This window comes from Lampris incognitus, chromosome 20, assembly GCF_029633865.1.
Source record: "Lampris incognitus isolate fLamInc1 chromosome 20, fLamInc1.hap2, whole genome shotgun sequence".
In the NCBI taxonomy this organism is placed as follows: domain Eukaryota; kingdom Metazoa; phylum Chordata; class Actinopteri; order Lampriformes; family Lampridae; genus Lampris; species Lampris incognitus.
The window spans coordinates 16,163,727-16,235,815 of record NC_079230.1 but is presented as its reverse complement, the minus strand read 5'-3'; the positions used below and the strand labels follow the sequence as shown (position 1 = coordinate 16,235,815).

The 72,089-nt window shown below is 44.5% G+C and overlaps 2 protein-coding genes across 2 annotated transcripts in view; one reads left to right on the top strand and one right to left on the bottom strand.

Annotated features, from left to right (window-relative positions):
* Nucleotides 1–7,721, bottom strand: part of LOC130130927 (protein phosphatase 3 catalytic subunit alpha) — a 97,359-nt gene extending 89,638 nt beyond the window's left edge. The window contains exon 1 of the mRNA XM_056300793.1: nucleotides 7,420–7,721. Within this exon, the coding sequence (XP_056156768.1) occupies nucleotides 7,420–7,480 (61 nt within the window). The 5' untranslated portion in view covers nucleotides 7,481–7,721. The remainder of the gene's footprint in view (nucleotides 1–7,419) is intronic.
* A 5,320-nt stretch (nucleotides 7,722–13,041) lies between these two features.
* LOC130130880 (B-cell scaffold protein with ankyrin repeats-like) lies at nucleotides 13,042–59,578 on the top strand. The gene is made up of 16 exons (XM_056300737.1): nucleotides 13,042–13,068; nucleotides 14,207–14,602; nucleotides 19,607–19,749; nucleotides 19,841–19,979; nucleotides 20,206–20,348; nucleotides 31,054–31,168; nucleotides 32,821–33,017; nucleotides 46,264–46,327; nucleotides 46,648–46,860; nucleotides 55,053–55,115; nucleotides 56,093–56,277; nucleotides 56,903–56,966; nucleotides 57,514–57,543; nucleotides 57,748–57,833; nucleotides 59,167–59,203; nucleotides 59,352–59,578. The coding sequence occupies exons 1-15, from the start codon at nucleotides 13,056–13,058 to the stop codon at nucleotides 59,197–59,199; spliced, it is 1,884 nt and encodes a 627-aa protein (XP_056156712.1). The 5' UTR covers nucleotides 13,042–13,055; the 3' UTR covers nucleotides 59,200–59,203; nucleotides 59,352–59,578.
* The last annotated feature ends 12,511 nt before the right edge of the window (nucleotides 59,579–72,089 follow it).

Genomic DNA, 72,089 nt, shown 5'->3' with positions numbered 1-72,089 from the left:
TTTAAATGGTATTTAGGTGTAAAAGTGATGAAAATGGTATGAAGGCTGTAAAAGCGCTTGAAAAGCAATGGAAATGTTAAGCTGAAAAGCTACGAGAAAAGACAAGTTTTGACAAAGCTGCGTCCCTCAGCACACAGAGTCAATCGCCGCAAAAACTTCAACTAATTCTAAGTACATCAGCAGCCTGAGTTCAAAAGGCTTTCACACAAATCCCTAAACTGTATTCACAAGCTTGGCAACAGTCAAAAGGTAGACAGTAAACAGTTTTTCCGCCCCTTTTATCACGTCCTACCATCCATTTGTTCACATGAATTAGCGGGCGCAGCGGCTAATGCGTGGAGTTAGATTACAACCTGAGTAGAGCTGGCTTTATCCTGCTATATGGACCTTAATCTGTCCAAATCCACCGCTTCACTTTGCCCTAAATCCACAACAGAGCCTAATTAATTCCTCTTTAATCTAATGAGCGGTGAAGGTGCACTTACTCAGGTTCAGGATACTGCGGGGGGTATTTGAGCACAACATCGCTGGAAAGGTAGTTCGGAACGAACACACACACACACACACACACACACACACACACACACACACACACACACACACACACACACACACACACACACACACACACACACACACACACACACACACACACACTCTTCCTCCTCATCATGATGCAATGCAACGTTAACAGAACCGGGGGGGAAAAGACGCCCACAGAATCCCTGAAGTTGCACAAGGCTAAGCAAGCAGACACACCACAAGTTTTGTCTGCTTGTTAAATCAGCTCGACGCGCTTATTTTTCAAATTAAAGAGTCGTTTTTATGTATTGCTTTGCTAAAGCCGGCGTTTCCAGGTCAACGTCAACCTTCCTTTTAGGAAGACGCTGAGAAAGAGCATCCGAAACCACGAGCAAATGCAACCACGTATCGTCTGATAGGTGACACGATGGCAAAGGCGTCCAAGTCTTTTAACGTCGTGTCACCCACTCATCGGATTTATCCAATTTCTTAAATATGTTATTTTGAGTCATGAAGTTGGGAGTGATGCGCATCTGGAATGAATTGATCAAATTACCAAGCGGTTCTCGGGTGGGAAATCAATTCTCGCCATCTCGGCAGAGAGAGAGAATAACAGGCTCAGTACTTATCTTTGTTAGTCAGTGCACGTGGGAGCATCTGACATCTTCCAGCTCTATTTGACCAGCATTGTTCGGCGACCCTGTATCTCCCCTGCATGTGACTGCTGCACTTTCCCTTAATGGTATTCGCCAAACTGCGCCTTTCATAAGGTCTGCAAAGCCAACCCCCCCCCCCCCAAAAAAATGAGTCAACATATCACAGCGACCAGATGTACGGGATACGGTGGCTTGGCGGCGTCTGATCATTCCCCAAACCTCACCCCAGAAGAGACTCAACAACTCACATACATCTTTCTCTTATTCAATTCGAGGCAGCTGCATTTTTCCTCTCGGAAGAAATCGGTTCGGTCTCGGCAAACATTGGAGGATGTATTGGCAGACCCAAGAGGAATGGCTAATTTTCTGCAAGTAATAACTGTGTGGACAAACAGACCTGAGGGCATGGCTGTGTCCTCACATGACTGAATGGTGCATTGTCTAGCTGATTTACTGTAGCTTGGAAAAACTGAAAGGGCCTGCACACAAACACACAAATACACACACGCGCGCACACACGCACACACACACACATACACACACACACACACACACACAGCCAAAAAATTGTAGTATGATTTTCTTGACCTGCTTCACTCAGTGTGACAATATTTCTGGCGTCCATTTGCAAATATGAGTAAGACGTCTGTTGGAGGAGGAGGGAAGGGATAAGTAAGAATGCCTTTCATGTTTGCGTGGGCAAACAGACCGAGAAAGATGGGGTTTTTTCTTTTCATTTTGAAATGACTCTAATGCAAGATGTCCAAGAGAAAGAGTAAAGCTGCAGGATACAGCCTCACAACCTTGATAACCTGACTCAAAATAATGTCACTTCAAAAAGAAAAAATATTATTATAATGGAGCTGTGACTATATCGGAGTTGGTTTCTGATTAGGAGAGGAATGTCTGTCTACCTATTAACGGCAGTAAAATCCAGAGCAGCTGGCTCCCAGCAACAGCAGCCAATGACATGTTTAAAGATGCTGATAAGGCGATATTGCTCTGAACAAGACTAGGTCAAAACCTAGTATATGGCTGGACCGTGCATGGTCAATGGTCGAAATTGTGGCCAATTTGTTACAGGGATCAGCAGTGATTGCGTCTCCCCCCCCACCCCTTTGTCCCGGTCGCTGCTCCACCCCCTCTGCTGATCCAGGGAGGGGTGCAGACTACCACATGCCTCCTCCGATACATGTGGAGTCGCCAGCCGCTTCTTTTCACCTGACAGTGAGGAGTTTCACCAAGGGGGACGTAGCGCATGAGAGGATCATGCTATTCCCCCCAGTTTCCCCTCACCCCCGAACAGGCGCCCCAACCGACCAGAGGAGGCACTAGTGCAGCGACCAGGACACAGACCCACATTCAGCTTCCCACCGCAGACACGGCCAATTGTGTTTATAAGGACACCCAACTAAGCCAGAGGTAACACGGGGATTCGAACCGCCAATCCCCATGTTGGTACGCAATGGAATAGTTATAGTGTCTAGAATGTGAATTCCTGCATATTAAATGTCTATATGCATTTTTCCATAGTGGTCCCAGTAACATTTGTTGTTAACGTGCACTGAAGTAGCATATCACATGACATGGTTAAGCTACATTCGAATATCTTTTTAAAAAAAAAAAAAGGTTGTAAATGCAGTTTTCAAGAACAATATTTTCCACTCTTATCTTGGGATGTTTGATTTGAACAAGGACCTAATTTAATTGTAATTATAACTATTCTAATTATCTGTTACCGCCCCTCATCTTTCATCCGTTTCTATCTGCGGCTGTCTCTCGTTTTTCTAGGACTCACTCTGTACTGACGGGGATGATTTCACAAAGGATTGCATGGCTTTTGCAGCCACTAAACCTGCACAAGTAAGACAAAAAGAAATCGTATAATTCTCAAAAGCACCCGCAAAGGGTGAAATGTGCCCCTAACTGTGCTGCCAAGCAAATAGCATCTCTTCGATCTGGTATTATTTGCACATATTTAAATATATTTCTAATTTTTCCCTTTTTCTCTCAATTTAGTGGCCAATCGATCCCTATTTTAGTTCAAACACCCACCCTGGTACTGCATGCGTTCGCCAACTGCACCTCTCCGGCCGGCAGTCTGGAAGGAGACGCCTCGCCACTTTCGTGACAAGGCGAATCCAGGCCGAACCACTGCTTTTTCCACACACACAGAGACGCATTCATGTGACGAATACTAGCCGACTCCGTCCCCCCTCCCTTTGAATTAGGTAATATGCATCTTTTTGGCGCAAAATTTGCGCCTTTCTATGCAAATGAGCCTCATCGCGGAAAAAAAAGTCCAGTTCACAAAAACCACACTAATAACCACATGCAGTTAGAGTGAAAATTATTAACGTCTGCAGAGTTGGTGGTCACTGGCGCCCAGACTTTCCAGTGATCATGGCGGCAGTGATTGTAGCCAGGCGAAGGCATTGTCATGCCAGGTGTGCTTGTGCATGGATATTTCGAAGGAGAATATTGCTTTTTGATTTAACTGAGAGCGACATCATTCGCAGATACAGGTTACCAGGTCAAACACGAGTGCACTTGCTATACTTGATGACACTGAGCCTGTGCTTGGCACAAAGCCATCATTTATGCTGTGCCACCTGAATAATTGCAATACGACGCAAAACAATGGCAAACTGCACTCAGCTGCAAAACTTTACAGGTGTGTTTGCGCTGTAATATCATTACGCAATAGCTTTTGTGAATCGGACCTTGAGACGCAACAGATAGAGGTTGCAAGTGATGCGCGGCTCATGGTGCGATCAGCAGCTGCAATCCATTTTTGTGAATTCAGCTTTGAGTGTTTTGTCAGAGTGACTGTTATTTGGGGTGCTTTAAATTGTGCATCCTCCCTCATGCGTCTTGGCGCATGGAGAGCTGTTTTCTCTCCTACTCTGCTATATGCTGGACTGTTACAGTGCGTAAACAGATGTGCAAAGAGTAGAAATTTCATTCTCAGTGTTTCAGTAGTATACATGAGCAGCAATATATTCCGCTCGTTAGTGTAAATTAAATGTGGAATGAGCTGGAACAGCTGCGCCGAGTCATTTTCAAAGAGCAACGGCCAACAGGCAAACTCCCAATTGACTTGACTTCTGTGGGGCATCACTGGTCGGCCGACCAATCGTGTAACTTAAGTGACGTCATTGGTCAGCTGATCCAGCGGCACAATCGTATCAAACTGATCACTCAGTCAGTCAGTCAGGGCCATTCGCGTTTGTAGGGCTGGCCCAGTCCAGCCAATAAGTAAGTACAAGGAAGATTACCAATAGCCCAAATAGTAATACTATGACTAACAGAGGGAACAGAAAATAGTCCTAATTAGAGACCTTTTCTTGTACTTGAGAACAGATAAGTGAGACACAAATCAAGCCACAAATAAATCAAGTTTATTTGTGTAGTCCTAAAATCATAGTCAGTCTCAGAAGTCTTTACATTCACACGGAAAGACATGGGTGGACGACAACCTCTATTCTTATAGATCCTCTATTGGGATCAAGGAAAAAACTCCATGGAGAAAGAAAAGAAAAAGGAAGAACTTGGGCGTAACAAGAGATACATGCACCATAGAGGCGAGCACACACATGCACATACAATGACCACCAGCCCTGCTGAGAATGAGGTGGGGCACCATGCATGTGATTACATGTATAGCCAGGATGAAGTATGTAGCATTACTTAATGTTCTGTGCTATAAATGACTTGGCTATCCAGTCGGGATCAGTGGCTGGCTTTGAGCCGCCGACCCCCCCTCCAGCCCCCGCATGTCTGAGTGTGGGGGCCTCTACTCAAAAGTCAAATGTCAGATGTTATCCATCCTTACTCACAGAAAAGGCCCCCGCTCACTGTTGGGGGGTACACAGGGGCCTGGCATCACAGCTGGTGTCAGAAAAAACACCATTACTAAACTGATTTTGCACTGGAGGGGCGACGACCATCACATTTTTGCCATGACAACCCTGTTTCATTTTAACTGTCGTTTACCCTACATAGCGAAGCTGCAATCCTACATCTTGAAGCTGCAAGGGCAATCCAATTTTTTTTTTTTTCTGGACCACGGTGATATTCCACAAAGGCACATCTTTTAGTGAACAGATTCATTCAATTTCATGGTTTTAAGAGAGAATGCTCACAATTCACATTTGCTTCCACCAACGTTGGGGACAGTAGGAAAATTATGCCGTCTCAACTGCTTTAACTGTATGATCAATTATGATGCCGCAGTGCCTTTCAGGAACATAATGATAATGCGTTTGGAAAACAGGCGGATTGCAAAGCACTTCTCACAAGTTGGACCAACACTCTGTAGCAGCTAAAAACAAATGACTTCACATATATACCCTCCAGTTATTTTGGAGTGGTGCATTGTGCATGACCAGCATTTCTATGTTTTCATAATACTGATCTATGACCACGATAAAGACTTATCTAAAGCAGATAAACGGCCTAGCTGAATTGCTTTTCAGGTCTAAATACTTGGTTTGAGGACTGAAAGATCTTGAACTGTCTGATGGAGATCTGGCTGCACGAGTGTAGGAATGAACAGGCCACCAGTCAAACCTAATGCCATTGAGTGAATAGCAGACCAACGTTTAACAGTGCAGAGAGGGAGGGAAAACACTGAACAGAGTTGACACGCACTTAATCTAATATAGCCACAAGACAAAGGGAAGAGGAGCCCAAGACCCACAGAGCATGAATAACCCAAGTCCACCAGTGATATTGTTAAATCTTTTCAAAACCCATACTTGTCATATCTATTTTTCATTAGCCTTCAAGTTGGTAGAGAATGTGGGGGGATGATCTCTTGAAATATTCATTACAAAAAGCACCCATATGCCTCGACTCTCTTAATACTCAACCCCATTTCGAGAGAAAATTTTAGCCCCAGCACGACTAGTTATCGTCTACACATACTCAGCAGGTAGAAAAACATGTATAATTGTTCTTTGATTAATACTGGTGAGACTTTATGCATATGAAATTATGCAGGCAATTCCCAAGAAAGAGCCTAGTGGAGTGGAGTGGAATTCCATTTGTTGTAGTCCTTAGCAAAAGCATTGTTGCCTTTCATAGTGTATAGTCAATTTATTTCAGACACAGTCATTCGAGTGCTGCGTCTTTGCCTTTCCTCCTTCCTCCCACTGTCTAAATGGTCGGTGGTCACCCTTTAATCACATCATTTCAACTGGCTGAACAGTGCCACCAATGATTCACCATTACCAGATAATAAATAACGCTATTCGAGAATTCACTCCTGTGCACTCTGGGTTCCCTTGCACATGATCGGGTTGTAGCTACAGATAATAATCTCTGCAACTGCTGTTGCATCAAAATCCCCCAGCATACCTATAACCAAAGAAACTAGTTGTATCATCATCAAAAAATAGAACTTAGACTGACCTAAAAGAAACCACAGTCTGGCAATTTGGGCTAGAAAAAATGACCGAGGGGTGTGGGGGGGACGGGGGGGACGACGACTGATGCTGCAACTTCTGTGGAGTGGAAAAGTGGGGAGAAGCCCACACGTCCAATGAGGCATCCAGGCAATCTAGACAAGCCTTGAATATAATTTACATGGGAAGCGTTTACTTGATTGCATTTGTTGCAACATTGACTGACGAGAAAAATGCCCCCCCTTTTTTGGGGGGGTGGGGGGTACAATTACAAAATGTACACGAACACCCCCAAATGCGAGCTCACTAAACGTAAAATTGTATGATGCGATGACAAAAAAAGGGCCTCAGCCAAACTATGTCTGTTGATGCATGCAAAATAGGGGGGAAAACACCCTAAGGTCGAATTCAATGGTTGTGCAATCTCTCTGCATACTTCAATTGCTTTCTTGCTGTGCACCGACTACGTGAAGCAGAATCAAACGGTCGTGCATCTCGCACTCTGCTGTTGGCATTTTTCGTCGTTATATAATCCACATAGGGGATATGTGGCTGTAGATACAAACAGTGGAGATTGTCGTCGTAGCGCAAGGCGATCCTCCACCTAAATTCGTGCTTCTGCCCACAACAGGAGTTACCCTCACTTCCTACTTTACTTGTGTCACACAGCTCGGCTGACACCCTTCTTCCTCCATAGCCAGCGTATTATTTCGACCACATTATGTGCAACGTCTACGATTTTCTTGTCCGCTCTCGCCGCTGCGATAGCTGCGTGAAAACGCATGCGACTCTATTTACCATGGCAGGGAGAGAGGCGCCGACACAACACTTACATTTCACCACCCGATCCGTCGTGGATAACTTCGGCTCATCACTCGGCTTGTTTTCGGACATTTCCCAAGCGCGGTGCTATGTTGCGATGTGGAAGAATCGTGTCTGAAAACGAATCCGGCGGGTCGCTCTGGATGAAACAAACTCGAGTCTATCCGAGACGGGAAGGACGGGGGGTGAAGAGAAAAAGAGAGAGAGAGAGAGAGACCAGCGGAGGATCTCGCTTTTGCTCCTATCTCTGACCAAAAATACTCTCGACAGGGTTGCAAATTTTCACCGCCGGCGAGCTGCGAGCTTCGTCTGATTTACAGTTACTCCGTATCAAGTTCTCTAAGCGCAGTGCGCAACCTAGCCTGCGAGTTGATAAGACACACCTCCGACTCACGCCGGCTTTTCCATTGGCGACGGGCGAGCCGGTGTACCGCGAAATTCTGCATCCCCTACAGAATCGACGTCGCCGCGCGAACGCGGGTGCGTTCACTTAAAGCGAACCTTGATTATTTAGGTTTTCGTTTAAGGATCAAAAAGGGGGGAAATAGCAGCGTGCATATTGTTTTAGTTGATTTTTCCTTTTTCCCAAACAGTGGCGCGCCAAAAGCAGAAATCTAGGTGAACATTACACATGCCGCGACGCCAGGCCAAACGGTGGTACATATCCTTCTGGGGATGCACATTATGGCAAACAGCAACAGCCTCCGGCTCCGCATTGACATTCGTCTTTATCAAAGGACTATCGCCGTGTCAATCTTATGAAAGTGTGAACAGATTAGTCTCAGATTCAAATATTCTTGCTATTTAACATTCAATTTGTTTATCATACAAAAGGCTGAATTACGTAAAAATGTTGAATCAAAAAAAGAAGCAAAGTAAACCCTGTATGTATGTTAAAATATATGGGTCTTTTGTAGTTACACGTTCACCTTCATGTGCATAGTTAACGTAAGTCAAATTTGCTCTTCCTCACATGGATTCTACAGTGACAATATGAACACAAAAACTGTGTAATTTGTAATATTTTGATATCTACAGAGGCAAAATGCCATCTGTATTACTTCAAATTATTGTACAATGTATATTTAATTGTAATGTTGTTACAGAATTGAATCAAGTATTTTAAAAGGGGGAAAAAAACAAAAATCCCCAAACTATCACTACCCTACAGTATCTGGATGAAGCTGCCACTTATAGCAATGTAAAGAATACTTAAATTTCAATGTGTCTGTTGAATGGGCTCATTGCAGGGAATTACTTTTTACACTAATAATTCAAGAGGGAGCTCATGGATAAATGGTTTCAAAAAGTAATGTGTAGTGATAACGTTGTTCACCCAGGGCTACATGGGCTGGGATTAAGACTTCATATGGTACCTTTACATGAACACTCCTGGAAGTCAACAGGCCATTCAACAGGTCACCGATGTACTTGAAAAATTATGTCTGATTCAGGGTTACCTCTTAGCAGATGCTTGTGAGGCCCTTCGCCCCAGAATTGACTTATGTACCCAGAATGAGACACTGCCGGCCTCAGCCTTTTTGGGGCCGTCCCTTGGGAATGTACAACACTGACTGATTTTTCACATCTTTCACAGGGTGGAGGGGAAAATACTAATTATTTAGGGGTTAGGAGAGTGTGTGTGTGTGTGTGTGTGTGCATGCCTGTGTATGTGGGGGGGGCATGTGTGTGGGCATGCATGTGTGTGTGTTGGTCAGGTGTGGTTGTCATGCATGTCAAATCCCGCCTTTTCAACAACTTGTGTACAAAAATGTGTGGTGTGTTCGAAATCTTGATTCCTGCATCACCGTGTGCATATTTGATATTTTGAGAGTTTCCTTGGAAACAACTCCTTGGTGGAGTGATCGTTGGCCATGAGCAAGGACGAGTCTGTGAACTGACCAACTGGAAAGGATGACATCTTTGGTCACTCTGATGTTGCTTTTCTGTTAACTTTCCTGCAGAATGTACATATCCAAATAAGTAAACGGGTAGGGTTATTTCATGGATAAGATGTATTTGTTTTGTTTTTCTTACGCACTCATTGGTATGCTGGGCATGCCACGTATGAAATGCAGACCTGTGCACACAGTTTAACAAGCCAGCTGTTATGGTAAATGTGATCTGTGTTGCTGTCTTCTTGTAGAGACCTGGCCATGCCGACTGCCTTCTTTATTGCCCTGTCTTTATCAGTGGATCATGTGTATTTATTTACAGTATATAGAGAACACTAATACATTGGATATCCATGGATGCATTAATGATCAACCTGTGTGTGTGTGTGTGCATTTTACTTACCGCTTCTGGTGTGGGAAAATGGCGGTGCGAACTAACGTTTGCAGCGCCCTCACCCAGTACCATCAATGCAGTGTCTTTGTCCACGTCTGTGTCTAAGTTGTCTTCATTTGATGGCTGGGAGAGCTTGGTCTGCGGCATCCTGTGGGCCCTGGGACCATGGCCCTGCCTGGAGCTGCGCCCGAAGAAGAAGCACCGAGGGCGGTCTGACAGGACGCGGAAGCGGGGCAGGCTAAGCTAACTGCTAGCCCATGCAGACCGGCAGTTCCGACAGTCATCCTGGCTGGCGTTTGCGCTCTTGGACAGTGATTTACATATAAACTTAGCACAAAAAGTAAGGAAAAGTGTGTTTGGTAGATTAATTCTTTGTTTTAACGATGCTTCTTGGCAATAAATCTTATATCAGGCACCTGATTGTCAGCACCTGGGGTACCAGAAGCTCAAAACAAGAGTCAATAGCAACAGCAAAATAAGCTGTTTGGCATTGGCAGAGAAGATTTGGCAAATTTTTCACGGGCGCAACCCACATACTCAGCTCTGCTGCTCATCCCACAAATGCATGTTCCTTACAAATGTGGCACCATTTAAAAGGGAAATAAACAGGCTTTCCACCGGTATAAGATTTATTGCCATGAAGCATTGTTACAGCAAAGAAATAATCTACCAAACACAAATGTCCTTACTTTTTGTGCTAAGTCCATATGGGGTTGTTTTTTTTCTTCCCGGAAACCGTCAGTGGTGTTGATAATTTAGTGCTCAACAAATTGAGAGTGGAATATCAAGACAGATGTTGGGGAAAAACTTTTAATACATTGCAGTACAAGCTTGTTTCGTACGTCGCGCACTGATCAGCTGCCAATGTGAGTCAAGCCAGCTTGACAGTTGATGAGTGTGCGACGCACGAAACAGGCTGGTACTGCTATGAATTACAAAAGTATTTCCTACATCTATCTTAATATACATAAAGATATTTATATACATAAAAGGAGTAGCTTTACTGACAGCTGATGATTGCTTGTGGCATGAAACAGGTATGTACTGTCTCAAAGAATTTACTTGACTCACTGGATTTTATATATATGTGTGTGTGTGTGTGTGTGTGTATGTATGTATATATGTGTATATATATGTATGTATGTATATACATGTGTGTGTGTGTTTGTGTGTGTTTATATATATATATGTTGGATTTTTGTGTTTTTGTAGTTTTGCCATTTTTGTTTTTTGTTTTTATGTAGTTTGGGTGTGTTTTTGTCTTTGTGTTGCACTGCTGTGGGCGGGGGGAAATGATATTTCATGAAATTATTAATGCATGAAATGAAACGACAAATACAAATTCCTGATTTCTGATGTGTGTGTCTCTGCACACCAGTGTTCTTTGGGCTTTATCAGGATCAAAATGTGAAACCTTTCTATCCCCATGTATGAATTCTTGGACAATACACAAAGTATGGAGGCTGAGTCACCTCGCAGGTATGCAACACTTAGTGGTTGCTCCCTTGACACAGAAGATAAAGACAGCATTTTGTATGGAGGGAAGTTCTCACCTGCCTGTTTATTTTCCACAATCGTGGTATATCTCAGTTCCTCCGCTGTCTCTCCCAAAGAAACTAATGATTGTGAACTGCCATTAGTAAGACATCTGTTTGGCAGGTTGAGACACTTAATGGAGCCTGCAGTTAGGTCTCTCGCGATAAGGGACTGTATGTGTGCATGCTAACCAGGTGAGAACATCTCGCTGCATCTTAAACCCTGCCTGCGGCGTACGCGTTCACACCAGACCGACAGCTTTGCCACACCTTGTGTTTCAGTCAGTTGAACGTGGATTTGCTGTGCTCTGTGCTGAGGCTGTGGATTTGCAGACTTCTATTGAACACTGATCCTGTCATTGACACAGTCTGTCAATGGGGTGAAGTGAGTAAGTTATCACCTGTTCCTCATTTTATGCTTGCAGCAGCAACAGGGTGCTGGGTTCAATTCCAGCCCATCTGTGATGAGTTTGTACGGGTTTCTGCCCACAGTCCAATGACATGCCTGTTGAGTGGATTTGAGTCTTTGAATTGTCCATAGGTGGTGAATGACGGTGAATGATGTGCATGCTAGATCTGTGATGAACTGGCAACGTGTCCGGGGTGTCTTCCGGTCTATTGCAATAGACTCCTGTCCCTCAAGACTCTGACGTGGATTAAGTGGGTACAGATAATGGATGAAATCATAATCTCAAGCAGAGTTTATCAACCCTTTTTGGCTAGTGACCTCTATAAAAGCCATGGGTCCTACTGGCGACCCCCTGACACAGACATTCAGGCAGTGAACAGTGACACCAAAATTGGGATTTTTTTGTTGTTTGTTTCCCACTTTCATCCCATTGTAGGGTGTATTGACGATACAGAATGCAATTTCCTAAGAGAGAAGTGTTTTATTACAAAAATCAGAGACATGATCGGGTGTTGCTTTATTAGAAATACAGTATTTAACATCCCATAAATCATCTCTGAAACCCCCTGGGAATCCTACCCCAACACTATGGGCGGCATGGCTCAGGAGGTAGAGCGGGTCATCTAGTAATGGGAAAGTCACCGGTTCAATCCCCGGCTCCTCCAGAGAGCGTGTTGAAGTGTCCTTGAGCAAGACACCAAACCCCTAACTGCTCGCCTTGCATGGCAGCCTCCAAAATCAGTGTACGAATTTATGGATGGATGTCCATCATATATTGTAAAGCACTTTGAGTGGTCGGAAGAGTAGAAAAGCACCATATAAATGCAGCCCGTTTATCATTTGTCTAGAAAGTGACCAGTGTGAAACTTTAATTCAATGCAGATTAGTTTACTGAATCAACAAGTCTTACACTGCAGTCCTAGGAGTTTAGTAGGAGTTTGCCCACTTATCTGCATTTCATGACTCAACCCTGTTTTATGCAGTTCTTAATAGTTTAGAGGTGATGTCAGCAAGTGCCTTCTGGTGTTGATGGTCCAAAGGAGAAAAAAAACATGCAGAAAAGGCTAACTGACACACTAACACACTGGCCCAAGTCTGTGAATCACAGCCTTTTACATTAGGTTGTCATACGGATCTTGTGATGCATGACATCTCTAACTTTCTTCTGATCATGGTGTTCTGGAAAGACATTACAAAGATCATAAAAGGGAAGAAAGATTCTTCTCAGTGCTGCATAGAATTTTTTTTTTTTTTGTTTTGTTTTTTGCATACGCTCAGGCGAAAAGTCAATCTTATCCCCCTGTCCAATCTGGTGTAGGAGGAAACTCCCTCTTATCTGATCCACACCTGACAATAGCAACAGTGTTTTCCTGCCACTGTAGCCCAAGACCTGCAGACAAACAGCAGCAGAGCCATGAGTCAGATAGGTAAGGAATCCTTTTTCAGTTTCCACTAACTGACATTATCGCACTTATTTCAGTTACACGACACTGCGGCAGCTTTAAACCGCACGTCTTGCTGCATCTTCATGTTGCTGGGGCAACTGCTTTGGGGTTTTTTTTTTATTATTTGTTTTGAATATGTGACATCTTGAAATCAATGTGCATAGCAGCTTTACCACTTTTGGCAGAGTAATTTCAAGCATCAAATAGGGATGCAACTGGCGAAAAATGAAACTCACCGTTTGGATTTGCTAATGTCAAAATCTCAATGTGGCTCTGCATCAGTTGATCAAAACAAATGTTATCAGATCTGTGGAAAAGTGGATGTTGTTTTGTCCAATGCTGCACTGATGGCAGGACATACTATATGTGCCCTATGGGGAGAGCAAGAGAGAACCAAATTAACAAGCCTTTTCCACCAAACGTGCTATAAACTACTTGTAGTATCCAATTAAAATGATGAAGACCAGGCCCTCAGATTGTTATCTTCAAAATGGCTCTATTTGGAGAATTTACTGTCTCATAAACAGGGCTGGGCAATTACTCAATACTTTTGTTTATCATCTTTCAGCTGTCTTGTATCAGGACGAAAATTCAGATATCGTCGCATTGTGATGCATAGTTTTGATGTCTAAATTGATGATAGCGAGAATCTATTATTGAAAATATCTTGCAACATGAGATCTGAAATATTTGAGGGAGTTATAATTTGAAAACTGGTTTTTGGTTTGATATTATCTTATACTGTTTTTTTTATCTTATACTGTGTTTGCTGTGTTTGTCTGTGTCTGTCTTGCACTGTTGGTGAAGCCACAGCCCTCATTTCATTTTTAACATGTGCCTGCACATTGTTTTTAATGACAATAAAATTGAATTGAATTGAATTGAATTAAATTATACTATACATGACCAAGCAGTTCAATGTGATGAACCTCGGCTAGATTCGTGAACATATTTTTGTATATGTGCGGTAATATCATGATAGATATTTATATTGTGCACAATCCCCTATAATTACCATAATATCTTCCATATTGCCCAGCATTACGAGTAAGATGGATTTCAATACACTCTGTACTGCAGATGCATTTTACATGTTGGGACAACTATTATCTCTTTGCAGCTGAGGACCTGCTAATTATCTATGAGACAGAGGCAGAGCAATGGGCCACATATCTGCGTTCAGTCTTCATAGGCCCCATTAAGGAAAGTGGCATCTGCTGCTATGACATCGCTACCGTGTCCAGCCGACGGGACGACTTTCTGAGGTTGGTCCATTACAGGTGCAAGCTCCTGATCTTATCGCGGGGCATGCTGGAAGGTCTGTGCCAGCTACGTCGCTTCTTCCTGGCCCGCGTGCTGTGCCCTGCAACCCACGTGGTGGTGCTCCTGTGTGGGGTGGAGAGCCTGGCTCCCCTCTTGGAGATGGTGCCCCTCAAGGGCCATGAGTGCCTGCAGATCTCCAGTGAGCAGGACGCTCACGAATACCTGTCGGCCGTGAACGATATCATACGGAAAGGTAGGGAATGCTGGGCGAGCCCATGTGTCTCCTACCCCTGGTTCTGGTTCTGTCCCTTTTTCTGAATAAGTTACCGTGGACAGAAACATTACCTGTCTGTTTTCACCAAGCTAGGTGGTATGGTGACCACATGGCCTGGTCCAATCTCACAAACCAAACATTTGTGCATATCATATTTGCAGTTCTCAAAATACGTCGATTGCCAACGCGTCGATGAATAAGGACATAACTGAGGACAACCGTCGAGATCAACTTTTACACCATTTACACTCAGCACAAATTGTTACAGTTAATGACCGGCCTCCCAGATCCTTACCCTGACCTTAACCACACCAAACCCATACCTAAACATACCCAAACTTAACCGTCTCTAATGTGATACCTAGCCATAACCATATCTAACATCGTACCGAAACTTAACTATTTCCTATTTCTAATTCTAATAATACAAAAGCTGACAATCTGAGCTTCAAAAATGTCCCCATTCGTCCAAAAGTTGAAATGCATCGTATGCATCGTGACAGATGGTGATTTGATTCGCTGACATGTAGTCTCGCGAGGTATGTGTATATGCATATATGAAACTGCAAATATGTTGTGATGTGTGCAGAAGTTTTGTCTGTGAGACTGGGCTGCACAGCCCATACTGATGGCCAACAGGGTGAAAGTGAATGTGAGTGACAATTGTGACACTGTAAATTCTCCTGATGTTGGAAATCCAGAATATAATCAGTGTCTTCTGCTTAATAGCATTCAAGAGAGATTAGGTGAAACTTTCCTTCCATCATAAAGACGAGGGAAAAGAAGTCCTATTAAAGTTAAGGCCCTTAGCTATTTCAACAATTTGCTGAGCGACTTGTTTTTGTCTCTTTGTTTTATGTTTTTTTGGGGTTTGTTTTGCTCATAAGACTGATGATGTGTGGAGGCAGATTTGTAAAACCGAATATCTCCAGCTTGTCTTCATCTACCTTCTGAATAACTGCCTGCCTTCCTGTCCTGTCCCCCCAACAGCATTTTCCTAATTGCACTATTTGTATAAAACAACAAGGGGGACCAAAACTCATTCATACAGGTGTGTGCAGGTGGAACACATAATGCAAATCCCCTCTTCTTCCCTTTTCGCTGTTAATGATTATCAATATCCAGCCATGCAAATCCAGGTGTACCCTGCTTCACCTCATCGTCCTGTGACATGTGAAAGCAGTACAGACCAGACACCGAATCAAAATTGATATCCTAAGAACAAAATCATAACCTGCAATGAATAATTACTGCAATTCCCCTTTTTGTCAACATGTAATCAGATTAGTGTGTGTAGGTTTCGTTTTTGCTTTCTGTAGTCAGAATATGGTGTGATAATTATTTGGCTAAGTTGACATTTGAGTGCATGACTTGGTTCTCTCACCACAGAAACATTAAGGGACTTTAGCAAACTGCTAAGGTTGGCTTGACACAGAGAAATTTTCACGCAACTAGATGCAGGTTGCAAATTGCATGAAACATAATTTCCATGCAACTTGACAGCTCCACAAAGCGATTCAAACATAATCAAAGTCTCATACAACACAATTTAATATTTTATTTCACTAAAATTAGCCAGCTAGATTGGTAATTTTTCATCTGTCGTATCACTTTCTCGCTAGATTATATCATCATAATTACATTTGCACATCTGTATCTTATTTCGTATCGTTTTCTTGCTGGACACGTGTTGTATCACTTTTTCTTCTGGCACTGGCTGACTATTTTGTTTCATAATGGCTGTCCCGGAGAATAGGAAGAGAGCTATTGGTGCATTAATGCTTATTGATATGCTTGAGGAAGAAAAAAAAAACACAACCTAAAAAGGCTTAAAGTCTGTGGTGGAAGGACTGGCTACTCAAAACGGAGACCAATGGATAATTTCACACTCTATTCCAGGAGCTTGATCCAATGAGCCTCCGGTGAATGCATTCTCCCTGTGATTAAAGCTAAAAATAGAAAAAAATGAAAAATAAATTGATAAATAAATAAAGCGTCAGTCAGTGACGCGTCCAAGAGACCATCTCCTGTTTTATTATTTTGTTCATTTTGACGATAAGCCACCACATTGTTGAGTTGAAATCAATCAGTTGACATCACCCATCTACAGTAGTTTGACGTCATCACCTGACACATTATCAGCATTTTGATTGGCTGTGGCATGAAACTGCTTTCACAAAGTCGAGAGTTTTGCAACTGTTGCCACTGAGTTTCAGACAAGTTTCAAGTGCGTTGCAGAGGGCTTTACACCATGCAACTCAACTGCAACTTAGTTTCACCTAAAGCCAGCCTAATGTTGCAGCTAATGAATGGCCAGCTTTCGGGCAACTTGTAATATGCTTCAAATACAACCAGATGCATGATGAGGTCTGACACATTATGGGAATATTGCTACATATATTGCTAAGTTACAGAAAAGTTTAGGTGTCTGTATGAATGTCAGTTCAACCACAGGTATTGATTTCGGTGGAGACATCGGGGTAGTGGCGAAACTACCAAATATGCAGATGACGCAGTTGCACTGGGGCCCACAACAATTTAGGGCCCACATGCACAGACCCCTCTTTATCTCACCACTATCGTATCAAACATCTCAAGTACTGGGCCTACGGCATATGGCATGTTCAAAAATGTGCCAAGTGTGCCCATGCATAATTATGGACCTCCGTACTAATGTATACTACGCAGCAGAATAGACAACTTCATACAGCAAAAACCAGAACAGTGGGCCTATGATGTAAGTAGTATTTATTATTTATTTGACTAATAATTAACCTACACACTTGTTTTTTGTGTTTAGAAGGCCTATGCCCCAGACATGAATAATGTTGTCTATGTGTGGGAGCGCTGTCACCGAAATATGTTTTCATTTATGTCAAGGTGCGCAGTCACCGATTATGTTTTCATCTGTTGTGGTGCGCCAACACCAGATTTTGTTAAGTAGGGCTAGTCTATCACTATATTAGCCTTGCTATTATGACTCCTCTTCTATAGCACAGCAGTCTGTTTTCCTAGTAATCATTTCATTTAGGCATCAACTGTGCAGTGCGTTTCGCTGTTGCGGGTTGTTTTAAAGCTGCATGCTTTCCCTTCTTTCATACTCTACTGATATGATGTTATATCTGATTGCGATGGGTCGGCCAGGGTCCGCTCTGACCATCTTGCATTGGGGCCCAGCGCTGACTCCTTACACTGCTGCATCACGAATATGTACATGCTAATTATTACAGACTATTATAACGTTCATACACAAATATCTTTATGAATTTGATTGTGTACTTGGGTGGCACGGTGGTGCAGTGGTTAGCGTGGTTGCCTCACAGCAAGATGGTCCTGGGTTTGAGCCCCGGGGTAGTCCAACCTTGGGGGTCATCCCGGGTCATTCTCTGTGTGGCGTTTGCATGTTCTCCCTGTGTCTGTGTGGGTTTCATCTGGGGGCTCTGATTTCCTCCCACAGTCCAAAGACATGCAGGTCAGGTGAATTGGCTGTACTAAATTGTCCCTCGGTGTGACTGTGTGTGTATATGTGTGTATGTGTGTGTTGGTCCTGTGATGGCCTGGCGGTCTGTCCAGGGTGTCTCCCCGCCTGCCGCCTAATGACTGCTGGGATAGGCTCCAGCATCCCCGTGACCTTGAGTGAGGATAAGCAGTTTGGCTAATGAATGAATGATTGTGTCCTGGCATCCCAGCCCCGCTTCCTGGGTCTCATATCTGGCCCTGCTCTGACGACACCATCCCACACTGACTCTTGCCAACTTAGTCACCCATTTTCTCCACAGCTGTGGTTACTTCTCAGTTATGTTTCTGTGTATTCGAGTTCCACTGTTTAGTGGGTTGGTTGTCAGAGCGTAACATCATCTGTTCTCTTATGATCCTGATGCCCTCATATTTCCTACCATTAAATGTTTTGTTACCCGAATCACCTGCATCTGCACTTGGGCCCTCAATTCCTGTACCCCGGGACAGATGGATTCGATTTCATGAAGAAGGTCCATGTAATTATTACAGCATGCCTGTGGTAAATTGGAAATATGCATCCAATTTTTAGGTAATAATAAAATATTGCCCCCCTTGAAAACCATCAAATGGATTTGAGCTGTTATCAAATCTTTCCGCTGTCACACCTTACGCTGATTTCATGTTGACTAATGGGGAACACTTAAGGTCATTTTACACAAAAAAAAAGCAAACAAGAAGAGACTCAACAATTTCTTGAATACAGAAAGAATAACACTGCATACTTAAATGATGAATAAAGACCTACTTTATAAGACTTAAGGGAATGATTCTGTAAATATTGTGAAAATCCTTTTTTTTGAGGGGGGGGGATTTTTCCCCCTTTTTCCTCCCCAATTGTACTTGGCCAATTACCCTCACTCTTCCGAGCCGTCCCGGTCGTTGCTCCACCCCCTCTGCCGATCTGGGGAGGGCTGCAGACTACCACATGTCTCTTCCGATACATGTGGAGTCACCAGCCACTTCTTTTCACCTGGCAGTAAGGCGTTTCGCCAGGGGGATGTAGCGCATGGGAGGATCCCGCTATTTCCCCCAGTTCCCCCTCCCCCCCAAACAGGCGCCCCAACCGACCAGCGGAGGCGCTACTGCAGTGACCGGGCCACATACCCACATCTGGCTTCCCATCTGCAGACACAGCCAATTGTGTTTGTAGGGACACCCAACCAAACCAGATGTAACATGGGGATTCGAACTGGCATCCGCCATGTTGGTAGGCAATGGAATAGGCCGCTACGCTACCCGGGTGCCCCGTGAAAATCCTTTCTGAAAATAAAAATGTGTTTTCAAAAAATTGCATGCATTTGTTCTCATGTATGCAACTGAGTGCAGGTTGCGCATAATATGTGCATATATATATGTAAAATATGAGCATTTCATTTGAGCTGTCCGAAAAACTACGCCCCCACCAACTTTCCATTAAAACATAGAGCCATCATCTCATCATTTCATTGCCCTGGTCTTTGACAGGTGGCTCATCCAGTGCTGAGAATGTCAGCGTCTCACCCAGCAGGTCACTGGGACCAAAGCAAATGCCGGATCAAACGCCGCCAGAGAGATCACCCAGCGGCAAACCCAGTGTTGTGGTTGTGCCTTCCAAAGTTCCCTGTGGGGTAAGACACTGACCAACCACTAGTTGGACCTCATCTTTAAGTACACCAAAGACTGGGTACACTACAGCACAAAGCGGTTTATCTTTCACAGAGCTCTACGGAGGTGTTCATTCTCTTGAAAGATAAAGTGGCGAGCAGTGACGCCGAGGTTGAATTTAGCATTGACAATCAGCGGGTGACGGTGAAGCCTGACCAGTGGAATGAGCGAGTCCTCTGTGTCAGTGCACCAGGTGAGGAAAATAACAACCACAGGATTACAAGGCAAAAAAAAAAGGCATATTTACTGCAGTTATCTTTCACTCCACATAAAGTTAACCTCAGAAAAGGTCATTTTTTTCAGTGAGATACAATGGGAAGGGGTAAAGTGTGAATGGCAAACTATCTGTGAGCACTGAATGTGTGCTGTGCTTCTCTGTTTCCGGACATTTTCTGTTAAATTGTTTTTGTCCGGCCCAGATCTCCCTGCAGGAAATGTTACTTTGACCCTGTACTGCAGTGGCGCGGCCCTGAGCGAGGCACAGTTGCATTACTACAGCACCATGGAGGAGATTACCAGGCTTTTGACAATGGTGGCGAACCCTGTTGACTTCATGTGCCAGGTAGGCCTGTAAATCAGGGCATCCCATGAGAACCGCAGATTTACTCTAAATGTTCCTTTTTCACTTAAGATGTCTTTTTGTGCATGTAGGGAGTTTAATACTTGGCACAACAGGTGAACACAATGAACTATATGGCAGAATAGAAAACCAGCAGTAGTGCTGGTACCCAAGGATCAGACTCAAGGATCTGATTCATATCTCAAGATTTATTGTTAAAATTTATTATTAAGATCTATTGACTATTACCACCAATAGTCAATTGCCGGCAGCCATACCAACATGTAGCCTGACTCTGCCAAATTACGGAAGCTAAGCAGGTATGGGCTTGGCTAGTACTTGAATGGGAGACCTCCTAGGAAAACTTGAGTTGCTGCCAGAAGTGATGTTGGTGAGCCAGTAGGGGGAAGTCTTCCCTCTGGTCCTAATAAAAACAACAAATATCAAATCCCAATGCGCCAGTGCAGCGATGGGGACATTGTGCTAGAGGAGATGCCGTCCTTCGGATGAGATGTTAAACCAAGGTCCTGACTCACTGTGGTCATTAAAGATCCAATGGCACTTTTTGCAAAGAATAGCGGGGTTCCCCGGTGTTCTGGCAAAATTCCCAACCTGGCTCTCTTCATCTCCATCTGGCCACCTAATCATCCTCCCACGTAATTGGCTCAATGATTCCTCCCTCTCCACCTCAAGATGATGTGTGGTGAGTGTTCTGGTGCAAAATGGCTACCGTGCATCACCCAGGGTGCTACACATTGGTGGTGGATGAGGTGAGTTACTGCCTTCAACGGGAAGCGCTTTGGGTGTCTAGAAAAGTGCTATATAAATGTAATGATGATTATTATTAATAATAATAGGGTTATTCCCAAAGGAAAATCCCCAAATGGTGTGGGTGGGGTCCCCTGATTTCTGTAATTTAGACACATTCTCAGATCAACGATGATATGTTGACTTTGGCCTAACCATATACCTAGCCAAAGAAAGTCAGTTGTTCATCTGGACACAACCGATTCTGAGAGAGAAACGCTTCATCACTCATCTAAGTGACCTCTTCAGTCTAAACTGACTGCAGGTGTCCCCACCCGTATAAACAATACACTTGCACAACGACCGAACCGACGATTGGTTCCATATGCAAATTGACGTGATCATTAACTAGAGTTAACATGGTCATGTGTACTATTCAAAGAGGATTGGGGAATAGTTGTAAACACAACATTGTAAGATGGTGACAGATGTACTCTTAACCCCCCCCCGCCCCAGTTCGGGGATGGTCGTTCCCTCTTAACATAGATGGCATCTTTAACTTCCCCGCTCAAACCATCGTTCCTCCCTATCAAGGATGTGCACATCCTCATCCCTGAAAGAGTGGCCACTGGCCTGTAGATGGGTGTAGACTTCAGAGTCCTGGCCTGAAGCGTTAGCTCTCCTGTGTTGTGCCATACTCTTGGCCAGCGTCTGTTTAGTTTCCTCAACGTATAAGTCATGGCAATCCTTCTGGCACTTAACGGCATGCACTATACTGCTCTGTTATATTGCTCGGCACAAACTAGCTAAGAGGATGGTTTAAATCTGATTGGATAAATATGACAGACGAGGGAGATAATGACCATTGTTGATCTGAGAATGTCTCTCACTTGCAGAAAATCAGGAAAACTGGGAGGGCCACGGTCAAGCGTACTTTTTGTTTCATTCATCAATTACTTTCAAAAACATCACATATCTAATGCCATTAGACATGGGTAATAATAATAATAATAATTATTATTATTATTATTATACAAATTTCCTTTAACTTAATGCCATAATACAACATCATAACCGGGCCCACTCCTTGGGCCTAGGGTTAGAATGAGGTAGAAGTCTATTTGATGGATAGTGCCTTTCTTAGGATAAGAGATGTTCCAAGTAGTGCGATCTTCTGTAGTTCTTGTTTATTATTATTATCATTATTATTATTATCATTTCATTTAACAGGCGCTTTTCTAGACACCCAAAGCACTTCACATTGAAGGAGGTAACTCACCTCAACCACCACCAATGTGTAGCAGTAATGTCATTATAAAGTAATTTAGATGACATGCAAATCAAACTTACCTAGATGTAATGTTACTTGTTTTTACTTTTCAATATCGGCAACACCACAATATTATATGTATACATTTTTTTTTGGGGGGGGGGGGGCGCGCGCGCTTTTACCCTATTTTCCAAGCCATCCCAGTCGCTGCTTCCTCCGATACATGTGGAGTCGCCAGCCCCTTCTTTTCACCTGACAGTGGGGAGTTTCGCCAGGGGGGGATGTAGCGGGTGGGTGGATCACGCTATTCCCCCCCCCCCGAACAGGCACCCCGACTGACAAGAGGAGGCACTAGTGCAGCAACCAGGACACATACCCACAATCCGGCTTCCCACCAGCAGACACGGCCAATTGTGTCTGTAGGGATGCCCAACCAAGCCAGAGGTAACACGGGGATTTGAACCGGCGATCCCCGTGTTGGTAGGCAACGAAATAGACCGCTATGCTACCCGGAAGCCCCAATACTATATTTGTTGAGTAGGTATTTAATATACAGTGAAATGACTGGTAAATGACTGACTTTTCTCTCCAATTTTATTGAGCAATGTCATTTGTGATGTAGGAATGACAGTGTTGTTCATACAGTTAGAGAGCATCCAGCTACAGGGATGAGATGATCCCAACATTGATTCAAATACGCACACATCAGACTATTAAAAAGACATTGAAAGGAAGATAAATATACTCAGCGTTCATCCAGCTGAGGTGTGGGTGCGCTATTGTTTACCATCTGGTCTCTGAAATTCATGAGATGGCAGGTTTCAAACTTGCCTCCGTCACAAACACTCAGTTTGATTGTAGTTTTTTTTTCTTCTGCTGAAGAAGCAAACTTAAGACGTCCACTTCACGATGCCAAAAGACCAGTGCTGCCAAGAGAATTAATGACAGCAGTGCTTCAAACCGAGACTCTAAATTGGCAGTACAGGACACGGATGTCTTGCGGTAATAACTTCAGCCGAACGAACTGACAACATTTACCATCTCCTTTTAATGTGGCAGAGGAATTTCCTTTGCACTCAAGCTGTTATTTCTGTGTTAATAAAAAACTCAGTACAATGCTAGACGGCCTTAAGAAGCCAAATGGATATATGTTGTTAATCCCTTAACGTTTGGAAGTTCTCTCATAGGCAGCCAGACAAAGTGAAGGGCCCCTGGAGCAGATAGGGTGAATTAATATCTTATTATCTCATACCTTGAATCCTCCAACTGGTGGATGCCCTCACTGACCATGACTAGGCCATCCTTCCATCCAAACCCCCATTCCCTTCCAGGGGCAAGCCGTGCTTGAGCACTGTAAATTCAAATTGGTATCAATTTACAATAAAGTACACTTTATACAGTAAAGGGTTTATAAGTGGATACTAATTACTTTATTTATGTTACGATTTCCTTTGATAATATGTTATAAATCAGTAATAAGATGTTATAGCATATTAACAAAAACGCTTTTGGGGTTGCCAGATTGGGAGCCCACATGGGAAGAGTTTGCATAGACAGAGATTGTCTATGCTAACTCTTCCCATGGTTTTTGAGAGATTTAAAAACCATGTGATGAGGTAGACAAGATAGCTAAACCGTTGTATGGCAGCCAGGGGCGCAACTACCCATTTGTTGAGGGGTACGCAATGTCAACATCCCCCCCCCCAATCGTCAAATTCCAATATTGTCAGAACAGCACAGGAGACGTCATATATGTACAAAATACAACCAAAACTACATGCAACACCTATGGGGTTAGTCAGAAAGATATAAATATTATGTCTGTATTTTAAATGACAAAACAAAGACAATTGACAACAATGACTCATTTTTGTATCTTGTATGTGTATATTTTTCACCATTGTTTTGGCGCCCCTTTGCGTAGCACCCCTACACACTGCATATGTTGCATACCCCCTTTTAGCGCCTCTGAACAGCCTCACTAAACACAACCTAACTTTGACCTAAATTTAAACACCGCCTAACCTTAAACTTAACCACTGTATTTCCCACCACTATAGTATAAATATCAGCTTTTGCATTTGCATTGCACAACATTTTCAAGTTATTTGTTCGCAGAACAACGAGAACATGAACTGGCAGTCCTCACTGGTCACATGGTTTTTGATTAACGTCTTTGGAGACTCTCTCATATTGATATGACCCAGGTTGGCAACCCGGAAGTCTTTTTATTAATGCATCGTAACATATTATTGCCCATTTATAATTCATTAAAGCAGAGCTGGGTAACTTTTTTTGCTTCAACATATTGTAGCAAATTCGGGGGGCAACCACAGGAACTGCCGCAGCTGGGACGCGAACCCGTATCTGCCGCACCACGGGAGACATTGCTAACCGCTCGACTAAAGGGTCCGACCCGTTAGCTAAGGGCCAACGTGTCTACTTATCCATGCACGTTACACTACCCCCCTCCTTCGGGAAGCGCGTCCCCGCGCTTAAGCATATCAGCTCCTTCGCGCCTCTGGGCGTATACGCTTCCGATGGCCTTACGGTCTCACCATCCCACTTCTGACACCAATGTAGCCAATTCGGGGGGCAGTCCGGGAAGTGCCACAGCCGGGACGCGAACCCGTGTCTCCCACTCCGCAAGCGACAACGTTAACCAGTCGACTAAAGGGTAGACTCGTTAGCCAAGGGCCAACGTGTCTACTTATCATGCACGTTACAATATTGTAACGACCACGGATGAGTAGACTCGTAAGCCCTTGGCTAACGGGTCTGACCCTTTAGTTGACTGGTTAGCGCAGTCGCCCGTGAGACCCAGGTTCGCATCCCAGCTGCGGCGGAATCCCAGCTGCCCCCTGAATTCGCTACACTGGTGTCAGAAGTGGGATGGTGAGACCGTGAGGCCATCGGAAGCGCGTGCGCCCAGAGGCATGAGGGAGCTGATATGCTGAAGCGCTTCCCGAAGGAGGAGGGTAGTGTAACGACCCCTGGTGACTCGCTAGCCCTTGGCTAACAGGTCGGACCCTTTAGTTGACTGGTTAGCCCAGTCCGGGTTCCCATCCCGGTTGCGGCGGAATCCCGGCTGCCCCCTGAATTTGCTACCATCTCATTAGATTAATTTTGGTCGCAGAGTGTGGTGGCGACGGGAGAATGACACAATCACAATTCATATCAGTTTCCAAGAAGCCTTGTTTTCGTTATAAAATTTGCCTGCCTACGAGCACGAGATTACTTTAGGGCACACATATTAGTATACAAATTTCCCTTTACCTTGGGGCGTCCGGGAAGCATAGCGGTCTAGTCCGTTGCCTACCAACACGGGGATCACCGGTTCAAATCCCCGTGTTACCTCCGGCTTGGTCGAACGTCCCTACAGACACAATTGGCCGTGTCTGCGGGTGGGAAGCCGGATGTGGGTATGTATCCTGGTCGCTGCACTAGCGCCTCCTCTGGTCGGTCGGTCGGTCGGTCGAGGCGCCTGTTCAAGGGGGAACTGGGGGGTGGCATGATCTTCCCACGCGCGACGTTGCCGTAGTGAAACTCCTCACTGTCAGATGGAAAGTAGCGACTGGCGACTCCACATGTATCGGAGGAGGCATGTGGTAGTTGTTGTAGGGTAATGTTATGCAGCCAACAGCTCCCCCTGGGGGCACTGATGGATGCATACTTGCCCTGTGTAACATGCCTCAGTTCTGTTATGGGCACAGCCGGTGAATACATGTTACTAAGCGACACAGCCCGACTCTGTCTGTTATTCATATGCACCTACACTTGCAACACGGTGTCAGAAGCTGTATTGGAACCCAACGTGAGTCTTACGTTGCCTGTTGCTTGAACAGCGAGCGTTTATTTTTTTACTAAGCGTAGCTAGAAGTTTCAGTTAGCCTGCTAGCATTAGCATCGAGCCAAGACGATGGCTTCCAATATTCCGCCGCCGGAGCCCATGAAGATGACTGGGGATCTTCACAGCAACTGGGCTAGCTTTCGATCAGAGTTTGAGGATTATGTGCTTGCGACCGGGATCGACAAGGCAGAGAAGCCGGTGCAGGCAGCGACGCTCCGGAGGCTAATGGGGAAGGAATGCCTCCATGTTTACGTGCACAACCTGGGACTCACAGCGGAAGAGCAGAAAGACACCGGAGCGATACTCGACAAACTGGGGGAATACTTCACACCTACCAAAAACGTCATCTTTGAGAGGTATGTTTTTGGCAACCTTAAACAAGAGGAAGAAGAACCTGTGGATGCTTTTGTCACGAGACTGAGAGAAAAGGCTGCCACATGTGAATATGGAGCTATAAGAGGCGAGCTTATAAGGGACAGGCTTGTTCTTGGAACAACTGATGAGGGCGCCAGACGACGCATGCTAAGAGAAAAGGAGCTTAAGTTGGAGGGAGCTATTGACATTTGCCGTGCAGCGAAGGTGTTGGACAATAAGTTAAAATCCATGTCACTTAGCAGCTCTGTGACTGCGGAGAGCATCAATGTAGCACATGGACAGCGACCAGGACGGAGACCTACCAGCAGGCCATCCGAGCCCACCAACACATCTGCACAGCCACAGAGAGGCACAGGTGAATGCAAGTACTGTGGCACACCGCACAGACGGGGGCGAGACCTGTGCCCCGCATTTGGAAAGTCATGTCGCTTGTGTGGCACTGCTAATCACTTTGCCAAAGTATGCATGAAAAGAGGCCAGCAAGCACCGTCAGTTGAACGCTGTGGATGACCCGCCGCTAGGGGACCCGGAGGACAGCGACCGCGATGAGAGGGATGTGTACACGGCTGAGAGCGTGGGGGCTGTGAACACTCAAAGGAAAAAGTGGTTTGTAAACCTGCCACTGCACAGAGGGGTCCAGAGGTGCCAGCTTGACTCTGGAGCCACCTGCAACGTGATGAGCTTGAAAGACAAGATGAGACTGGCGCCTAGAGTGCCTCTTCAGAAAAGTCTCACCAGGCTGGGACTCTACAACAGTGAGTGGATGAGCTCAATGGGCGTGTACAGCACACAGTGTGTCATCAGGGGCAAGACGCACAGACTGGACTTTGAGGTCGTGCGCACCAGCCAGAAGCCCTTGCTTTCAGGGGAGACATGCGAGAGACTTGGCTTGATACACTTCATCATTCCCGAAGAGCTGAATAAAGTGGAGCACTGCAAGACAGGTGAGCTAACCAAAGGCTGTCTCATTAACACTTACAATGATGTGTTCACCAGCCCAGTCGGGTTGCTGCCGGGTGATGTTCACTTCGAGTTGGATAGCACTGTGGCCCCTGTCCAGTGCGCACCAAGAAATGTCCCGGTGGCCCTCAAGGCAGCTGTTAAGGCACAGCTGGACCAATATGAAAAGGATGGACACTTAACCACAGTCACTCAGCCCACAGACTGGATTAGCAATCTGGTCATAGTGAAGAAGCCAGACAAATTGAGGCTTTGCATCGACCCCAAGCCACTTAACCGAGCCCTGAAAAGGTCCCATTACCTCATGCCCACTTTAGATGACGTGCTGTACAAGCTGCCTAAGGCACGTATCTTCACCCTGGTGGATGCGCGCGACGCATTCTTGCAGTGTCGCCTTGATGAGGAGAGCAGCCTGATGACAACGTTCTGGACGCCGTGGGGTAGAAAGCGATGGCTGAAGCTCCCTTTTGGCGTGTCAGTCGCACCAGAGCTGTACCAGAGGAAACAACATGAGCTGCTGGCCGGTTTGAAAGGAATTGAGCCCATAGCCGATGACATCCTCATAGTCGGCTGTGGGGACACGGAGGAGGAGGCCGTTCGCAACCACGACGCAAACCTCATTGCTCTGATGGACAGATGCAGGGAAGTGAAGCTGAGGCTGAGTATAATAAAAAAGCTACAGTTTCGTGTGAGGGAGGTCCGCTTCCACGGCCACATACTGTCGGTGGAGGGCCTCAAAGCTGATCCCGAGAAGGTCAGGGCAGTCCTGGACATGCCAAACCCCACGGATGCAAAAGGCGTTCAGCGGTGTGTCGGCTTCGTTAACTATTTATCGAGGTTTATGCCCCGCTTGTCAGAGGTGTGTGAACCGCTGAGAAGGTTGCTGGACAAAGGTGTGCTGTGGCACTGGTTGCCCAAACCTGATGCTGCTATGAAAGAAATCAAGACGCTGGTCACGGCGGTGCCAGTACTACGTTACTATGATGTCAGCAAGCCAGTCACCATACAGAGCGACTCCAGTCAGACCGGTTTGGGCTGCTGCCTGCTTCAGGGGGGACAGCCGGTCGCGTTCGCCTCCCGCGTGCTGAACCAGACGGAGCAAAACTATGCACTATTTCCAATGCACTACTTTAATATTGGGATATGAGCACTAATGTTCTAATGGCTAATACTATCCATTATATTACTCAGTATTGTATTCTACGAAAGGAAGGGAGATGTTGTAGGGTAATGTTATGCAGCCAACAGCTCCCCCTGGGGGCACTGATGGATGTATACTTGCCCTGTGTAACATGCCTCAGTTCTGTTACGGGCACAGCCGGTGAATACATGTTACTAAGCGACACAGCCCGACTGTCTGTTATTCATATGCACCTACACTTGCAACAGTAGTCTGCAATGCAGCCCTCCCTGGATCGGCAGAGGGGGTGGAGCAGCGGCTGGGACGGCTCGAAAAAGTGGGGTAATTGTCGGGATACAACTGGACAGAAAAGGGGGGAAAATGTAAAAAAAAAACTACTTTACTTTGTTGTAAACACAGCTCCTCTTCTTCCATGGCTGTCTTTCGAGCTATGATGTGGGACTGCAGATGCAAATTAACTGCCAGCTAACTCTGGTGCAATTGTAAAATTGTGCGTTGTCCCTCTCAAATAAACAATAAACTAATGTCTGAACCGCGATTTGGCCTAATTATTGGGTTGTGGGAGTGCAGGAATGAGGAGACGGAGAGATCGAGTCGAGTCAATTCCGTTTACTCGCCACACAAAACGACACCGATACAGCGCAATCACTCGTGGCAACCAGCTAACCGCTAGGCTGCTGCAAACATGGCTCCACCCCGGAAACTCCGAGCAGTGCCTACGTCAGCACTCTGAACGTCTGCCTTAAAGGAGCAGCAGCCCCTGGTGAATCTACCCTCAAATGTGTATCGCCACAAGGTCATGTAGGCCTAAATGTGTGGTTTTTTTTATTGTATTGTTGCTTTTATGCTATGGACCGGCTGTATGTCCGAAATAAAGATTATTATTGTAAACTGCTAATAAGACACGTTAGCCCCTAGTTAATGGGTCTAACCCTTTAGCCAAGCGGTTAGTGATGTCGCCTTGTGGTGCAGCACACCTCGTATCGAATCCCGCACCGGACAAGAAAATAACCATTTACATTATTATTATTATTATTATTATTATTAAACGGCTGTTTTTTGCGTGACTACGTTTAAAAGGCGGCTGTTTTGACATCGGTTCCGTGAACAACTTTTGACATAATTGTAGCCCGTGGAATTAGATACCACACAGGACACAATTACTTCCGGGGTTCTTGTAGCTTTAATTTTATTGTTTGAACCTTCGAATGCAGATCGTTTTACTGAGTGCATAAATTCCTGTGTCTTTCGAGCAAACAGCTCATAAATGTCCACAGATGTGGCAAGTTTAACAGAAAAGATTTTAAAAGGAAAATAAATACAACATACAACATACGGTGCAAAATACGGCAGTGGACTATGTACGTTAAACAGGGTTTAACAAAGACATGTGGAACTTCCTGAAGATCGCGCAACTTCTCACTCTGTCAGTTACCTTTGAACAGAATTAAAATGCATATAAAACCTTTACATCCCAAATACAATGGCATGGTGTGGCTTTATTCACGCCAACATTGCCTTGTCATGCCTGCAATGGCGAACAGTGGTCGACGGCTCGCGCCCAAAATCACCGAACATCAACTCCAGTAGCGTCTAAATCAAACCATCTTGTCAAATTACCGACATACAATATTGTTTGGAATAATGTTACAGGTATATTTCACAAGATATTTACCTTTACTTACTACGGAGTCAGAGCACCGTCACACCGCAATCTCCAGGTGGTTCACACAGGAAAAAAAAAGAATACCCAAGATGCACTTGGATAACTTGCACGGAGTTACAATAAAAGTCCGCAACACTGCCACTTACTGGTCAAAACATGCAATGACAACCAAAACTATAAAAATACACTCACAATCTGCTTCACAATTTAACTACATCAAATGACATTTTACATGGCTTGACAGTGTAACAATTACATATATTAACAGTTAAACTATACTAAATTTAAGTGGAAAATCATTTAACATATTTAACAGATTTACCACCCGGCTACATAATAGAAAACTGTTTTCGCCTATTCGTTTTGACAGAGCAACGACCAGTGGGGAAACTCCATCACTCACTCACGGAGAACCACGTGTGTAGGGATCGCCCCGCTGTTCGATGGCTAATGTTAAAGACGTCACCGAAATCCAAAAGGCAACCTGGTGCCAGTTTAATAAATTAGTTGACCATCGATAAAGGAATGCCAACCACTTATAATCTCTTCATAAAGTATGCCTTATTGTAAAGCAAATTAAAACCTAGCTGAGGAACAACATTTGGGCGTGTTGAGGAGCTTCCAGTTCCTTGACGGGGCATCAATTTTCGGTTTCAGCTTGTTGTCCGCTTGCTAATGGGCTGTCTATGTGGTTTCCAGGCTTTCCAGGTGACCTCTGTGGAGGAGTTAGATCAAAAGCTGTCCTCTATCCTGGTGAAGGCGATGCCGTCTGGGGGCTTTCAGGGACTGCAGTGTGACAACGCACCCGAAAAAGGTATCTTGGGAAAACGTTCACTCTTTCTTAGCGGTGAGAAACACGTGGTGTGTTTTGAGTGTATTCCCGCCAAGAATATCCTTCTTCTGCTCATTGTCTGTCAGGGACCAACCAAAGCTGTCGCTGACCGCTTGCTCGAAAGTTTATTTTGAGTTTCAGGATTATTTACGCAAACATACACAAGAATTGTTTGTGGATGACATCATCAAAGTGTTTATCACGTTTGAGGATGCAAACTGTCAATCATAGTCGAATGTTAGACTGTCCTGTCACGTGTAACATGTTATTTTCACGAGGCGTTAGCTAAGTATGCGCGGATCCGGTAGATGCTGCAAAAACCAGTAAATCACACTGAATAATTGTCTCTTAATTCTACTGTAATCTCTTGCCTCTTAATTATCTTCTTCTTCTTGTCTCTTCATTATATTGAGACAAAAATAACAGTATTCCGGGCTGATGGCTAACTTTTGTCGGTAGTATAATTAATTCCTGCTTCTTAATGTTCACTTATTTAATCCAGTTCCTGTAGAACTGCTCATAGCTAACTTATTAGCATCGAGTCAGACAATTTGTGATAATGAAAGACATAATAAAGCTGCGCCTTGTTTTAAAAGCAGGATATTAGCATCATTCATGGTAGCACTCTTCACAGCCGTATGTCCGCCTGATTCATTAGCTTCACCTCAGCATCTGTTTACGTGACAGCAATGTTCCTGCATGCTGCTCAATGTTGCGATCTATTACTCTTGCATGATGGGCATTTTCCACCATAAAGAAAGTCCTCCATTATCTTTCTGCTCATTATACAGTCAGATTAATGGCTTCCTCAGCCGCCCAGATTGATTCCTAACTGCACAGGGAAATGTTTTCTTGAAAACCTGGTCAATATGTCTCTGAGAAGTCTCCCTTCGATCCTTTTTTAATGTGTTTCATTTCTTACGCCGCATTGGGTCAACTTGTCAGCAAGTCAGATCAAAATTGATTATTTGTTTTCTAACATCACTTATTATTTGAATTGGCGTGCACTTTGTTACTGTCTTTCTAGTGCAAAAAATACAAGTATAAAAGGTAGAATTCGTTTTTTCCCTCTTTTTCACTTTTTAAAAGAGCCCCCCCCCCCCCCCGCCCCAGTTTAGTTTATCTCAGCCAATCCTTTTTCCTCATGATGTCATCAGACATACAACCTATCCGGTCAAATCCTAAAAATATGAAACCCCGTCCAGCTTTCCTGCCAACTCTTGCTTGTAGTTATCGCTCAAAGGTCAGCTCATTAGTGTTAAAGAGGACTAGACCACTCCCTCACAATTCTTGAGACAACTGAGAACAGTTAGGGATAAAGGTATATTTTAAAAAAAACCCACAATATTATCAATTTACCAATAAAACTGTTGCTGAATGTTTTATTATGCTGTTCAAGGTTTTTAGACACAAAAAGGGTAAATCTACTGATTTTGGTTAGACTTTAAGGTTAACACCTGGACAGAGGATCTGATTTAGTGGTGGCCTCCTCAAGCGAATGTGGTGCAGTCCTTTCTCTAGCTTGTCCTCATGGGTTGCTGATGTGTAAAGACATAAATTGGCAATGGTGGCCTGATTTCCACTTTGTTAGCGCTGACATTGTTTACAGACTGTTGCAACATATACCTCAGCAGTGCAACAGCCTGAGGAGGTGCCTTCGCTCCTCCACTTTGCCGCCCAGAACGGACTGAAGAACGTCTCCAGCCTGCTGCTGCAGTGTCCAGGTGCTAAGCGGGCCTTGTGCACAACCAACCATCACGGACAAACACCCAGCGATATTGCTGAGAGTCACGGCCATATCGAGCTTCACATCCTGTTGAAGGAAACACTGGTAACAGTTTCCTCATTCAACTATTTGCATAACTTATATCTTTCCGTCAGCCTTTTTCTCTCTCACGTTTCTTGCATTCTTTTGATGTCTGATGATCACTTTGACCTTGTCCCTGTAGCTATTCATCCATGTAATGATACTAATTGTAATGTGACTATTACAACGACTACTACTACTACTGCTGCTACTACTACTACTAATAATAATAATAACAATAGTGATAATGATTATAATTATTTCTTTATATTGCATTTTTCTAAAAAAAAAGTTAACATGCATAACAAACAACTAACACTGAGATACAGTCCAATATGGGAAACTAAAGCAAATTAGCGTGTGTAAAATGGCAAGCAATTGACAGTTAAAAAAAAACAAAACAGAAAACAAGCTGAAGAGTTAGAGTAGAGGAAATAAGTTGAGTGCTAGTTCAATACTTATACTGGTGTTGAGTTAAATTAAAGCTAGTTATAAAAAATGAGTTTTGTGCAGATTTAAAAGTTGGCACCAAGTTCCTGGGTCTGGTTCCTGGGTCTGTGGAATGATCTTCAGGCATACCATTCCATAGGCTGGTGGCTAAGGCAGTAACAATTATTGCTTTAACAAATACCAGTATAGTCAGCCAATAACTATACTGGAATATGCTGAGACACCAATGTAGAACGGCTTCCTTCTGTGTTCAGCCACCTATCAGTCAATGTGCATAACAAGAAGACCCTTTTTAGTGGCAATCTCAAAGCGCTTCCTGTATGCATGGGATGTTGGTTAAATGGAGGTTCATAGGTCTTATCTTACTGGGTGAACGCTGGGAAAACATTCGATGCCCCTCCCTGTTCTCAACTCAGAGAATACATAATAATCCTGCACACAGGAAAGCATTTACCAAGGCCAGCACTACATTAAGGCACTGTGGTGTGATGCTCCATCAATAATAAACAGGGCGGTGGTGGAGAGCAGGATGGAAGGTGGGGCAGAGTGAGCTGTGTGTTTCACGGGTTAGTTTATCCTCCTCTCGGTTGACACCAACCCTCCACATCCCCCATTTCCGCAGCGTTTTTACCCCCATTCCATGGCACGGCTGGTGGATTTACGGCCCAGCCTCTCCTCCTCTCCTCTCCCCGTTTCAAGTATTGGATGTGCATTGCTTGTAAGGTTCATGATGAAACACCTCCACAGAAACTAGAGAGGCTTGGTTTGTTCATGCATGCACAATATTGATGTTTGTGGTAAGAGTGCAGGCTGTGTGCATACATTATGACGATTATACTGCTGCTGATGCTGATATTTCTTGTGTAATGGCTGCCGTTTTCTGGTGTTGTCATGGGTAGCCTCTGACTACTCAGCCTTCCATCTCTATGAGACAAACTCTAGAAATGCGGTAGGGCCATCATTTGCTCACTAATGCTAATGAGTAGCAATCTATAATACATAGCCGTGAAGCAAACACATGGCCTCGTATGCGTGTTTGTTAGTAGAATCCTACAGGCCCTACCTTCACTTTTCGAGAGAAAAGAAGACAACATGCATAACAAAACGTCCAGTCCATGGTCAATTTCATCAGCAAAGAGTGAGGATTTTTGTTTTGTTGCATTTTTGTAAAAATACATGGTAATGAACTCAAAAATGGCAGGTTGAACGTGCAATTTAGTGTTCCATGTGGTTTGGTCTATAACTAATTCCACGCATAGATAGACAGATAGACAGACAGGTTCAATTCAAAACACTTTATTTGTTTCTCAAGGGTCAATATGAGGCAAGCAAGTTTGCACACAAGTACACACACAAGGACTAACACCACAAAGGCACAAAAGAGTCCAAGGGCGAATGCATGAATTTATCAGCCTGTACAAAAGGTAATCTCACCGTTTCTTGTACTGTGGCTGTTCACAAGTCTAATGGCTTCTGGAATAAAATCAAACTTCCTTCTGTTTGTTTTACATACAGGGAATTTAAAATGCATTCCTGGTGACACTAGGTTAAAGCAATTGTAGAGGACACGTGTGGGGTCATACATGCTTGTTTGAAGACTTGTGTAGTATAAAGATGTACTAGGGATCGTTGTGTTTTGTCAACAATTTCAGGAATCAGGAACACTTTGTCATTTCATTTCATGTACTTGCATACATGAAATAAAATGAATTATCATTTCCCCCAGCCCACAGCAATGCAACACAAAGACAAAAACACATCCAAAAAAGTACAAGAACACATATATACAAAATACAAAAAAAAAAAACCACTGTCCAGGAGTACGAACGCCAGCCAGGATGACTGTCGGAACTGCCAGTCTGTATGGGCTAGCAGTTAGCTTAGCCTGCCCCGCTTCCGCATTCTGTCAGACCACCCTCAGTGTTTCCTCTTCAGGCGCAGCTCCAGGCAGGCCCATGGTCCCTGGGCCCACCGGACACAGCAACCAGGCACCCTCAGCCAACCCAACGCTAACTCTCCTAGCCAGACACCTTCGACACACCTCCCCGCACTCCGCACGATGACACTAAAAACACAGTCAACGCTAGGCGAGGCCGCCGCCAGACCACCCTCTGTGTTATCGGAACTGCCGGTCTGCATGGGCTAGCAGTTAGCTTAGCCTGCCCCGCTTCTGCATCCTATCAGACCACCCTCGGTGTTTCCTCTTTGGGCACAGCTCCAGGCAGGGCCATGGTCCCGGCGCCCACAGGACGCCGCAGACCAAGCTCTTACAGCCGATCCAGCGCCAGCTCTCCCAGCCATTAAACGAAGACACAAACCTAGACGCAGACATGGACAAAGACACTGCATGGACGGTACTGGGTGAGACTGCTGCAAACGTGAGTTCATGCCTCCATCTTCCCACACCGGTACTGGGTGAGGCCGCTGCAAACGTGAGTTCGCGCCGCCATCTGAGCTGAGGGTAACATCACTTTGCTGTTGGTTCTTGTCCTTTTGACAGCAGCATGTAAACCAGCAGATAAATGAAAAATGTTAAAATACTTTCAATAAAAGAGGAATAAAATGCTGTCAGTACTCTCTGATCGACTCCAAACGAGTTTTGTTTATGAAGACGGTACAGATGCTGCTGAGCCTTTTTCACAATAACATCTGTTATTGTCACTAAATCTCAATCTGTCATCGAACACTGTCCCCATGTATTTATAGGTCTGGATGATGTCAACACTTACGCCATGAATGATTGCCTATCCGTTTTGGTGAGATTACCATTTCTTTAGTTTTGAATACGTTTAAATTTAGAGGAGATCTATCGGACCGGTCCACAAACTCCTGCATTATGGGTCCATGTGATTGATCTGACTGACTGAGAAGAGACAGGATAACACTGTCATCAGCGAACTTTACAATGTGCTGACTTTTATAGTCATCTGTCATTCAGTCATATAGTCATACAATCACCTGTATGCAAAATAAAAAGTAAGGGAGAAAGTAGACAACCTAGAAAAGCGCTATATAAAATGCAACTTGATGGAATGATTGAACCATGCGGCGAGTCAGTGGAGGTTAAATTGATTCAGATCTTTGACAATTTATAACTATAATTTAGATAGATAGATAGATAGATAGATAGATAGATAGATAGATAGATAGATAGATAGATAGATAGATAGATAGATAGATAGGAGATCAAAATACACGTTTATCACAACAGAATACATACTTGTGTATATGTATACATATATATATTTGCATACATATTTAAATTACAATCACACAACTGCTGAGTGCAGGACATTTAAATTACTTGTAACTCTTCCATCTAGCAACTATTTTTTTTTTACATAAGGGTGAACCCACTCGTTTAGGATGTTACTTGCAATACATTTTATCCCATGTAAAATACTAGACACTCACTTAGATTCGCAGTTTCATAAATGAGTCTCACCAAGGCTGCTGTGGCTTTGCTGTTATCACTTTCCTGTCTTCTTCCTCCTCCTTCTCCATACCAGTGAGGGTTTTTTTTGTTTTCTTTTGTTTTGTTTTGGGTTTTTTTTTTTGCTTTACACAGAACACAGAGATTTCTCTACTATCTACGGAGAATTTTCTCCCTCCGGGGAAATCTAGACTCTCAAGCAGCTGTTGCCAATGCATTTATCCCCCTAGCAACGCTGCTAATTGCGAGCCATTGCAGATGGAGCAAGGTTTGAACAGATTGCTTCACTGAGTCAGACTGCTTCAGTGAGCACTCGCTGTGAACATACGTCGACTAAACTGACAGGGGAAGTGGTTGAGACAGGCAGAGGTCCCCCCACAGGGTATTCCACCGGCCTATAGACGGAGCACGTCAGACATTAATTAATCAACCCATGATAGATCAGTGATTTGGGTGTTGAAGTTGCAACTCTTTGTCGATAAATCCTAAACGGATGGGTCCCTTGCTCCATAGACCGGCTGAATCATTTATAGAGCCGATACATCAGATCCACTAACCTGCCCTGGTACGCTGCTACTGCGTTAATTAGTTGCAAACTGCTCCGAACTAGAGGGGGGGGAGTGCTCTGGGACACATAAGTAGAATACAAATACAATGTACACATCCATGTGAGGATACTGGATGTGCTCATATGTACAGCTGGATAACAGGCCTCACAATTACCAGGGCAAACACCATATTGTTTTTATTTACAGCCAGAATTGAGACGGAAATGTTGAAATAGAGAAGCAATCAATACATCTTGCGCTCTACCCAACAGTTGGCTGCTGACGGCACCCAACTCATTTTGCATGCCTTGTTTGTTTGCATATGTCTGTACAATGAACCAGTTGTGTGCCAGCTTGTTTGATTTGTTTAATATTTGAATGGTACCGTTACCGGCGATGACAGGAACATGACTGTATCACGCAGGCTCCAGGTGGTGTACAGCAAAGGCAAGATAATGGCCCTAGATTTAATCAACCCATCCTCTTGTGAGTGAAACAGGGTTATCAAGTCAGCCTCATAAGATCAGTCTCATAAATCTATTAACCATTCATTTCGGTGTTTAATATTTTATAATTAAACTAAGTAAATTGATGGAATAATGAAACAAGTCTCATTAAGCCACTCAAAAATTTATCAACCATTCATTTTGGTGTTCAATAGTTATAATTTAACCAGTCCAGTTGATACAATGACCAATGTTGCACCAATTGGAATACTTTAATTGGCAGAGGATGGCTTCGGCGAGCACTGTTACAAAACAGGCATGTAAATGACTTACTGCGATGAAAACAATGTATTAGAACAATCGATTAAAAATCGACTTATACTAATCAGTTACAATCAATAATTGAGTGGTAATGTGATGACCAAGGCACAAAAGATACGTGGTAGAGGCTGTGCCAATATTTTCTCTGTGTGTGTGTGCGTGCGTGCACTGAAAGGAGTGCATGTGGGCGCGTGTGTGCGTGCGTGCGTTATTGCACGTGGCAAAGAAATGTGTGTGTGTGTGTGTGTGTGTGTGGGGGGGGGGGGGTATATGCTCACCGAAAGGAGGAGGTGTTTGTGAGAAAGGCTGCCCGCAGGTTAGTGTGAGATTAAGACAGAGAGGGGTTTGAGAGAGAGAGAGAGAGCGCGCATGCACAATCTACCAAGGTAGCAATTAAAAGAAACAAAACGAAAGTAGCAAATTAACAAAAGAAAGTAGATGGTCCATCTACCAAACTATGTGGATCAGTGTGCGAAACCGAATAGTGAAATAATTCAAACAATAGGGCTTTTCTCAAGTAACGAGGGAAGATTCAAACAAAAAAAATTAAAGGGGAAAAAATAAAGAGCAGCCATCGACCTATGTAACACTTCCTAGGTGAATCACAGTGTGTATCTAGATCACGGATGGTTTCAACTTACACTTTTCTTTGTGAGAAAATTAGACCAACTACTAAAACTACCTCTGCCACTAAACCACTAAGGCCAATCTTGTAACTACACCATTAACACTAACTATGCCCAGATACTGGCCTTACTTGAGCCCGCTCTTCCGTAGCGACCAGAGGTGCATCCTTTGTTGTCCGGCGAGAAGCGCAGCTCCACGGAAAACAGTCTGGTTCCTCCGGCAGCTCGTCGGCTGAAAATCTTCGATGCTCGGTCCGTCGTCTAATGATATTCAATTCAATTCAAACTTTATTGCAGACTCAGGGTCCATAGACAAGGTGGAAAAAAGAAGCCATATTGAAAGAGTCGTATGCCGGGATCAGACTATACGATTTAAGCCCGATTTTGACACGATTTTTTCGTCGCAGACAAATTTCCAGCGTCGGGTCCGAACGTCGGGAACAACGAACGGGTGTCTTTACCCCGTGTAGTGTGACATAATCGAATAACAGCGATTGTGGCGCCTGGGACGCTCCACGACACCGCCACGAAAAGTCTAGCATGTCGGAATTCTTTGTATTTTCCTGCCTAGTCTGACGCCTCATATGACGTCTTCCTTGACGTTGACCAATCCGCTGCACACATGTAAACATGGCAAAGAGAAAGCAAAGCTGCTGTTGCTGCTGTCAGGTGGAACGACGAAACCGAGGAAAGGTTCGTTGAGCAGTGGAAACAATGCCACTGTCTTTTTGACGTTTCCTCGAGGGAAGATAGGCTAAATGTTGGCGGGAAATAGCGGAGGCACTTCAGCAACCCAATGAGTAGCTGATTAAACTATTATAACCGGTTATTTTCTTGCCCGGTGAGGGATTCGATACGGGGTGTACTGCACCACAAGGCGACATCACTAACCGCTCGGCTAAAGGGTCAGACCCGTTAACTAGGGGCTAACGTGTATTATTAGTAGTTTACACTATGCTAGCTACACTAGCCACAACCGTTTTCTTTTCCCCCCCTTTTTGGAACACAAGACCGCCAGCATCACACAGCGTTTTTTGTAGCCATGATTGACAATGTTCTTGACCCTCCTCCCCGAGGACCTATGAACTCGCGCAAGCTCGTGGAAGGCAGCATACGATGTTTGGTCGGGTTCATACTGTAGCAAATTCGGGAGGCAACCACAGGATATGCCGCGGCCGGGACGCGAACCAGTATCGCCCACACCGCGGGAGACATCGCTAACCGCTCGACTAAAGGGTCTGACCCGTCAGCCTGCGGCCAACGTGTCTACTTATCCATGCACGTTACAATACTTATAGTGTTGCCAGTCTCTCGGCCAAGAAACGGCAAGAATTTATGGCACTAATCCGACATGGTGACAGTTGTGAAATACAAAAATATCGTGTAGTCTGATTTTAGCTGTAATTGCAGCGATATTTAAGAAATGGAAAAGGCTCAAGTCTCCTTCTCTTTCTGTGAAAAACTGCGTGTCTTGCAGGAAAGGTTAACTGGCAATCACAGCTGGTTAGCGGATGAACAAGACTAGGTTATCTTCCAATAAAACCGAGGCCAGCGGTAATATGAAGACACGTAGTTCTTTGTTCATGTTTTTCTGCAGGATAGGAGAGGATATCTCTAAATGTGTAGTGTGCACAGTCCTACACGAGAGACATCCATCCATCCATTCCATCCATTATCTGAACCGCTTATCCTGCTCTCAGGGTCACGGGGATGCTGGAGCCTATCCCAGCAGTCATTGGGCAGCAGGCAGGGAGACACCCTGGACAGGCCGCCAGGCCATTACACAGGGCTGACATACACACACACACATGCATACCTTGGGGCAATTTAGTTTGGCCGAGTCACCTGACCTACATGTCTTTGGACTGTGGGAGGAAACTGGAGCACCCGGAGGAAACCCACGCAGACACAAGGAGAACATGCAAACTGCACACAGAGGACGACTCGGGACGACCCCCAAGTTTGGACTACCCCGGGGTTCGAACCCAGAACCTTCTTGCTGTGAGGCGACTGCGCTAACCACTGTGCCGAGAGACAATGAATTTTAATTCTGCCGCAATTTTAAGGGTGAATATCCAATAATGTTATAATGAAAGGTGAAGCGGTGGATGGAGCTCACCTGTGAGGTTGAGCAGGGAGTTATGGGTATTGCAGTATACGGGCAGCGGTGGTCCATACACTGTTGTAGCTTGTCAAACTACAATTGTCGGTTTTGAGCTTCACAATTTGAGAAAACCATGACAAGAAATGTCCAGTTTTCTGGCCAATAATGGCTTTCTAAAAGTCTGAAACACCTCCCTATCTACTGAGTTGACTGTTGCTCACTTCCTTGAGCCAGACTAGTGAGATGTACAAAAATCTCGCAGGCCCTGACTTCACGGGGTCAGTTAGAAGAAGGAACAATTTAATTCTGAATCCTGCAACAAGACCTTGGCCAGATAAGGATCGTATCTGCCTGCTTACAAAGGCATTGAAGCCTGAGTTAGTTAGCCTTTTAAAACAATTGTTTTCACCACAGAAAACCCTTAGCAGTCAATCTGATGTAATAGCACATGCCTCTCTTCTAGCAACACATTTGTTTTTTTTTCTACCTCTTTCTCATTGCTGGATTGGAGACATGCTGCAATTCGTCATATTCAATACACCTATACAAGGGTCAATAAATTGCACTCTTGTGTCCAGGTGAAGTGGCGGTCTATTCCGTTGCCTACCAACACGGGGATCAGACACAATTGGCCATGTCTGTGGGTGGGAAGCCAGATTTGGTATGTGTCCTGGTCGCTACACTAGCATCTCCTCTGTTCAGCCGGGGCGCCTGTTCGGGGGGGGGGGGGGGGGCTTGGGGGAATAGCATGATCCTCCCACGCGCTATGACCTCCTGGCGAGGGCTGATGAGATGCCGAAGTTCAGGCGTTTATATCGTCTCAAACCAAGGTAGATGGTGAACGTGGTTATACGTATACCTGCGGTCAGGGTGGAGCTCTAGCTGGTGGTACCCTGCTGTCAGATCCCGCTTAGAAAACACAGTGGCTCCATTCAGTTCATGAACAACATCATCCATGGTGGGTGCGATGTGACGTTCACATTTGATGGCAGTGTTTGCTTGACACATGTCCACGCAGACTCTCACTTTGTCTGGGTCTTTTGGTTTCGGGGGTGTGACGATGAGAGAGACCCATGGTGCGGGACCTGACACCGTCTCAATTATGTCATCCACTTCCAGCTTTCGCAGTTCATCTTCCACTTTCTGCCTTATGTGGAATGGCACACGCCTGTGCGGTTGGCATGTGGGTTGGACATTTGGGTTGATATGGAGCTTAACCTGGAAGTCTTTCAGCTTACCAATTCCATCAAACAGCTCTGGGTAGCTGTCGACAAGCTCGTCTGCAACTGTCCTGCTGGTTGGTGTGGGTGACAGGGAGGTCACTATCTTGATCAATCCTAGCTCCGTAGATATGTCATAGCTTAGTATGGAGAAACTGTCCCCTCGAATCACATAGAAAATGCCCTGAGACTGTTTGTTTCCTTTTACCGCGTTTCCTTTGAACGCACCGACAACAGGGAGAGGGAGTTTGGAGCGATAGGGGTAGATTTTCATCACAGTTGGCCTGAGTTGTGGGTGTGGCTTTAGTTTGTTGAATTTTGCTTCACTGATGATGTTCGCTGTGGCCCCCCCGAGTCTATTAAGACAGGCACACTGAGGTTGTTTATCTTGATGTTGGTCTGTGGTCATTTTGCAGTCTCTGCGTTTACTACGAACACATATTCATCATCCCTGCTAGATGAACCTGGTTTGTCACGTTCCTGGGTGTAGTGCTGGTCACATGGTGTACTCTCTGACGTGCGTTCTGTTGTTTACTGTTGTCTTTATATTGTTTTGTGTCCTTACCTCTTGAGTTTTGAGTGGCACTGTCTTGCAAAGTGCTTTTGTTTACCACATGCTCTGCATAGCTTGCCTTTAGCTGGGCAGTCCTCTTCGTTTGGGCATTTGCTTCCTACACCGGTTGTTTGGTTTACCTCTCATTGGGCGTACATTTCCAGCTGATGGCTTGTTTTGAGCTTTCTGATGCCCCACATTCACTGTAAGCAGCTGTGCCCTGTTCTATGCCTGCAACCTGCATTTCAGACAGTTCTAGAGTTCTCGCGTGGTCCAGAAGTCCATTTAGTATTACGTCAGGCTCTCTCAGCGCCTTCCTGCGAGGCCTGATGTGCAGCTCTGTATGTGAAGCTCTGTATTAGTTGCTTTAATTTCAGAATCTATGGTTGTAAACTCACAGTTCTTTGCTAGCATGCGTAGCCTGGTGTGGTAGCTATCCAGATTTTCTCCTGGTTGCTGCACTGCTTTTCTGAATATGTAGACTTGATACCGGGCATTCCTTTTGGGTGAGAAATATCCTATAGGCTTCTGTTTCAGATCTACATACTTGTCTGCCTCGACTGCCATAGCATCATAGATATCATGCGCTTGTTCTCCTGCTAAGTGCAACAGCAATGCTTTTAGCCTAGCATCTCCAGTAATGTTCATAGCTATGGTATAATTTTCAAACCTTTGTACCCATTTTGTCCATCGTGGTCCAATAGAACTGGGATTGCATTCAGTATCAAAGGGAAGGAGGGCGACGTTGCCTGCGAGCAACGTGGTAACGTTATTTTGGGAGTTAGCTTGTGTCCTCGTTAGCTTAGCTTAGCAACTCACTCGATGCTTTCCTTTTCTTTCTTTTTTTTTTTCTCTCAACAGAATTTTCCTTCGTCGCACAGGTTTGACCAGGTTTAATCCTCGTCGCCAGTGTGATGTTTTTTGCTTCTCATAACATCAATAAATGGACACACAGTGACTGGAGTGAACGACGATTTTAGAGAAGTCTCGCAGGATAGATTTACACATGGCAGGGGGCTTCCTGACTGCACATAAGTGCTTGACCTAGCTGGCTACCATATGCTCCTATCAGCAGGGGGCGTACTTAGACTAGAGCCCAGTCACAAAGACTATAACTTGCAGTGATCTGCTTGTGGACGTTACACATACCTTTATTCATTGACTATGTTTGTTGTTAGTATGTTTAACTGTATGTCTTTTATACTGTCGTCCCTTTGATAAACTGAAAAGAGCAATACAAATGTACGTTGTTACCCTCTGGTTCGGCTGCATAGTGAGTTATAATTTTTTTTTCTCAGATGTTAATTGATTTTTTTTCCACAACAAAATTCATGTTCAGCAAACCAGGTTATTATTATTACACTTACTATCATTATGAGTTTATTGATTAGTTGGCTGCATTGTTGTGGCTGTGGAAACTGGTTTTATCAGAACACTTGGGTTCCCCCCGTCATGTTCCAAGCAAGAGAAACATCAGCAAAATCACCTACCACTTGCTGTTTAAAGATGATTACTTCCTTCCATACCAGGAATAGCTGGTGAAAGCAGCACATTATGCTGGAGTGCTGCATGCAGCTATTATAATTCAGTGCTGAAACTGGAGTGGTAATTAACCTGACTGTCTACCTGTTGTGGCTGTTATGAACCTCTACTGTTAAGTAATGCATTCATGACAGCCAATAAGTAATTTGCAGTACTGGAAACGGTGCAATATTGTAATTGAGTCATGAGAGGCGGTGTTGCCTGGAAACCGCACACAGAATAGGGCCACTCATATGACAAAAAAAACCCTGATCAAAGTGAACTGTATCTCATATGAAACACAAACGTCAGAGAACAGCTATTCAGGTGGAGGTTGCTGACATTCAAAATGTGTCAGCATGTCTTTGTGAGAGAATTATTTGTTCCCAGGCTCTTTATTTCCGCGTTGAGGCATAACTGGCTGCTCTCATGTGAACAGAATAATACACGTTGTACCCTTTCTTTGCTTTGAGTGAAGCTGCAGTCATGTGAAGTAATAGCACTACTTTCTGCCACTTCCTTGGTAGCCAGTTTTCTGCTACGTGATAAATCGAATTGGAGAGAAGCTTTTAGCTGCTTATAGCTGCATCCCCATCGGCTCCACTCATCGCCAGTGGAGGCTGAAGATGCCTTAAAATGAACCTATTCTCAATTGCTAATCACAGACGCGGTTCACATATTGAGCTAAAATTGGGCCTTGAATTGACCACTTAATGATATGGTTGAACAGAAAGGAGAAGGTTGCCTGTTATTTCGTCATTAGCCTGATCATGCCCCTCTCTCTCAGCATGCTATTAGCAAATAGGCATTCTCAACAAAATGGGGCAGATTCTGCCAACAGGCTGGATGAAGTTTGTGTTTCAATACAGTCACATACCTCTCTAAATCCCTGCTTCAGTGCCCCCCCCCCCAAAAAATACACTCTTCCACAAGCCCAAAACTGACATAAATATAACAATTAATATATTCATGATAATGATAAATGGTCATGTTTCCTGCAAAATTATATAAATTTGGGTCAAGTAAAGTGATGTCAGTCTGCCATGTCATTGACCTTTAAGTGTCACTTTAACTTTCAATTTATTGCTTTTTTTCCAAGCGGATAGTCCTCTTACCATTTAATGCTTTTTCTTTTCCTTGCCAAAAATGTTCCAGTTACAAAGGAAAACAACATGCTCATTTGTTAGTCCTGAAAGGTCAGTGGAAAGTGACTGGTTTGGAGACAGTGGCACTGACGAAAACACAGGAGGCGGAGCTGGAGGTGGCAGAGTTGAAGATGCTAAGATTTTCATTGGGAGTGATGAAGAAAGACAGGTTTAGGAACGATTATATTAGAGGGACAGCTCAGGTTGGACGGTTTGGAGACAAAGCAAGAGAGGCAAGATTGAGGTGGCTTGGACATGTTTGGAGGTGAGATGTTGGGTATATTGGGAGGAGGATGCTGAATATGGCGCTGCCAGGGAAGAGGAAAAGTGGAAGGCCAAAGAGGAGGTTTATGGCTGCGGTGAGGGAGGACATGCAGGTGGACAGGTGTGACAGAGGAAGATGCAGAGGACAGGAAGAAATTGAAACGGATGGTCCGCTGTGGCAAGCCCTAACGGGAGCAGCCAAAAGTAGTAGTAGTCGTCTTTTCCTTGCCAAACATGTTCCAGTTACAAAGGAGAACAACATGTTCATTTGTACACAGTCCTGAAAGGTCAGTGGAAAGTGTAATTTGACTGAGAACACGAAATGTACCAAGTCATTTGTACTCACGAGTCCAAACAGCTAATTTAACAGTGCAGGTGGCAACCTACACTGTCAAAATCCAATAAAAATGAAAGCATGAGGACACAGAAGCAAGGCCAGCAGCCTTGCCAAAATCACCCATTTCAGAATCTAGTCAATGTGTGATGAATTTATTTCTAAGGAGCAGAAACAGTCCTTGACATCATAGATGAGAACTGCGTCTTCTGACTTGTTTCTCTGTGAGCTAGATGAGCCATAAAATAATATTGATAACAATAATAATGACAAAAAAATCACTTCTCTTTGTTCTGTTTTTGCAGAGTGTGTTCAACTCAGGCGAGGACAGCGGCGATGCTGGTGTGTACGAACTGATGTGCACTGCAGGTGAGTGAAGGCTGAGGGGAAGTGGAATGAGGGCACAGGAAAACCGGTAATGGGATTTTTTTTTTCAAACATGTCATTAAGACTCATTTCTGAGAAGTGAGTACACCTCCCGTCGAGGGTCACACCATGCCGTGTGATAAGCTGTGAGAAGGTGATTATGAAAACGGTGTGCGGTCCATCAAGGCTCATCACTGTTAACATGAGATAGAATGGCCCATGCTGCTGGCCTGTGTTTGACCCTGTCTCATTCAACTCTTCCAGAACTAAGATATTAGTTCTACCGTACAAATGAGTCAGTGTGTCATTTCCCCCCTGTTAAGGGAGTACTATCGCCTTGGATGTGCAGAGAGAGGAACAGGGGGAGTCAGAAGCTGATGAAGACCCCTACGCCCCACTCGGGGTGAATGATGAAGATTACGACACCATCTTGACCTCCAGCAACACTGTGACCATTGCCAACCGCCCACCAGCACCCACACCCCGGCCAGAAACCACCCCTGCCAAGGAGGACCGTACACCCTTCATTGCTCAAGGTGAGAATGGATAGACAAATACACCGCATTTCATTTTGGAGGCAGTTTTGAGGCAGTTTTTTGTTTTTGCTACTGTGTTGTACAATGTTTGTGAAAAGTTCTGTGTTTTGGAGAATAGTAAAATTCATCTGTGTCTCATTTTAAATGTTCACACTTCTGTTTGCGAGGAACCTCATTGACCACATACGTTCGCCCCTGAGCCCCTAACCTTAACCCTTGTGCCTCATTCACGCCAAAAGCGACAAGGCAACAAGAATGAATGAAAAGTCAACGGAAACCTGCGACTTGTGGCTTTGTTAGTCTGGGCTAATTTGTAGCACCAAGTGAGATTGTGACTTAAAGCTAGAATACAGGACTTTTACAATAAATGAATGTCCGTGACATTCAAGCACTGCCCATACGAGTTCACACAATGATGATTAAGCCTATCTCCGCCAGGTAATCTCTCTCGCAGTATACCGGAGTTTTAAATCTGGAGTTTGGGTCGACATTCCCGCGCCACATTCCCGCGCTAGCGCACCAGAAGTAATGCGTTTTACGACAACCAGCAACGATTGCTTTGCCAGAGCTGATGTGTGACGAAAGCATTCACAATGCCTCTGCTTGGTTTACCTTCAGGGCTTTCGGCCAGAAAGCTTCCAGGTTTGGACACTATGGCGGAAAAATCTGAGAAAAGATTCAGATTCTCCAGAGAAAAAAGGAAAACCGGCGTTCAGAGGAAGGATTAAAGTCAAGAAAAGAAGTCATGAACGGCGAGGACAAATAATAATATCCACTGGTGCAGCTTTTCCTCTTTGGAGAGCGCTGAAAGAAGAGAAGTAATTACCGTCACTGCCAGACGGGGGAGACAAAACTTCTGCACTGCAGGTTTAAGTCGAAAAATGTTCAACTCGTGCCACCAAGTCGCCTGAAGCAACGAAGTGACTGCCAGACATTTCTGTTCGGGGTTGCAAGGCTGCTCATGTCGAGAGCGGAGGAGACGAGCCAAAATGGAAGATAAATTGATTTGTGCTGTTTTTGCGTGTCCTGAGTTGTATAGTCCTACTTTGGTGTCACACAAACACCGAAATAACAAGGAATTAACGTGGTGAAAGTGCAGTAAAGTTGCTGGGAGTCTCCAGTAAATCTTTATTTACTTTGAAAAACTGAGTCATTGCTATTGCTAATGTGTAAATGGTGTCACCAAATGAATTTGTTGGTACGAAACGAAACTGTGGCGCTACTCAAATTACTTCTACTTTTGGCATGAATAAAGTAACGTAGTTTTTGGTGTGAATGCGGCATTTAAAACCATATACCCAACACTAAAGGGAATTAATCATGATTTTCAACATAATATCCAGGGCCAAGGTAAGACGATCCAGCGCTCTGGGCAAAATAGGAATATGACGCCCCCTACGTTCAAAACTTTAAGAGGGGGGGGGCCATTGATCACATATTGACCCCTATTTTTTGACTGAAGACAGGTGTAATGATTTAATACCGTTTACTCACCATTTAAAAGAGGATCTTTCTTTGGCTGCTGCGAACTCTTCAGTTATCTTGGAGTAATCAAAATTTGTGACAGATTTGGTGCACAACGGAAATTTGAATCGAGTCGAACAATCTTGTGACATTACCGATTGCAGATAATTCTTTACAAGTTTTAGACGCGAAAAACTCCTCCTTCCTGACGCCACGGTTACTAGCGCAGTTAACAATTGCCTGTGATCAACTTATATTCAGCACCACTAGGCTTTGAACATCTCATTGTGATGACCGCTACCACGGCTGAGAATATGAAAATGTTGATAACGTTCCCTGCCCTTGGCAAAGCCATCCATTATTGTAAGGATCGTGTTCTTAATTTTTGCATAGCTCGTCATGGTGTGGCGCCCCCTAGTGGTCCGGCGCCCTGAGCAATTGCCCAGTTTGCCGGCACTAACGCCCGGCCGGATTATATCTTCATACACATTGTAGGGATTATACTCCATTAGCAGCGATAATACTGAGCCGTCATCTCTCTGTGTGTGTGTGCGTGCGTGCGCGAAATATCGACGAGATTGTGTAGAAAACCGACCACCATTGACGTCACCGAGGAACAATCCGTAAATGTGAAAACTACAAACCTTAGGCGCCCGGGTAGCGTAGCGGTCTGTTCCGTTGCCTACCAACACGGGGGTCGGCGGTTCGAATCCCCGTGTTACCTCCGGCTTGGTGGGGCATCTCTACAGACACAGTAGGCTCGGCGCATTAATGTCGCCGCGCTGCGGAAATTCCGGGCGTGTCTGTTTGCAGTTGTGACCCAATTCAGGGTCTTCATCCTTCGGAGGGTGCAGCCTTCGCGGTCTACGAAGCCGAATCCTCCGGAGGCTCCTCCGTATACCCCGTCAACGGTTGTTAAATGGGATGGTCTAGCCTTCGGTGGATTTCCTGGTTGCGTCACCTTATCCTTACGTCACGATTACTCTTAGAAGTTACTACTGAAAAATTATGGGGCCAGAGCTGCCGCTTTTGTTTTTTTTATTTGCCTCATGGAGGAAGAGGAGATGCGCCACCGTCGTAGCCGGCGGCTGATTTATATCCGGCTGAGAGAGGACCGTGGAGAGGTAAACCTATTATTTTAACCTATGGTAATGTTATTATTAGATAGGTAGATGGATGATGTGGTGGACAGCGGAGACATGCACCCCCAAACAAACTCTGGGGACCGCCCTTGAAGAGTCCCACAGGCAGCCAGAAGCCACCAGGGCCTTTCTTGTGGCATTCCATCCAGCCCAGCAGCACTGCCAGGGACTCCTGCTCAGCTAATCGTGTTAATTATATGTAATTTTAAATATGTAATTTGTAAATAGCTATTTTTTCTCTAATTTGTAAATAGTTGGACATTTCAAACCTGTCGCTTAATTATTAATTATAATAAAAGAAAAAAATTAGTCCTTTGTTGTCCGTGAAATGTTTGTTAACCCTTTTATAAATGGTTGTACTTTAGTTGTAAATAGTAAAAAGAATAGATAACACATATAACAAAGTAACAATATTTTAATTTATAAAACATCTAACATTTTGCACAATAAACTTATTCATAAAAATTAATACACACACAAAAAACAAAAATAAATCAGCGCCTCTCTATCATCCTCTCGAGCAGGGAGAAGAGCCTCTCCATCTAACGTCACGTATTTTAACAGAAATTTTGAGGTTTTAAGGTCCCTTTAAGTTTAACATATCTGGCGATAGATGTTCAAATGAGCAGAAACGCAATACTTACATTTATAAGTGAAATCTTGCTCGGTGCTTTGAATAGACATTCGTCCACCGTCCATTATTATCATAATTATTTTTGTGTTTGGGGAGAAAGGGCGGAGCAGCGGCGCGCAAAGAATCTTGGGATATGGAAGTCCGCGAAGGATAGTGGCAGTGCGTCCTTCGAAAAGAGGGAAAAGAAGGCCGCATTTGTGGGCTGCATCTGACGGAGCCTGCGAATTGGGACAGCCTTCGCGCAGCGCTATGGCGTAATCGGCCGAAGAATGCACCCTCCGAAGGATGCAGACCCTGAATTGGGACACAGCATTAGCTAGCTGCTAACTTATCCGTCCGAAATCTTAATGTCGTCCGAAAAATCAATGGATCAAACATGGCAAAAGGGGCCCTCAGGTATCAACGCCGTGAATCAGGCTCCACTGAGCACTGTTGTATGCCACAATGTGCGAATTCGGCGTGCTAAAATGGTCTTTTAAGTTTGCATTCATTCCTTAGTAACTGCGAGGAAAGACCTAAGTGGCTAGCGAAGATTCGGAGGGATGCATTTACCGTCACCAAGACTACAAAAGTGTGTAGTCGGCGTCGGTCTTTCGGTCGTGATGTCACACGTGCGTTGCGTTTGGGGAAAGCCGCCATCTTCCAAGTAACGTTAATCATTGTTGTTCGCTGTTAGCAGGATTTTCTTACTAACTCTATTAGTACGTCAAATATTTTTTTCAAATTAACATTAAGATCACAGATTTTCTCTGGTAAGATTTTAGGTTTGATACATATATTAAGGTAACATTTTAGGTTAGGTTGGATATATAGCTATATATTATATTAGATGGTGCATGCAGGCGAGATGGTTGGGAGTTCCTGTTGTGTGAAGAATTGCTACAGCGAATCCCACGATCGCTCCAGTATTAAACTCCAGAATGGCTTACGCTTTTTGTCCTTCCCGTAGAACATCGAGGACTTAACCAAGAGGCGCGGGATGGCCTGGGTTGCAGCAGTGAGACGCAAATCGATCACATTCAAATACATTTCGGCGGCAATGTTAGTGCGTTCTTTGCATTTTCAAAAAGGTTAAGCTTTCCTTTCTCTCTCACACACTTAACGTTAGCTAACGTTACGTAGCTAAGGTTACCGTACAGGCTCACAGGCACAGAACCGTTAAACTGATGGTCTTAACTGCGTTAGATGGATGATGATAACGTTGGCTAACGTTGTACTTAGATAATGCAACGCTAATATATGGCTAAGTCAATGGCTAAAGTGCTAGCTAATTCGTAAACAATGCATCTGATCTTTGGAAGATGGCGCCCGGCGTCGCGTTGCCCTTGGAAACGGCCCAAGTCCGAAAGACCGATTTTGAACCGGGTGATTTCGCTGTGCCAGCTACAGGTGTGTTAAGGAGGCTCAAGAAAGGAGTTGTCCGCACACTCTTTGCATAGAATGAGTACTCCAAACCCGCACCCAGGCTAGGAGTGTGGGAGCGCCCTGCTGTCGCCCCTCTGCCAGCTCTGGACTCTTCTGACCATGAGATGGATGTCAGCAGCTGCCTGCAAGAGCATGACTATTGCGTGGCTCCTAATTCTGCCGCTTTGGATGATGTTCTGGCCCAAAACGAGTCAATGAGGAAACAAATAGAAGTGCTCAGGAAACAACTAGAGACCCTCCAGCTACAGTCCAGATTCATCCTGAGGCGATTTGCAGGTTCCGATGAGGACATTTGGTTTTACACCAGGTATGTCTGATTTGTATCATTTATTTAATTGCCCCTGCCAAATTAACTCACCTGTTCAGTCTCTCCATCCCCCAGCATGCCTCTCTCTCACACACACACACACACACACACACACACACACACACACACACACACACACACACGTAGTAGATTTCAATAAGTAATTGGCTATACTTTATCAACTGTACAGAAGATACAATGTGAAACTACCATGTCGTGTATTATGGCTTGTGTCCTAAGGTTTGCTACCTATGAGCATTTCATGTGCTTCTGGCGTTTGATAGAGCCCTCTACCTCCGAAATTGTGAGGGTCACCCGGGCTAAGGTAGCCTCTACTGACCTTGAAGAGCCGGTACTGCTTTACTCACCCTCGTTGTTGTTGTTGTAGCTTGAAATATACATCTGAAACCCCTTTTCTTTTTTGCTCATCTGAGCTACCGAGGAAGCACTCACGATGTGATGTACATCGTTGACCATGATTTTAGGGAGGTCCTGCAAACAGCGAGTCTAAAATAAAGCCATCTCTTCTCTCGACAAACCAGACCGGAAGTTCTTGTGCAAGTACTCATACGTCGGAAGTCGAACGATGCCATCTTACACACCCAGGCTATTGGCTGTGTCTGCGGGTGGGGAGCCGGATGTGAAGAGTAGGGTAATAGGCCAAATACAATTGGGGAGAAAAAGGGGGAAACAAAAAACGACAAACCTCAAACCTTGTGTCCTGGTTTGCTGCTGCCTTTGGTGGGATACATTTAAATGGATTATATTGTATGAGAAAATCCAAATAACAACCTTATGTACAGCTGTTGTTGTGAATGCCACCAACTCATGGACTGTCCAGACACTTTTCTGCACTATTCTGGCAGTGCTTCAGAGACAGACACAGAAGGCAGACTAGTATTATGGCTGCTAATGGAGTGTTATATAAAGATGATGTTGACAATTGTGATCGTTCCCTTTTAATCCTTCCTAACGTTAACCTAATCCTATTTCTAACCTTAACCCTGAATTCAAGACTTAAACCCAAAATAGCTCCTCGATAAAGTGAGGACTGGCCATATTGTCCACACTTTGCAAAAATGTCCTCACTCTGACGGTCTAAAACTCAAATTAGATCTCACCAAGATAGATCCGTACACACACACACACACACACACACACACACACACACACACACACACACACACACACACACGCTCAGATTGGAAGGACTTGATGGAAACAGACACAAAGCTATGTTCAGGGGAGTTTGGGAGATCTTAAGGGAGGGGGTTCCTGAAATGCGCCTTGTCGGTATGATCATGTTGCGAACTGAACTTTGTTTTCATCCCATAAACCACAAGAACCTGCTCGCTCCACCGTTCGAAATCAACAGGACGGAGAAAAGAAAGAGCCATTTGGCTGAATGGTCGAAGACCAACAGTTGCTAAATGTTCAATTTCAGCCGTGTGAATAATTCATTAAGATGAAACATCCAAAAGTGACTGGCGTTATTAAAGCCCATTAATCATTGATGTGGTGCTGACTCCTTCTATTCTTCTCTCAAATGCAAACATGCCCACATGCACATACACAAAAGGCCACATTCACCAGCAATGACAGAGACAATAGTACAGGTGGCCCCTCACAACCATCCATACCACACACACACACGCACACACAATCTCCAAAGGTTTTATGAGTGTGCAACGACCACATTTTCCCCCATTATGCAGTTCTTTACTGAGTCTGTGCTCAGTCGCTGAACCAGCCCACCGCCCTGTGGGACTCTGAAAGCGAAAACGAGATCGAGCACCCCGGCTGAAATCACCCCGGTACACAATTCTGTCTGCATCCCCAAACATCCCCGCAAAAACAGAAATGAACTACCGGGCCGCCATCTGCAACCAATCTCGGCTAGAGCAAGGCCAAGTCAGTCAGCAAGAATAAGTCATTACACATGTTTTCCATCGTCCGTGTCCCCAGAGTGCATGAGGGAGAAGAGAGAGAGAGAGAGAGAGAGAGAGAGAGAGAGAGAGAGAGAGAGAGAGAGAGAGAGAGAGAGAGAGAGAGAGAGAGAGAGAGAGAGAGAGAGAGAGAGAGAGAGAGAGAGAGAGAGAGAGAGAGAGAGAGAGAGAGAGAGAGAGAGAGAGAGAGAGATTCTGAGGTTTCCATCGACTTAGACAGTGGAGCTTCAAACCACACAAGGATCCCTTCTTTTTTTGTTTTTTTTTTCCTTTCTTTTCTCTTTTTTTTTTCTTTGCGCCTCACTCCTACTGCAGTGGAGAGAGGTGCAGGAGGAGCAACGGGGGTGGGAGGAGGATTAGACGAGGGTGTCCGTGGCTGGAGAGCCGTGCACGAGTGGAAATAATGAGGGGGTTTCTCTTGTGTTAAAGGCTCAATGAGGTTGAAATCTGAGCAGGGTCCTCCACCAGCACTGTTAAAAATAATTGGGCATGTAAACTACATGGTAAATATCACACACACACACACACACACACACACACACACTGGCAGGCCAAGTAATTGCTGTAACACCTTCCCCCATGAAATCCATCGCACTCCCAACGAGAAAGGGATGAACGCTGATCGAGCCACGTTGCCTTATGATGGCAGCTTTTGTACATGCAATGAGAGAAAAGCGCTGCGTTCGTGCAGGGCATCGTCGTCGTAGGTGGTAGCAATATGTTCCAGGGTGTGGAAGTCCATTTTAACCAAGTCTCGGTCGGTCACACATGGCCATTTCCCCCCTCAGGCATTTCTGACACAAGGGCCTCTGTTGAGAAATGCCAAGTTCAACCAAACATTTCATTATAAGCGTTCAGTCACTCAATCAATAGAAACTCTGAGGGCGTTGGTCTCTTATTTAAGTCCAACACCACAGGTTTGCTCCTTGCTCTCTTAAAGCCGCAGGGATATGCCAGGAATACCAAATCAGAAATCTGTCGTCTATTTTTTTTTCATAATTCATTTCAACAATTAGTATTTTTAAAACGTACTGAAAAGATATTTTGACAATGAGATCAGAATATCGACGATGTTCACACAACCCACAGGTTGGCATTTTGATTTTGGGTGTAGTGCGCCCTCGTGTGGTACAAGTGGAAACATGCACCAGGCCAAAACGTCCAGCAGGACAACGGTTTGCAGCTGCAAGTTTGCAGTGTCAGCTCAGACTTTTCCTCAGTCAGGGCAGATCCACCGTGAGGACCGTCTCATTAAACCTGTTTTGTGCTTGCAGTTTTCCAAAAGAAGACGCCGCAGGGGGACAATGACACGTTGTATTCTCTTCCTACCAAACAAGGTAAGAATATAAACCAGATTTTATTTGTTGAAGCTGTAAATCACTATTCAGTCCCCACAGGCCTTTATGATCACATTACGTTCTGAGCAGATAAAGAGAGAATGGGTGCCAATGTATGACACGCACTCTCCTCAGACCCCCTGGCTGGGATGTGGGAAAACACCGCGGAAACCTGCTAGGAAGTCTCAGAGATGGATTTGTACTGACTGCAATAGGTGCCAAGTTTACAGGGAGTAGAACGCAGTAACAGATTTACAATTTACAGTAACCAATAAATCAAGCACTTAAATATTACCCAAGTTAGTGACACAATATATATATATAAAAACTTTTTTCCTGTATCTGTGTTGCTATATATATATATATATATATATATATATATATGATTATTTTGTCCCTTGTTTGTTGAGCACCTTCCCCACCATCGAGTATTTCATTTAACGAAGTCACACACACACACACACACACACACACACACACACACACACACACACACACACACACACACACACACACACACACACATATATATACATTATATATATACATACATATATACATATGAGACGCATCCTCCACTGCAGCATGTCAGGCATCCTCAGGAGCATTTTAGGAGTGAATAGGGGTATTTTACTCGGGTAGGCATAAAGAGAGAGAGAGAGAGAGACAGAGTGGATGCTGATCAGGGTTGAACAGTGATATGGAGGTTGCCATTACTGTCTCTGACCAAGATCCCAGCCTCGGGGTATATATCCTAAAGCAGTCTAAAGAAATTGGTTATAGCTGAAGGGAGGAGTGAGCAGAGTTTTGACGATTGTGTGTGTGTGTGGTGGGGGGGGGGGCTGTTATGTACTGATGACCTTGCTCTCCCCGTGCCTCCCACCCGGTGCAGCACGCAGACAGAATAAAATTTATCCTGTTGACAAGCCACCATTCATTCATTCAACAAACGAGCGGTGACTCATCTTATTTTCCAGCCCACGGGCGAGGAGACAGCATCTCTTCCACCTACGACACCTTTGTGCCCAACCAGCCGCCCGGGCTGGACCAGCTCATCGAGCTGCAGGAGGGGGTGAAGAGGGGCTCCCTCACTATGGACGAGGCCCTGGAGCGCTTCAGCGACTGGCAGCGGGTCCAGAAGGGCATGGACGGCATCCAGCAGGTATCACGCGGCGTGTCCTATTCACCGACACACAGCATGTATAGGGAAGAACAGGGCTGTCTAAGAGGGTCACATGAGAAGAAGAGAAAAAACAAATGGAAAAAAATTAAAATGTAATTTGCTGATTCTATATCTGTTCTTGGGTGGCATGGTGGCACAGTGGTTAGCGCGGTCGCCTCACAGCAAGAAGGTCCTGGGTTCGAGCCCCGGGGTAGTCCAACCTTGGGGGTCGTCCCGGGTCGTCCTATGTGTGGAGTTTGCATGTTCTTCCCGTGTCTGTGTGGGTTTCCTCCGGGGGCTCCAGTTTCCTCCCACAGTCCAAAGACATGTAGGTCAGGTGACTCGGCCATACTAAAAAATTGTTCCCAGGTGTGAATGTGTCGGCCCTGTGATGGCGTGGCGGGCTGTCCAGGGTGTCTCCCCGCCTGCCGCCCAATGACTGCTGCGATATCCAGCATCCCGTGACATTAAGTCAGATAAGCGGTTTGGAAAATGGATGGATGGATGGATGGATATCTGTTCTTTGTTTGGATGTTGGAAATCAACCTAGATAAAGTGCATGAATGTGGTGGTACTAAAAGGAAGTTCATGCTTGTGTGATCCTTTGTTTTTTTATGCTCGGCAGGAGAAGTTACGTCAGCTGAGAGCGAGCATCATCAAGAAGAGCGACGCCGACAACGGTGTCTACGGTGAGTAGTCTCCAACTTTTTGGATGCAAAACACACGAACATGTTTAGCGTCTCCTGAGCCGGATTAGAAAGCCGGTGAAGGACTCGGTTGTAGGTGAAGACAGGCCGGTAGACATATGGGTGAATAGGCAAATGGGTAGATGGACGGATAAGATAAATACAGAGATAAGACGGATGAAGAGATGGAGAGTCAAAACTGAAAATAAATAACGGCGGTGCAGAAACTGGTTTCGCCGTTAAACTTCAGATGAAGTGGGCTCATTACACACAACAGTCGTTCATATCTTCAGGGACAGCAGGCTGTATTTCTCACACATCACCTCGTTAAACACATTTTGCCTTCATATATCATCTGTTATGTTCCATCAGTTTCTAGATTCACTTCCCTCGGCCGACATAACAAGTAAATCGGTCTGAACGTAAACGCGTCTATTTCTCTATGAGCCACCGTGCTCGAGTTCACGTGAACGAAAACGCGGTGAAAGGGACACGGGAATCTGTGTTCATGTCACTGCAAACGGCTGAGTGCCTCCTCTCCTCTCCCCAGACAAAATCAACATCGTTCATCACACGCCAAGTGAGTGTTTGCCTGCGTTTGTTTGGGTTTCGTTTGTTCTTTTCAGTTTCCCCTTTTCCCAGTTGCAGTGGTGGCGGATGGTTCGGTGGGGGAGGTTTTAGAGGGGAAAAAATAACCCCCAAAAGATCCTCAGTTGATGCTTTTCTTTTCTTTTTTCACCCCTTTGAATTATGGGTAATGTCCCCCACTACCACCCCCCCCCAGATATTACTGTGAACGAGTGTCGACGAGGAAGCCGGCAGTCCGAGTCCGACTTTTACAGCAAGCCACTTAAAGGACAACAGCAACAGGTAAATGATTTTCTAATATCATTTGGCAAGGGGGCGGCAGGGTGGCGCACCGGTTAGCATGGTCGCCTCACAGCAAGAAGGTCCTGGGTTCGAACCTCGGGTTAGTCCACTCTTAGGGGTCGTCCTCTGTGTGCAGTTTGCATGTTCTCCCCGTGTCTGCTTGGGTTTCCTCCCACAGTCCAAAGACATGTAGGTCAGGTGAATCAGCTGTATTAAATTGTCCCTGGATGTGTGTGTGTGTGTGTGTGTGTGTGTGTGTGTGTGTGTGTGTGTGTGTGTGTGTGTGTGTGTGTGTGTGTGTGTGGGCGGGCCCTGTGATGGCCTGGCGGCCTATCCAGGGTGTCTCCCCGCCTGCCGCCCGATGACTGCTGGGATAGGCTCCAGCATCCCATGACCCCAGTTGGGATAAGCAGCTGGGATGATGGATGGATGGATTTGGCAAGGGAGAGGTGGAAAGTAGTGTGCAAATTCCCTTCTCAACTGAAATACATTACGCCATCTGATTTAATGAAAAGTGCATTATAAATAAAATCCATGATTATCTTGATCATTAGTTATGGGGCTGCAATGCGAAAGACATAAAACACTGTACATCGTATCATTTTTCTGGGGAAGGTCCTACCCGTCTGCATCCAATAAATTGTGCATCCAAAAAAGTGTTTACAATCTGTATATCTGGATTGTCATCAATACGCCGGTGATGGAAAACTATGAGAAAGTACATTTCTGGGGCGTCTGGGTAGCGTGGCGGTCTATTCTGTTGCCTACCAACACGGGGATCGCCGGGTCAAATCCCTGTGTTACCTCTGGTTTGGTCAGGCGTCTCTACAGACACAATTGGCCGTGTCTGTGAGTGGGAAGCCGGATGTGGGTGTGTCCTGGTCGCTGCACTAGTGCCTCCTCTGGTCGGTCGGGGTGCCTGTTCAGGGGGTAGGGGGAACTGGCGCTATGTCCCCAACTCCTCACTGTCAGGTGAAAAGAAGCGGCTGGTGACTCCTCATGTATCAGGGGAGGCCTGTGGTAGTCTGCAGCCCTCCCCTGATCAGCAGAGCGGGTGGAGCAGTGACTGGCATGGCTCAAAAGAGTGGCGTAACTTGCCGGGTACAATTGGGGAGAAAAAGGGGGGAAATCCGAAATAAATTTTTAAAAGTGTTTACGATTTGTACGTCTGGATTGCCACTGATACGCCAGCAATGGAGGACTATGAGAAAGTGCATTTCTTTGCAGTGCAAATCTTCAAGATTTCAGTGCATCAGTTAGGTCTGATGCACGGATGGGGGACACAACTGCGAATGTCAGACTTATAACACTGTCCCAACACATTGTGTTACAGGCACATTTCTTCTGGAAAGGTGACAAACAGTAAAAAGGTAAGCGTGCATCAAGTCTACGGATGCATTCGTACGAAATCCCTTCATTTTGAATTCTTCTCAGTATTCTCCATTGGAAACTCTTCATTTTGAGGCAGGGATTTCCCAAACAAATAGGTAATGATGTGGATTGTTCTGTGTGTTGCAGACTACAGGTTCCAGCTCAAGACTAAACCCCGTCCTGTGATTATTCAAAGTGATTTATTTAAAGTATGAAGCATGCACATGTAGTTTAAAGAGGTATTTACTTCATGTATGCATTTTTGGCTTTGTATCTGTTGAATGAAATGTTGTGCAGCGCCGGCCAGTTCTTTTTTAACACCATGCACAAGTAATGAATGCAGAAATGGTCACATTATTTAAACTTTATGTAAATTTAGCATGGCTATAATCACAGCAACACCTATGATGACAGGAGTCTTCCTGCAAGTTCTAGAGGTCACGCCTTCCCTCTTATGAACGTCACCTCAGAAAGTGCCTCATAATTAAAGTTAATTGTGTCGATTTACACTTTGTAGTTTGTCCAAAAAAAAAAAAAATTCTGGGAGGTTTTTTGTATATTTTATGTGTTTCCTCCTTATTGGCCTTGGCATATAGTTTTTAACTTGCACGTTCACTTAATCAAACAAACTTTTATTCATAAAGAACATTTCACACATTAAAATGTAATTCAGCACACGTTACATGAAGAGAAAATGAATGGATAAAGAGAAGATAGAAATAGACGCCGTCATCAACATTGTCAGCCATTTCGGGTCATCTTTGCAAAAGTTGCCAAATTGCTAGCTATATTTAAAAGCTAAATATCTAGATATCATTAAGGTGGCCAACAAATAACACAACTAATGAATTGCTAATAAGGTTGATAGTAATCAATACTATGCAAATGTTTCTTTGTTTTTGTTTTGCTTTTGCTTTTTTTTTTTTAAGTTACTCGATGCATATAATTGTAAAGATTTTTGTAAGACATGCTAATTGGCTTGCATCTCTGGGATGAGATGTGCAAAACTTGTCCCTGACTCTACAGGGCACTCAAAAACCATATAAACATGATGCCTCAAGGAGTATTAATTGTATACAAGACTATCGGCACTGCCATGATGACTGGCAGAAACGTTGTGAGGGGAAAATATTTATACACTAGATGTATATTGTAACAAAAAATATTCATAATGTGGGGCACATCACTTTACCCACCTCTCGATGGACCTCATTCATACGTACAAATTTGTTCTTACACACCCATGGGATTTTTTATGCCCTGAAGTATGTGTCAGAGGTCAGTGTAGAACCTGCTTAACCCCTGAATTTAGACACCAGTTGCTAACACTGATGTCTTTGCAAGCCTGGGTGATCGCTCATTGCAAGAGGTGGTAGACAATAAATGTTAGGGGGAAGGAATTACAAATAACCATCAGGCTCTTCTCCTGTCAGACAAACAAGAGGGCTAAAAAAAAAAATCCCTCGGGTGTGTTAAGAACACATTTGTACTACATACGATTGATAGATGAGGCCCAGTGTTCCTGTGTGGAAGTCTATGGCCGGGGCTCCCAAACTTCTGCATACAGTAACTGACCTGCAGAGATACCTTTTGGCCCCCAAGCCGTCCAAATATTTTGTGTAGTGAAATATATGCATACACCCTCACTACCTGTCGAAAGCTGAGGTAACTAACAATCCTGTCTATATATCATTCATCTGTGCTGTATTCCCATTTACAGTCTTCAGTCATGGCTCACGTACGACCAAATGAAACACGAGGCATGTGAACGTGATTCTGGGATAATCTGGAATACAATTAAATCATCGCCTTGCTTGTATTGACTCAAAAAGTATGAAGATAAACGTCTTTTTTTTAATTCAAATTCTGTCACCAAACTAAATGTGTTTGTTGTGGACATCCTGCGACCCACGTGCCCCTCTGTGGTGACCCACTTGCGGGGTGCGACCCACAGCTTTATAACCACAGGTATATGGCATCTTGGCCACAGAGGTTATTGTTCTCTTAGGTTTAATGTGAAGGGGGAATTCACCAACTAGGCTCCACAAGCACATTCAAATATACTATTAAGTTGTACATTTGGTCTATTTGTCAGGAAGGAGAAGCTGGTACACTGGGTGTGAATAATACTGAACACAACACAGGCTCAAAGGTTAAAAAAATAAAGTCTGAAGACTGTAATGGGAGAGATGGCCACACGAGGGCGGTGTAACATCAAGTGAGAACAATCCCTATCCGGGGGGGCTGCTCATTGGCAAGTTTCTTGCTCCTTTTCAGATAAGATAGCGGACGTGTCCTAAATGCAACATCATAACAATTTCAAATGAACAATAAAGAAGATTTGGAGGTTTTCTTTGAGGTGAAAACTATTTCAGCCATTCAGAAACCCCAAGTGCTATTTTGTTGATTTGGAATTATAGATCAGGTACATGAATCATCGTCACACACACACACGCACGTGAGACACACACTATTTAATTGGTTCAACTGGTGCAGCAAACCCCTGTGTGTGAGTGAATGGATACAGGCTGCATTGGGGAATTCAGACGGGCGCGGGGCTGACTCCAGTAGCTGGCAGTAGCTGAGCCGCCTGCCAACAAAGCAGCTGGGTACACGCCGGGCGTATTTTCCTGTTCAATCATGCTCTTTGTGAATAATATGTATTAAAGCCATTCCTACTTGGACCTGCCAGTTAGCCTTTGGAGATGATCCGGCCTCAGGACCCCTTGGCACATGAGGCATATGTTTGTCTGTCACCTGCTGGGCAAATTTCAGTCTATGCATCGAGCCAGGCCCCTGCTATAGGCCTAAACTCATCACACATGCAAATGCCTGGGTGTCGCCACCAGAAACCACCCACCCACACAGACCCACACACACACACACACACACACACACCAAACACAGCCAGAGAACTGCATTGTCTCCGTACATGTTTGTTTATGTGCATGGCGACGCATCAGAAACTGAGCCGATCGAAAAGCTAAACGCTCAAAATGTCCATTTCACTTGAATAACAGCTTCTAACTGACACGGTGGCAATGCAGGAGCAGTCTTCTTCGGGTTTATTTGACATGTTCGCCATCGATTTTTTTTAACCTGGCCGGTTTATGATGTTTTGCATCACATATACACCCCCTTTTTGTGAAATCGGAAAGAAAAGGATATACTTATCTCTAAAATATAGAAGATTCACACTGGAACTGCAAGTCATTTGTTACCCGAGGAGTGCCGGTCCAACTCATTTGTTTTCCTTTTTTTTAATTTTTTATGAAGTTTAGCGCTGAGCTGGGGTTTTCTGGGGGTTTTTTTTTTTAAATGGTAGTTGTTTCATTTCACAGTTGTCATTATTTCACGGTTTGCCTTCCAGTTCTATTCATTCACTCTCATGCGGGGTGTGTTGAAATGCTGCAGAAGTGATAAACTTCCCTGCAGGGCTTTCCCGTCCCCCTGCACTCCAGCGGTGGTGCCGGGCCAGATAGTGCAGAGACAGGATTATACAGTCGCCGCATGAAAAATATTGTATTGCACGCAGTTTCCAGCCGGCGAAGGCTCCTGCCAATCGACAAAAAAAATGTAAAGCTGAGCAGCCGCACAAGTCGTCAACAGAGAATATCCTCCGTCTCAAAGACACTTGTGGTTCTTATAAAGGTGGCAGTAACGCTCGTGACGAGAGCAAAGACAGGCATTTAGCTTTTAAACGCATAACCCGTCGACGGACGAGCATTAAGAGCCTTCTCGTTCTACACCTGGGCATGCAAACACACACACACACACACACACACACACACACACACACACACATACACACACACACACACACACACACACACACACACACCGCCCCTGCTTGCTTGGTCCTCTCTGTGGCCCCAGGATTAGGGTAGAGGATTGTGCACAGCTGCTTCTCGAACGTCCCCCGATAAAAATCAGGCAATTTCACAGTCAGTGGCATTCTTTCATCCCCTAATCCACACCACACATAAATTATACATGAACCGTACCGGGGTGAGAACAAGCTGTTCCTAACTGACCCCTCGGCCATTGTGGGGACCTTTTCATCGGCCATAGAGTCGTTGAGTGGCCTGTCCGAACACAATCGAGTGGACGTATTAAGCTGCGGGCCCCATGTCAACGTGCCCCCGTCTTAAATGAAGTTGGGTGGAATGTGAAAACGATTTTGTCACCCTCTGAAGGCCACATTGACCCGCTCTTCCCACTTTGAGCCCCAAACCAGAGGATGTGGGCCGACTCCGGCCTGTGATTTCCCTTTTCGGCAAATGACAGCACCCTCGGATGACGCGAGGAGCGGTGTTTCGAGGAATAAAGCGACTGCACGGCACGGGACGGCTCGTAGGACTCAGTGAGAACTACATTCGAGCACGGCAGGTAACAAGATTTTTCATGACAGCGCCGCGTCTGGCATTTAATTTATTCCCAGCTGTTGCCAGACGTGAACCCTTTTAAAACGCCGTGATAAATAATCAGGATCGCCTCTGGACTTTTACGCAGAGCCTCGCCACAGAGTCCTCGACTGAAGCAGGCCACCTCTCCCAGCGTGAGGCCGTGATCAGCGCCATTTCATTAGCCTGCCTTTTATTTTATTGCGGGTTCCCCCCCCCCCCAAAGCTTTTTGCCGTGCAAGTGATTCACTTTTACCCATTTTGTCTGACGCGACCCTCCATTTGCGGAGTAATCCATCACAGAAGTTCAAACAGACGGGGGGGAACAGATAACTCACAGCAAAAACGAAAAAAAAGAAGAAAAAAGCATGAATCAAGAGGACAGGAAATAGAATTCACTGTATAAACGACGGGGGAGGGGGAGGGGAGGGGGGGTCCAACGGTCCGCCGAGTCACGCTACGCCTCTGTTGAGGGGCCGTGGTCCATGGGTGAAGACCGTCACGGCCGCAGCAGGATGCGTCCATCTTGACAAGTCTGTTTAAAAAAAAAAGGACCCGAGTCTTCCGGATGACACCAGAGTCGTATGAAACTAGTCACGTCGCCTCAGCACTGGTGCGTTCACATGGTTAAAGGTCAAAGGTTACGAAATGCAGTGTCTCGTCTGCTTCCCTTTCGTTCTCCGTTCTCGGAGGATATTCCCAGTTCATGAAATAAAAACGTTGTTATATTCAGAAATCAGTCTCGTGTCTTTCTTATGAGGCTGATTCTTGCCAGCTCTTTGTGTACTGTAAGCATTTTATTATTAATTGGGAAAAACAGTTGCTAAATAATGTTTTACAGAAGCAATTAAAATGAAAAAGATATCAGCTGAATGAAAACTGGACGAATACATTGATTAAGACACTATGAGAGGAGATAATTCACATTGTGCGCTTGGAAAAGTTTGGTACTTAGTGAGTTTCTGATTATAAGCGATAAATTGTTTGTTGATTTTTCATAATGTATTATTATTTGAGACAAAGCGGGGCTTATTACCGAAAACAACCTCAAATAAAATCACATTTTATTTGTTAGCCCTAGATCACAATTCAGTGCAACCATATGTTGTAGTGTAAAAAACTATGTATTATATGTGTGTGCATATATATATATATATATATATATATATATATATATATATAACTGTGTTAAAAGAAACACTCAACGGAAGGGAAAGTGCTGAACAAATAAGGAGCAAAATAATCCAGTGAGTCAAGTAAATTCTTTATAAGACAGTACAAGCCTGTTTCATGCCATAAGCAAACAGGCTTGTAGTGTCTCATAAAGAATTTACTTGACTCACTGGATATATATGTAGATGTAGGAAAAAAACTGTTAATACATGGTAGTACAAGCAGCTGATGAGTGTGCGACGCACGAAACAAGCTTGTACTGCCATGTATTAAACGTTTTTTTCCTACTTCAGTAGCGTTTGGTTTTTTTTCGGAAACCGTCAATGGTGTTGATAAAAGTGCTCAACAAATGAGCAGAATATTAACAGATGTAGGAAAAAAACTTTAATACATAGCAGACTGATATGTATTAAAGTTTTTTCCTACATCTATATATACTATATATATAGAGACATTTCTACATCTATATATATATTTTCCTACGTCTATATGTGTGTGTGTGTATATATATATATATATATATATATATATATATATATATATACTACTGCTCAAAGTTGTTAAATGGCAGAACAAGCCTGTTTCGTGCTCAGCGCACTCAGCTGTAAAATATATCTTTGATCCTGATTTCTTCAGCTCTTTTTTCTACATCGAAGGTTTCATTGCAACATCCTGTGGACATATATATATATATATGTGTGTGTGTGTGTGTGTGTGTGTGTGTGTGTGTGTGTGTGTGTGTGTGTGTATGTATGTATATTTAATAATCCAGTGATTCAAGTAAATTCTTTATGAGACAGTACAGGCCTGTACTGTCTCATAAAGAATTTACTTGAATCACTGGATTATTTTGCTCCTTATTTGTTGAGCACTTTTCCTATTCGTTGAGTGTTTCTTTTAACAAAGTTTTATATATATATATATATATATATACACTACCGTTCAAAAGTTTGGGATCACCCAAACAATTTTGTGTTTTCCATGAAAAGTCACACTTATTCACCACCATATGTTGTGAAATGAATAGAAAATAGAGTCAAGACATTGACAAGGTTAGAAATAATGATTTGTATTTGAAATAAGATTTTTTTTACATCAAACTTTGCTTTCGTCAAAGAATCCTCCATTTGCAGCAATTACAGCATTGCAGACCTTTGGCATTCTAGCTGTTAATTTGTTGAGGTAATCTGGAGAAATTGCACCCCACGCTTCCAGAAGCAGCTCCCACAAGTTGGATTGGTTGGATGGGCACTTCTTGCGTACCATACGGTCAAGCTGCTCCCACAACAGCTCAATGGGGTTCAGATCTGGTGACTGCGCTGGCCACTCCATTACCGATAGAATACCAGCTGCCTGCTTCTGCTCTAAATAGTTCTTGCACAATTTGGAGGTGTGTTTAGGGTCATTGTCCTGTTGTAGGATGAAATTGGCTCCAATCAAGCGCTGTCCACTGGGTATGGCATGGCGTTGCAAAATGGAGTGATAGCCTTCCTTATTCAGAATCCCTTTTACCCTGTACAAATCTCCCACCTTACCAGCACCAAAGCAACCCCAGACCATCACATTACCTCCACCATGCTTAACAGATGGCGTCAGGCATTCTTCCAGCATCTTTTCATTTGTTCTGCGTCTCACAAACGTTCTTCTTTGTGATCCAAACACCTCAAACTTGGATTCATCCGTCCACAACACTTTTTTCCAGTCTTCCTCTGTCCAATGTCTGTGTTCTTTTGCCCATCTTAATCTTTTTCTTTTATTGGTCAGTCTCAGATATGGCTTTTTCTTTGCCACTCTGCCCTGAAGCCCAGAATCCCGCAGCCGCCTCTTCACTGTAGATGTTGACACTGGTGTTTTGCGGGTACTATTTAATGAAGATGCCAGTTGGGGACCTGTGAGGCGTCTGTTTCTCAAACTAGAGACTCTAATGTACTTATCTTCTTGCTCAGTTGTGCAACGCGGCCTCCCACTTCTTTTTCTACTCTGGTTAGAGCCTGTTTGTGCTGTCCTCTGAAGGGAGTAGTACACACCGGTGTAGGAAATCTTCAATTTCTTAGCAATTTCTCGCATGGAATAGCCTTCATTTCTAAGAACAAGAATAGACTGTCGAGTTTCAGATGAAAGTTCTCTTTTTCTGGCCATTTTGAGCGTTTAATTGACCCCACAAATGTGATGCTCCAGAAACTCAATCTGCTCAAAGGAAGGTCAGTTTTGTAGCTTCTGTAACGAGCTAAACTGTTTTCAGATGTGTGAACATGATTGCACAAGGGTTTTCTAATCATCAATTAGCCTTCTGAGCCAATGAGCAAACACATTGTACCATTAGAACACTGGAGGGATAGTTGCTTGAAATGGGCCTCTATACACCTATGTAGATATTGCACCAAAAACCAGACATTTGCAGCTAGAATAGTCATTTACCACATTAGCAATGTATAGAGTGTATTTCTTTAAAGTTAAGACTAGTTTAAAGTTATCTTCATTGAAAAGTACAGTGCTTTTCCTTCAAAAATATGGACATTTCAATGTGATCCCAAACTTTTGAACGGTAGTGTGTATATATATATATATATATATATATATATATATATATATATATATATATATATATACAGTATGGCTTGCAAGAGGTTCATTAGGTTCGGTTTTTCTGTTTCCTGCTTCCAAACCGATCCACAAACTACACCCTACCCACCACAAACTACCCGGTCCTCTGCGAGATGTCAGACGTCATCTATGGCGGAGAGAGAGGATTTATTTTGATATGTTCCGATATGAAAAATAATTGATTGCCACAATGAAAAATTATGTATGTGCAACAGACTTTTTAATGAAAACTTTTGACTTTCAGTCGTGTTACTGTGCAAGCAGACAAATGTCAAACGGCGCGTGTCCCAGTGCAAATGACGTGGTAATGGGATTTCTAGTCGTACAAGTCTTAATTACAGGTCCGCTGTTGGAGTCCCTGCTGTCGATTTGCGAATGGGCTTACATCGACAGACTTTCTGATAGCAAATAATCGATTTGCAATCACACTGTGGGGAAAAAAAGGGTCGGTAGGACAACACCCCCTATACTTGGATGAGGAAAAACTAAGAAAATAACGTGAGAAACCTCAGCAAGAGCATCACAGGAGGCAACCCTGAGGAGCTAAGTGAGGAAGGTAGGCAATGAGGTGACAGATTCAAAAATAAAAGTGATAAGGAAACGATGCAAAAAAAGAAAAGTGGACCCCGGGACAGCACTGTACGCATCTTCGCCGCAGAGCCGCACCGTCCCTTGTGCCATCACAAAGCCCTTTTTCACCACACAGACCCTACAGAGATTTAATATGGCAAGACTGACTGACAGCAAAGGGCCTACGTATCATCAGAGTTTCCTAAGAGTCACGTAATATCCGTCCACAATTTCCCATTGAAAATATGTCGCTAAAGTGCTATGAGTCATAATTTACAAAAACTACAACAGACATAATCTGTACCTTTACACTGAACCCATATCAGGATCTAAATATTGAATTGGCACCACACAGCGTCCTAGTCTTGCCACTTTCCGCTCACCTGACGTCTATCTGCTCATTAATGATCTGGGAACACATGCCGGACTGCTGACGGACATTTTTGAAGGCCGGCATCACCAGGAATAATCCTCTCATCGCCAACGAGGGCCCGTCCCTAGAGCGCCGCTCCACCTGGCATCTGCTAAAGGCCACAGGTACATACATAGCCGAACGTCCTTGTCCTGCCCGTCTATTTGATCAGGGGCCAACAGCGGCCCTGAGGAGACTGCCAAGAAGTCCTGTCTCCGGGCCCCGCGCCCCAAACCCAGAGGCCCATCCTGTCTCGTGATCTTTGAAGCTTTGGGAAGATTAATAGGCCTCCTCTATTGAATGCCTATGTGAGGCAGGACCCAGGCGTGTTCAAGCTGCTGGGCTTGCAGGAGAGGAGATGGGCTCCACCTAATTCCTCCACAGCTCAGTTTGTCTGCTGCAGCTCCCCTGCATTCGCAATGTCTCGGAAAGGTCAAGGTGTCGCCATATAAGCCAAAGGAGGAGCCCCAGTTGGACGACTAACTCAAAAACGACATAAGCACATGCTATGGTAAGGGTCATGAAGCCTCACGCTAGTGCAGACATACTGTGCTATTAACTCTCTGAAAGCAGTCTGAGAAACGGACTTGGGGACTATATTTACAGAAGAAGAATGGGTCAACATCCTGCGTAATTCAAAGTATGTACATGTCTGGGAGATTTGCACTAGGGCAATTCAAAATTACTAACAGAATGGTTCTGATTCTGAATGCCCGCTAAACAGTACAAGGTTAAGCTTAAAAGTAACCCCAGGTGTTGAGGATGCCCCATGGGGGGGGGGGGGGCATGTTAGTTCATATCCTATGGAAATGCACCAAAGTCCAGGACTGCTGGGCATCAGTCCATGATTTCATCCAGATAACTAATGGGCAGAAGGTCCCCTTTGGACCATGTTTATTTCTGTTAGGAGACTCGTCCACCCTGAAAAACACAATTCCTTTTGTTTTGCTGAATAAGTCCAAACCACTGGAAATCAACCTGTGTACCATCACATAAAGACTGGTATGATAGGCTTGCTAGGGTGCCGGCCCAGAAAAGGCCATCTGCTGGGCGAGATAGACAGGTATTTTCTGAAATGGCAAACATTTTGTCATTACCTTTATGGACCCTAAAGATAGGTCCATAGCTTAGCTCACTTCAATGCACACGCACACACACACGCACACACACACACACACAACATGAAAGGGCCAGCGAAAAATGTCAGCCTGTAGCTAGCTAGCTAGATAGCTCTCTCTCTCTCTCTCTCTCTCTCTCTCTCTCTCTCTCTCTCTCTCTCTCTCTCTCTCTCTCTCTCTCTCTCTCTCTCTCTCTCTCTCCACAGTAACAGGACTTACTTGTAAATGTCTCTTGTGCTTTACGTTATAAAGACTTCATCTTTCCATCCATCCATTATCCAAACCGCGTATGCTGCTGTCAGGGTGTCTCAAATTCGATAAAATGAAAATCTCAAAACAGAATAACGCGAAGACTTGGTTGTCTAGACACCGCCGTTACACAGGCTGCACATTTTTTACTGGCGACACCAACATATTTCTCTGTTTGCCTTTTTTTTTTTTACCAGCTGCAGAAATGTACAAAAAACATGGGCAAACTAGTGTGCTGCAGAATGACGTCTGAGAGACTACAATATGGTCTTTGCATGAAAAATGTTCATCATAGTTCACTTGCCAACCACTGTTTTCATTTTTATCTTGTAACCATGAATGAAATTCATATCCCATAAAGGCAACCCTCCCTTCATGGCAGGACTTTTCAGCTGCTCTTCACTGATGCTCTGCCCGAAGCGCTGTTTTGCTGGTATCAGCCCATTGGACAATTCAACTTCCACAGCTGAACAATCAAATGTGCACACACACACACACACACACACACACACACACACACACACACACACACACACACACACACACACACACACACACACACACACACACACACACACACTGTTGTTTACTACCACAACAGTTTGGATTATGGAATTAATGCTCAAATGAATGACAACAAACATGCAAATGTACATATCTTATTTACACAGCCGTTCTTCAGCAGGGGGTGCTAATCACAAGCAAATACATGGGTCGCCATGGCAAGCCGTGGGCGCCACTGTGGCCTATATCTCCCATCAACTTGTGACCTGCAGATTTCAAGGTCTCAACTTTTGGCTTTGTTTGGTTTTCTCTCAGATACCTGCTGCGAGTAACAAAACTCAGACCAAAAAAAACACACAACTCCTTCAACTGTACTTTGAACCCCCGGTTGGTAAAATAGCTACATTTTATGCTACAAGTTTTTGATATTTTATGCAAAGGCTTTTGGGGTGAAACCATTTTAATGATTTTTTTCTTCACTCGGTTGCAGGTGAAGGCCTTTGATTCCACTTAAATTACGCCTCCAGTGGTGTAAGCACTACAACGCTCGCAAATATGTGAGTGAACGCGCATAGATAGATATGTGCACATGCACGTGCGCGCGCACACACAGACACACACACAGAGACACAAACATACACACGTGCAATCACGCACACACACACACAACACACACAAAACACACACACACAAACACACAAGTGCAGACACAGCCCTGGCTGCTGCAGGTGCCAGGGTGTGAGGGGGATCATCCAATCCCAGTACTCGTCTGGAGCTGGATGGTGGCCATTGTGTTATTAAAAGCTACGGGTGAGCTTTCCTGCTTTCTCTCTCCCATGCACTCCAAGCGCACTTTCTGTAGACAACCCCTATAAAAAAAAAATTTTTTTTTAAAAACAAACTTATTAAACAAAGCAGGGGTATATAATGGGTACGAAAGTGGACAAAAATAGTTTTGAGGGGTGTATTTCCTTTTTTTCTTTTTGGGCTGTGCTGTCCATTAAGCTACAGCGGAGAACAACTCTTACGATCCATTTGCAACGGTTGATAAGGAATCGACCCACGGCTGGGCGTACGGCGCATCGTTTGGTGATTGATGTCTCCATCCCAACCGCGCTCTGTGTCCAGTGATAACCCTCAGTGATATTATTTCCATAAACACCCCTATCAGATAGGGGCCTATCTCCTCGCTCAGCACTGGGAGAGCCCACGTGCCGTTTGATGAGATGAGATCATATTTTAGGAGGGAGCTCGCGCTGCTCTTTGCCTGTAGCCAAAACCAGCCCTAATTGTGTTTTGTCCCATATGTGAATTATTATTAACGCCGATTCATTTACTACACTTCCTCTGCCAATTCCCTAAATTAAAAAAAAAAAAATAACATGTTGAGATTTATACCGCCAACCCCCTCATCCCCACCGCCACCAGCACCGCCGCCGCCGCCAGCACCACCTTCCCATGCCCGGCTTCCAGCGTCACCATGGCAACCTCCAATCAACAAGGATGGCGGAGCTCGCCGGCCGTGCGCTTGGCGCGAGGCTCAGAGAGGCGCAGGTGGAGCACATATGGAACAATGGCCCTGTGAGGAAAAAAAAGAAAGGAGAAAAAAGAAAAGTGCTTGGCTGGATGTGCCAGCAGTGCCCGTTTTTAATCCTTACCCGTTACCTTCCTCCAGCGGGTCTGGGGCAATAACTCAATGCTACGGTTTGTCGTCTTTCGGGGTCGTACTGTATTGAAATGAGATTCGGACATGGTAATGTCGAGACACACAAAGCGAGGCCTGCAATAATATCGAAAACTAATACTGATGTTATACTTGACATGACCAAACAATCTCGATGTGATAAATCAA

Excerpts from the sequence above, each read along its gene's own strand:
- LOC130130880 (XM_056300737.1), top strand. Across the intron at positions 57,544-57,747 it reads CATCGTTCATCACACGCCAA|ATATTACTGTGAACGAGTGT; the intron begins GTGAGTGTTTGC and ends ACCCCCCCCCAG. Across the intron at positions 57,834-59,166 it reads TTAAAGGACAACAGCAACAG|GCACATTTCTTCTGGAAAGG; the intron begins GTAAATGATTTT and ends ATTGTGTTACAG.